The sequence below is a fragment of the Drosophila kikkawai genome, chromosome 3L (assembly GCF_030179895.1).
Source record: "Drosophila kikkawai strain 14028-0561.14 chromosome 3L, DkikHiC1v2, whole genome shotgun sequence".
Classification (NCBI taxonomy): domain Eukaryota; kingdom Metazoa; phylum Arthropoda; class Insecta; order Diptera; family Drosophilidae; genus Drosophila; species Drosophila kikkawai.
This window is the reverse complement of record NC_091730.1, coordinates 34,930,545-35,002,633: the sequence shown is the minus strand read 5'-3', so window position 1 is coordinate 35,002,633 and position 72,089 is coordinate 34,930,545. Positions and strand designations below refer to the sequence as shown.

The 72,089-nt window shown below is 43.0% G+C and overlaps 1 protein-coding gene and 1 pseudogene across 1 annotated transcript; both read right to left on the bottom strand.

Moving 5' to 3' along the window:
* Window positions 1–32,637: 32,637 nt before the first annotated feature.
* On the bottom strand, window positions 32,638–36,474 carry LOC121502705 (uncharacterized). The gene is made up of 3 exons (XM_070285553.1): window positions 34,236–36,474; window positions 33,540–34,135; window positions 32,638–33,375 (listed from the first exon to the last, which is right to left on the bottom strand). The coding sequence occupies exons 1-3, from the start codon at window positions 36,472–36,474 to the stop codon at window positions 32,638–32,640; spliced, it is 3,573 nt and encodes a 1,190-aa protein (XP_070141654.1).
* A 27,510-nt stretch (window positions 36,475–63,984) lies between these two features.
* Window positions 63,985–64,680, bottom strand: LOC138928474 (frizzled-4-like; annotated as a pseudogene).
* Between the last annotated feature and the right edge of the window lie 7,409 nt (window positions 64,681–72,089).

Below are 72,089 nucleotides of genomic sequence, written 5' to 3'. Positions count from 1 at the left end.
TGATTCCACAATATTTATTATTTATTGTGGTTTTTGGCGACCTTTCCTTGGTTTATATGTGTTGAGCCGGCTTGAGGTCAGGGAGGGGGTGGAGTATCAACATAAATAAAAAGATTTTATTCAGTTTGGTCCTAACTGGTCCTAACTATTATTTATTTATTTTAAATTTGTGCCTCTGGATAACTACTTACAAATTGAAAGACTGCTATAAAAGTTTTGTTATATTTTTTTTGCCCTTTTTATAATTTCAAACAAAATGAAAGAGTGCTATGGAAGCATCAATATTGATATAATTTTTAATTATGTCATCTCATATCTAAACAAGAAAGGAAGCTAACTTCGGCACGCCGAAGTTTGTATACCCTTGCAGATTGGTTTTGATATTTATATTATAAATTATAATGCCGAAAACAGACACTAAACAGAGTTTTATAACATTTTTTCTATATTTATTATGTTTACAGTTACAGTTACAGTTTTACATTCCCAGCCTTACATTTTCTCTACATCTACGGATCGCTTCTATGGCAGCTATATGATATATTTGTCCGATTTCCATAATATTGTTACCAAAATTCTAAAATAATATCAAAAGCTCATGTCTCAAAGAAGATGAAAATACATTGAAAAACAACGAAGTTATAATTTTTTCTATTACTTTCCCTATCGTTCCTATAGCAGCTATAAGATATAGTCGTCCGATTTTCATAAAATTTTTCCAAAATTATCGACTATGAAAGCTATACGTTTCGGCTATTCAGCTCGGCTGAGTGCAAGCGGCGCTTTAACCTCCTCGTTAGGAGCGATGTTTATCGGCAGCAATGCCAACTTATGGATGGCGCGCTTGATGACGCCTCCTGACGTCTGGGTGTGTGCTACACGCACTTTACCATCCGCGCTGGAGGTTACGCCTATGTCGGACTCTTGCGGCAGCGAAAGAAGAGTCTGACCGATCAGCAGGTGTCCTTGTGTCAGCGCCTCTCCATCGTTGGGATCGTTGCCAGGCGATGCGATTGGTCGAGAATTGAGCAGCGCCTCTACCTCGACCAGGTGGGTGCTCAACTCGTCGGCCGTTAGCTTGGCGTTGCCGACCCCTCTCAGCAGTCGATGTTTGGCGGTCTTGACGGCTGCCTCCCACAGTCCTTCGAAGTGTGGTGACCTCGGCGGTATGAAATACCACTCGACGCCTCTCTGAGCCGCGTACCCTCTCAGCTGATCCTCGCTGTGGTGAAACGCTGCGTTCAGCTCCTGCAGCACGTTGCTCGCTCCTACGAAATTCGTGGCGGTGTCGCTGTACACCTTCTTCGGCAGCCCTCTCCTCCCGACGAACCTTTTAAAAACAGATAAAAAACTGTCAGTGGATAGGTCTATCACAAGCTCAAGGTGAGCAGCCTTTGACGAGAAACACACGAAGACGGCCACATAAGTCTTAATCGGGGGTTTACTACGGATCTTCAATGATACATAAAATGGACCGCAGAAGTCTACCCCACAAACCAAAAAGGGGCGAGCCATTTTGACCCTATCGGCGGGTAAATTACCCATTATCTGGTCCATTAGCACTGGTTTGTACCTAAAACAGTGTACGCAGCTACGGACAATTTTAGTGCATGCTCCTCGAGCATTGATAAGCCATATCTGCTGTCTCAAGAGCGATACCAAAACCTTGACACCAGCATGGTAATGAGTCTGATGTAAGTTGCGAAGATACAACGAAACAAATTCTGACTTCGATGGCAGTAACAACGGAAATTTGGCATCATACGGAATTGGCGCGTTTAATAATCTTCCCCCAACCCGAATTAGTTGAAACTTCACACCATCTATTTCGCTGGAGTGTATGAAAGGATTTAGACGTTGTAGATGTGGACTCAAACTTTCAGATTTCTCTATCTTGACATATTCTGACTCAAATTCAACTCTTTGCAAGACTTGGACCGTCCTAAGAAACGACAGCTTCAGTTCGTTGGCCGAAATAACAACATCGCGTTGACGCTTCTTCCCTTGAATAAATCGATTTACGTATGCCATGATCCGCATTAATTTATTAAATGACGAACATCGTCCAACAAGTTGAATAAAGACATTCGGTTGATTTTTTGTGACGGAACATACTGCTACGCTTTTTTTTATTCTCGGACAACTGTAACTCCTGTGATACCTCAACCTGATGAGAACTAGGCCACTCGTCTGGATTTCGCAGTAAGAATTCAGGTCCATTTTCCCATAGAGTACGCTTCAAACCCTCTATATCTGTTCCACGTGACACTAAGTCAGCCGGATTCTCTTCTGTAGGCACATGACGCCAGACTATATTTTCTGGATTTCAGCAACTCTATTCGCGACAAATGTTGCTAAAGTAGACGGATCCCTCTTTAACCAGTATAGAGTGACTTGGGAGTCCGACCAAAAATTAACGCTCTCCAACTCTATCTTGTGTAGCAAAGGAGATACTTGAGTCCATAGCTTGGCCAGCAAATGCGCTGCACATAATTCGAGCCTTGGAATTGATTTGGTTTTTAGCGGGGACACTCGTGACTTAGCGGTTAGCAGTCTCGATAACCTATTTGTCCCAGCCACCGTGCGAACATAAATGCAACAGCCGTAGGCGTGGCTCGATGCGTCAGCAAATCCGTGGATTTGAACAGCGTCATAGGCCGACAGACAGATATATCGAGGAATGGATATCTTGTCAATCTCTGATAAATTCTGCTTAAATTCGTTCCAACTTGTATGCAATTTCATGGGAACTGATTCATCCCAATCTAGTTTTTGTCGCCAAAGCTCCTGAAGCAAGATTTTTGCTCTTGTGATCAACGGACACAATAGCCCCAAGGGGTCAAACAAACGAGCTGTGACGGACAAAATGTTGCATTTCGTGGGAGGTAAGGATTGAAACGAATCCTCCAAACTATAATGAAATGCATCATTCTGAGGGTTCCACCTCATTCCAAGCGTCTTAACGGACTCAGAGGTGTTAAATATAAGAGATTTTTCTGGTCCCTGGTTAGTCATCAAACTTGGATGATTTGTTGCCCATTTGGCTAGATGGAAACCCCCTAACTCCAAAACCTCAGTGACTTCCTTGCGAATCACTTCCAACTCGTCCAAACTGTTCGCTCCTGTGAGCATATCGTCGACATAAAAGTCGCTCGAAATTACTTCCACTGCCACCGAATGTGATTTAGCGTAAATTTTTGATAGCTCAAAGAGACAACGAATGGCTAAGAATGGAGCTGAGGCTGTCCCATAAGTGACAGTGTTTAGGCGAAAGGTTTGGAGAGCTTGAGTAGATTTTTCCCTCCACAAAATGAGTTCGAAATTTCGGTCTTCATTGGCAACGTTTACTTGCCTATACATCTTTGAAATATCTGATGTCAAGGCATATTTTTTCAAATCTTGCCAAAATAGCGTAAAGCTCCCTCTGAATAGTTGCACCCACCATTAGTGTCTCATTTAATGAGATCGAGGTTGACGTTTAACTTGACGCATCAAAAACAACTCGCAACTTTGTGGTGCTACTATCAGGTCTCAGGACACATTGATGTGGAATATAGTAATGTTGTCCTGGAGGAGGCGTTGGAAGCCGTGACATATGCCCAAGGTTAAGATACTCTCTCATAAACTCGTGATACATGTCTTGCAACTCGCAGTTATTCGCAAGTCTGCGCTCCAACGAAAGAAATCTGCGTCTTGCCGTTTCGAAGGATAAGCCTAGAACACTTGGATTTGTCTTGAATGGCAGCTTCACCTCAAAACGACCTGAAGAAAGTCTTTTTACTGTGTGCTCGAAATGCTTCTCACAAGCAACTTGTTCAGCTGTGTAAACAGCCTTCGATCTCTCAGGGACTTGTTCCAACTCCCAAAATCGTTCCACCAGAGAGTCGAGAGAACTTATATTTTCACTGACAGTGACGCTGCCTACTTGAGCTCGCTAAGCGTTGAGTGTACTTTCCCGACACAATCCATCCTAATATTGTTTTCTGAAGCGAAGGATGGTCGGAACCCAATTTTATTTGGCCTACGCTTAGAAGCTCAAAAAAGGATTCTGCGCCAATAAGCAAGTCCACTTTTGCGGGCTTGTGAAAACGAGGGTCTGCCAATTCAATGTTTGCTGGAATTTTCCATTGGGCATAATTGACCTCATAGTCAGGTTGATATGATGAAATTGACCTTAACACCCAAAAATCGGTTGCGAAACTATGAGCATTGACGCGAGAGTGAATTGACGTGTGCACCTTGTGCCGCACTACCGAATCGTTCTTCCCGACAGTAGTAATATTCAAATAAGACTCTTCCATATGTAGCCGCAAACGTTGTGCCAAATCTTCGGCCATAAAGTTTATTTGCGACCCGGAATCTAAAAGAGCTCGTGCTAATTGAAACTATCCGAATCTATCCCGCACCTTAACGACGGCAGTGGCAAGAATCACTTGGTCGCTACTTGCAACATGACATGAGTGGGCTTGATTTGAATGATCAAATGCTACAGGAAACGACTGTGACTGCACTTGAGAACCTGATCCCGAAGCTACAGGTTGCTGATCTACCCCATATCTGTGAAGAAGTGTGTTATGAGGCTTAGAGCAGACGCGACACTTTGTTGCTTTGCATTTTTTAACTGGATGACCAGGATTTAAACAATTTATGCACAGCCGATTATGTTTCGTAAAATCAAAACGCTGAATCACGGACAGAGCCATAAAGGCTTGGCAACTACCTAAATTATGATTCGTCGCTGAGCAATATTGACATTTCGAATCTGGTTTGTGATCTGCTTTTATGCATGAGAATGACGATTTTGAGTATCCCTTATTCGAACCTTGGCTAGGCTTCCCTTTACTTTTCGTTGATTCCTCAGCAGCTAAATGCTGGTATCGCCGATTCAACTGAAACGCACAATCAGACCATGTTGGCAACTTATTGTAATCTAGCTGCTCCTCAAACCGGGATTTTGTTGTGTGATCTACCTTGGACATAGCTATGTGAATAAAAATTGCATTATTGATCTCCTGTTCACTACCCAACGACTGCAATGATGCATACAGAGCCGATATTTCATCAACAAGAGACTTCAAGCCTGATGCAGGGGGTTTCGATACCTGGGGAAGGTCAAACAACTGAGAAATCGTGTCGAAGAAAATCAAACATTTATTGTCGTACACGTTTTTCAAGCTAGCCAATGCTTTCTCTTAATTTAACTCGGAAATTTGAAACGCCTTTACAGTTCCTAATGCATCACCTGTTAGACATGTAAGCAAATGGTTGAACTTTTCTACCTTTGTAAGGGATGGATCGTTATGAACTAAACTCTCGAATAGACTTATAAAATTTTTGTAGTCCGAATGTTTTCCACTAAACTTCGGCAGATTCATTTTTGGTAATTGCGATGAATGACGATAACCACTGAAATCCCCTTGACTAATTCTCTGAGGTTCAACTTCTATCATTGCGGAGCGATACAATGCCTTTGTAATAATACATGCATCCTCAACCGACGCTCTCAGATCATTTTCTGGGTATAGTATATCACTGTCTGCCTGGATATCCATTAGTTTTTTACAGTACGATTCGAGAAGTTGCATTCGATATTCCATTTGAATTTTGTCGAATGAAATAGTTCTTTCCTCAAATGCCTTTTCCATTCGCTCGATGTCACCCAGAACCATATCGTGTTTCTGCATAGCCATCAAAAGTTTTGCATTTGGCTTTGCAGCCGAATCTCTTTCAGCCATTTTGGAATTGATTGGGAATTAATAAAAATGCTCCAAATGTAAATGATTGGCACTAAGTTTTAATAAATCACTTTCGCAAATGATTCCGTAATTATTATTCACTTGATACAATTTCGCCGATACCCCAATATTAAATTTTATTAATATAAATTCACAAGCACACCAACTTTTATTTGGGTTATATAAGGGTTAATAATGCCAAAACCCAACGCCGAAATTAAACACCAAGTTGAATTTTATTTGACAAATAAACTGTCCGAAAATATTTAAGTGGATCCCATACGGGTTAAAGATGCCCACAAGCACCGCCAAAGCCAGAAACTGCTGTCGAAATTAACCGATATGCCACTATGTACGGTTTGAAAGCCACTGACCAGAGTATATAGCTCAAAAATAACTGCTCTGCCACTGCACAAAAGGGAAATGAACTTGGCGGCAAAACGCTGGTATATAAGTATGTGGATATGTATGTATTTAACTGTACCGCACGCACATCAATTTTCTCACAATTTAATTCCAAAAATTATTAAAGGCTGTTCACTTTTTATTTGTTTATTTGGAGGTTTTATATGTTGGTTTTAAATTGGTTTTCCAATATACAAAGTGCCAAGAATTACAGCCAGATAATTGCACACAAACACACGTAACGTGGAGTGCTTCCAAGTTTTAATTTTTGGCACTGAATACCTGATCGTTGGGCATGATTTCCAGAACTTTCCTTTTTTCCAAAATTTGATCCAATCCGATTCCAAGATTTGCCGAGTTCCGCCAGCTAGGTTTTTTCGCCAAATATAAAAAAAAACGGAACAAGTGCCGAGACGACGAAAATGCACTATTTTTGTTCGTTTTTCCGACGCGAAATCGAAAAGCTAGTCGTAGTCCCTGTTCGGGCGCCAAAATGTAAATCCGTGAGGGTTTTCCGGATAAAAAATTCAAATAAAAAAGGTAACTAGCAACTAGCTGCCTAGCTGGGGAATTTCCACTCGAAGGCAAAGAAAAGAAGACGAGAAGAACTGCAGTCGCACGAAAAAGTTTTATTGCGCTGGCGCAGCCAGCAGTTCCAAAGGTTAATCGGCTACTACCTTTACACAAGCAGCGTCCGAATTGCCTCGCTATGAAAGCTATACGTTTCGGCAATTCAGCTCGGCTGAGTGCAAGCGATAAGCTTTTTGTTTTACATTGTTTACGTTTTAGTTATATTTTTTCTTCATGTAAATTCATTTCTAACTGTCCGAAAATATTTAAGTGGATCCCATACGGGTTAAAGATGCCCACAAGCACCGCCAAAGCCAGAAACTGTATCACAATTAATGTCGCACGTAAATACATGCAGTGAAATTAAACTCTGCACATATTATTATATTTCACTGCCGAGTTTTGCAGGAATTTTACTTTGAATAAGGTTTGAAAACCACTGACGGAGTATATGCTGTCGAAATTAACCGATATGCCACTTTGTACGGTTTGAAAGCCACTGACCAGAGTATATAGCTCAAAAATAACTGCTCCGCCACTGCACAAAAGGGAATTGAACTTGGCGGCAAAACGCTGGTATATAAGTATGTGGATATGTATGTATTTAACTGTACCGCACGCACATCAATTTTCTCACAATTTAATTCCAAAAATTATTAAAGGCTGTTCACTTTTTATTTGTTTATTTGGAGGTTTTATATGTTGGTTTTAAATTGGTTTTCCAATATACAAAGTGCCAAAAATTACAGCCAGATAATTGCACACAAACACACGTAACGTGGAGTGCTTCCAAGTTTTAATTTTTGGCACTGAATACCTGATCGTTGGGCATGATTTCCAGAACTTTCCTTTTTTCCAAAATTTGATCCAATCCGAATCCAAGATTTGCCGAGTTCCGCCAGCTAGGTTTTTTCGCCAAATATAAAAAAAAACGGAACAAGTGCCGAGACGACGAAAATGCACTATTTTTGTTCGTTTTTCCGACGCGAAATCGAAAAGCTAGTCGTAGTCCCTGTTCGGGCGCCAAAATGTAAATCCGTGAGGGTTTTCCGGATAAAAAATTCAAATAAAAAAGGTAACTAGCAACTAGCTGCCTAGCTGGGGAATTTCCACTCGAAGGCAAAGAAAAGAAGACGAGAAGAACTGCAGTCGCACGAAAAAGTTTTATTGCGCTGGCGCAGCCAGCAGTTCCAAAGGTTAATCGGCTACTACCTTTACACAAGCAGCGTCCGAATTGCCTCGCTATGAAAGCTATACGTTTCGGCAATTCAGCCACTGCACAAAAGGGAATTGAACTTGGCGGCAAAACGCTGGTATATAAGTATGTGGATATGTATGTATTTAACTGTACCGCACGCACATCAATTTTCTCACAATTTAATTCCAAAAATTATTAAAGGCTGTTCACTTTTTATTTGTTTATTTGGAGGTTTTATATGTTGGTTTTAAATTGGTTTTCCAATATACAAAGTGCCAAGAATTACAGCCAGATAATTGCACACAATGTAACGTGCGGGTGAGGTGTGACAAAGGAAGAAAATATATTACTGGTCTTCGGGGCTTCTCTCTCTTTCTCACTCTCTTCGGGTCCGGAAGAATGACGGGCGGAATCCTCTTGTGCCTTAGCTCTTGGGCGTTTGGGATGGGTTTTTGCCATTTCCATTCCACATTCACATAACCTTTAATTTTTAGGATTCCTACTGACACTATAAACAGGAGCTCAACTCCCTGAATTAAACCAAATCAACCAATACTAAAAGCAAACACATTGAAAAAAAACTAGGATCGGACTGCGAGCTATAAACGGTTAGCAAGGTCTTAGGTGATATTTGACTCTCGCTGTCTGTACCCTACCCAACCATGATCTTCAAAGCGGAAAAAAAATTACGGAAGATCCCAAAACATTCCTCCGACGAGTTTTAAGTTGCCATGTCAATCCAGAAAATAATAAAAATTAGCACGTCATGATTTCAATTCTCAATACTTTAATTCGTAATCGTTAACAATATATTTCCTTTTCCTAAACACAACAAAACTCAAGTCTGAATAAATGAACAAATCCATTATCCGGAAATAATTACAAAAATGATCGAATTCTAAAGTTTTATCCCTTTTATTCTTACAGTGTAGTCCCTAAAGCTACTAAATTAAACCTAAACGAAAAATTGTTAATACATAATAAATTTTTAATTCATGTTGTTTTGTTGTATAAGATTATTGAAAATAAAGGGAATTATTAATTTACGAAGATTCTTTTTCTTTTAGCGTAGTTTACATTTTTAAAGGTTGTTGTTAAATTATTTATTTACCTATAATAATTTTTGTTTGCTTTAGCTTTGCATATTGATTGTGATTTTATTTTGTTATTTATTTAATTTATATATATAGATTTTTTCTTCTGTCTATTTTTCTTCAGTGTAGGCTCATTATTGTTTATAAAAGGCTACATTTAAAAAAACTAATAATAATTTTTAATTAAAAAAAATTCTCTATGGCATTTTAAATTGGTTGACTATATTACTATTATTTTATTTCTTTACTTTATTGCTTCAATATGTATTTCTAATAATTTTGTTATATATATATATATATATATATTTTTTTTTATATAGACTACATTTTAATTCATTAATTTAAAAAATGTTTTTTTTCAGTGTAGACCAATTATCAATTCAAAATTTAATTGCATAAATTCATTGCGGTTCTTTTTTTTCGGTGTATCAAAACAATTATTTCATTATTAATTATTAATAATTAATTCACGCAATATTTTGGAGAAGATAATTTCAACTTAAAGCTAGCATATATATATATGTATATATATTTTTTTGTTCAAGGCATTACTCACACGTTTACTTTTCCATCGTTGAAAGGCCTTCCAGCGGGGTTACATGATGATCATAAGGCTTAAGGGGGCAAAAGCTTTAAAAAATTGAATTTAACTTCTCATATGTAATATTTTTTTTTTTAATTACTGAAACTTTAAGTTAGCGTAAGAATGAAAAAAAATTTCTATCGACTTTAATTTGGCATTTTAATTTAATTTAATTGTAGGTCATTTCTACGTCGCAACACTCTCTTTTTTTTTATGCATTTGCCGAGCAAAAGAGAACAAAAGAAAATCAAATGCAAAACAAGCTTAGAAACAGGCTTAGACAGGTGCGGATTTAGGGGCTGGCCAGGTGCGGATTTCGGGTTGACTTTTCCTCAAACCGGGATCCAAATGGACGGTTTTCCTCACTTTAGATTTTTCCAATGTAATTTTCTTCTTTTCCCGTAGTCGGGAGGGTTTTTCAGCTTCCAAAGGCAACACTAATATGAAATAAATTTGGCGTTAGAAAAACGCAATTTAATTCTGCCGTTTAAAAAAAACACATACCTTTCAGAAAAGGCTGCAAAGATTATTTGCAGTTTTCCTGGCGAACGGTCCAGGGAGTTTTCATTGGCCAACTCGAAATTGAAGCCAAGAAGAAAATTTTTCTCCCGAAAACTGAAAGCACTTTTTCAACCGTTGGCACAATTTATTAAATAAAGCGCTTGGGCGCAATTTATTTACGCGCTTGGGTGCAATAATAATTGTGTATAAAAAAAATGTGCGCAAACGGATTTAACCTGAATTTTTAATTCACTGCACAAAACACAAGATCGATGTCTGCGAAGTTTTATTATATTGGTCGGAAAAGATCGAATATAGCCGCGTGGGTGGTTTATATAGATAAGCTCAGAAAGCTTTATCTGGACCAAAGTTGGCTGCGCTTATCAATGCACCTGCATTAAGAGAGCAAGCTTAAGATAAGCCATTTTTTTCAGCGATGCCAGATTTTAATATAGCTAATTTTTTTTTTTTAAATCAGCTATAAAAAAAACTTTTGAAGCTTTTAGATATTCGAACTCCTGGCCGTTACACCACCCGATAATATTCCTTCTTTTAGATGTAATATTAGCGGGAATTAGTTTCGGATGTCCTTCGCATGGAAGGTTCCTATTTCTCTTCCTTGTAAATTCTCGATTTGGTAGATTGGTTTTCACTTTATTTGTTCATCTAAGAACGCGTTTGCTTGAAGGTCGATTACTGGGCTCATCTCTACCTCTGCAATATCTTGTTCACAGAGTCTGGATAAAGCATCAGGGACGACGTGGTCCTTTCCTTTCCTATGCAGGAAGGAAAATTTAAATTGCTGCAACCTGAATATCCATCTTGCAAGTCTGCCTGAGACATTTTGTTGACGCATTAGCCAAAGTAAGCTAGAATGGTCTGTTACAACTTCGAACTCTTGAAGCTCTAGGTAGCAACGAAATTTCTCAATGGCTAACACAACTGCTAGACATTCACGTTCGGTAACGCTATAATTGCGTTGAGCTCGACTCAACTTTTTTGACATAAATGCAATGGGCTTCTCCGCTCCATCTTCTGACAATTGAACTAACACGGCGCCTATTCCAAAATCGCTGGCATCGCAATGAAGGTAAAACTTCTGGCGAAAATCTGGATTCGTTAGAACAGGGGCTGAAGTCAAAACTTCTTTCAGCTTGTCCATTGCTGTTTGAGCTTCGGAGGTCCATTCAAATTTTAACTTTTTTGACAACAAATCCGTGATTGGACAAGTTAGATCCGCAAAATTGGGGATAAAACGACGGTACCAACCACAAACTCCTAAAAATCCTCGTACCTGTTTCAGATTCTTTGGCGATGGCCAATTAACAATACAGGATACTTTTGCAGGGTCAGTGCAAATGCCACCACTACCTATGACATAGCCTAAGTAGTTGATGCTTGTAACACAAAATTGACTTTTAGCCAGGTTAAGAGTAAGATTAGCTCTTCGAAATTGTTCTGCAAGCCTGACCAAAACTTCAATGTGAGAAGAAAAGTCTTCTGAGACGACACAAAGGTCATCCAGGTAACCAAATACACAATAGCGAAGATCAGGTGGAATAATCTGATCCATTAATCTACACATTGTAGATGGGGCATTACATAATCCAAACGGCATTACTTTAAACTGGTATAATGGGCGACCAGGGACAGTAAAAGCTGTTAGGGCTTTAGACTCAGGACTCAGCTGAATTTGCCAATATGCATCCTTGAGGTCTAGTTTTGAAATAATGTTTGCTTTCGGCAACCGAGAAAAAATACCATCGATGCTGGGTAAAGGATAAGCATCCTTCTGGGTTGCATCGTTTAGTTTTCGGGCGTCCAGACAAAGTCTTACTTTGTTTGGTTTAACTACAAGTCTCATTGGGGAACTCCAGGCGCTACTAGAGGGCTCAATCACATCCAATTTCAACATGCGATCAATCTCTTCATATAACAGTTTCTCTACAGCTGGACTTACTGTATAAAATCGTTGCTTTACTGGTTTTGCGTTGCCAACTTCGATATGGTGTTCAATCAACGAGGTACGACCTAATTTCTCAGACACTTTTGGAAAAAGGTCTTTTACTACATCAAGTTTTTGAATCTCTTTGCGACTCAATGGATAAGCATTTGTCACAGATTCATCGGTTATATTATCTGTCTCTAACGAACCGATAATATTGGGTGCTAATTCAAACGTCTTCCAAAAATCGTGGCCTAATATCAATTTCTGCTTAAGGCTTGGAATGATATATAGTTTAATGGGTCGTTTGAAAGGTTTGAAGTGCATATCTACTTCCAACAATCCTATAATAGATTGGTTTTCTCCACCAGCAGTTTTTGCGCTGGATTTTATTTGCTTAAATTGGGGAAACTTAGAAAAGTCAACACTGGCCAATTCCGCTCCTATGCAGCTTATATTTGCTCCTGTGTCTAGTAAACCTAATTCGGTGTAATTCAAAAATGACACTTCAGCGTAAATTCTCAGATCAGTTGAATTATTAAAAATAGTAGAGATCTGCAGTTTCTTATTTTTCTTAATTTCAGCATAATAAGATTTTAATCTAAGAGTGCGTCTACTCGCATTTGCTTGGAATATCCGACGTCTGACTCTAGTATAATTGTCTAATCTATCTTGGTAAGATCTATGTCTTAATGTAATATTAGATAGATTTGGTTCTGACTTTTCAGAAATAGTGGATAGAATCGATTCAGAAGAATCACTTGCAAATTTTTCAGCAGTGAACCCTTCTGGTCTCGAGACTTTCTTAAACAATGCTTGATCAGGTTGGATTACATTGCTAGGGGGCTCCGTAGGTTGTGGGATGCCCCCGCTCGGCGGTTTTCCGATTTCTTTTGCAGGCAGGCTGGGCACTGTGGCTTATACACATTAACCTTTCCACAGCCGTAACAAAATATACGCGGTGGGGACTTACAATTTTCCCAAATGTGACCTACTTCTTCGCAATTCCAACACTTGAAATTTGCTTTCGAGTTATCTACCGCGTCTACTTCCGCATTGAATTGGGAATCTTCTACTTCATTCGAAATATTCTCTTCCAAAGCATGTATTTGACGACGATTAGTTAACTGTTTCGATTTAGATTCATAACGAGCGTTTATCTCATAAGATAAGTTTTCTCTCATTTGAACCAAGCGACGTAACTGTCCTACTGAATGTACGGGATGGTATAATAATTTGTCCCTAGTTTCAGGAAGCAGATTACTCTTTAAAATTTCCACCAGCTCTTCTTCTTCAAGCCTAATGGAAGCGTTATCGATTAGAGTCACTACAGACTCATAGAAGGACGAAAAACTTTCTCCATGTTTTTGTTTGCGCGCTCTGATTAGTTCCATACTCATAAAGTCGGATCGATAATCTTTATAATGTTGACGAAGAGAGGCGCAAATATCTGACCAAATAATTTGATCGACTTGTTTATGGTATCTCCAATACCATGATTTAGCTTTCCCAGTAAATAATACATGTATATGATCACACATATTTGAGAAATCACTTTCCAGTGTTTTTTTAGTAAGTGAAGAGATTCTGTAAATGAATTCTTCAACTCCTAATCCATCTGCGGATCCATCAAAGGATACACCCCATTTCTGCATGATATCTATGGTCTGTCGAGAATGGCCTGAGGAACTGCTAGATGCAGGTGATGCTCTAATACCTGTTACAACTGAAGGGTTGCGTTGTGGTGTTTGGTTAACATTCAAGGAAGCCATAACTCTACTGATCGTCTGTTCTATCATCTCTTGAATGGTATTGTAGTCTACAGGTTGACTGCGACGATTATTAGGGGGATGGTTTTGCCTATTGCTACGAGGCCTACCTCTAGAAGGTCTTTCAGCAATGACCTCTCCCTGATTGGTGCTGTTACTACCATCTAAGGCTTGAGGACTAACCTCTCCTACGTGTTCAACTGGAGGGTTTTGAATTGAATTGACATTCGGATTTTCTGCTAAAGCTAGAGCTCTAGCGCTTCGCGTCATAACACCTCGCGTATCTCGTACCGCGGAAGGTGCAGGTTGCTGAGGTCTGGGTGGCGAACAATTGCCTACCACGACCCTAAGTTCATCTCGAATAATGGCGACACTACAAATACTGCATACTGTATTTTCTGTCAACCAAGCTTCTACACAATTTTTATGAAACACATGTCCACACGTGAGTAAATAACACGGATTGGTGTTATCCATTATTGTGGCGCATAATAAACAGTTATTTTCCCTCAACGCTGATGAGGCGCGTGGCGGAGTATTTACAACTGGCATTTTCAATTTTCTAACTTCTGGATTTGACTTAATTTGGCAACAAAAAAAAACTCGGAGTGAATAACCTAGCTTGCAGTATCCGATAAGGAATTTACGTTTTTCTGGGCTATTGAAACTAAACTGAAATGGGACTAAATACTTGATTTACAATCTTACTAGCGGTTTCCATTCGGCACGTAAAGCGATGTAGCATTTAAACGAGTTCCAGACAACAGTTACCTAAGTGCAAAAATAAACAAATTGTATCTCGAAATCCATCTCAGAGGTGTCTTTGGGGTCTCAGGATCGTTATTCATTCATTCAATTTCATTCAATTTTCATCATGAAGAAAGGGTTCAACCTAACGCGATAATCGAGTACTGGCATCTGATCTCAGCCGAATGCGCAATATTCTCCAAAACTATCTTCGTCAAATAACGACTTCACATCTTCCGAAATTAACTAACTGAACTCCAAATCACGAAGTAACACGAGCAATTTTTCTTGATGAGCATGAACCCAAGTTCTTAACTGTATAAGACCCATTGGAATTCTACATTTTCTTCAACGATACGCTCTTTCCCTGGTTCTCGTACGTTATCCCATCTGAATAAACATATTCGTAGGCCAGTGAACAGACTTCTCTCCTAGAATACTATTTAGCGGTATTAAGACCTATCAGATCTAACTTACTTCAGCTGTAGTACTACTAGAAACTCGAACAAAATATACTCAACAAAAATATTTTGGGGGGGGGACCAAAAAGTATGTGTACCGTTTTTCCTGCCTCACATTCGGGGCAAAAGAAATATATATAACGTTCTTCCCCGCCCCACGTTCGGGCGCCAAAAAGTATATGTAACGTGCGGGTGAGGTGTGACAAAGGAAGAAAATATATTACTGGTCTTCGGGACTTCTCTCTCTTTCTCACTCTCTTCGGGTCCGGAAGAATGACGGGCGGAATCCTCTTGTGCCTTAGCTCTTGGGCGTTTGGGGTGGGTTTTTGCCATTTCCATTCCACATTCACATAACCTTTAATTTTTAGGATTCCTACTGACACTATAAACAGGAGCTCAACTCCCTGAATTAAACCAAATCAACCAATACTAAAAGCAAACACATTGAAAAAAAACTAGGATCGGACTGCGAACTATAAACGGTTAGCAAGGTCTTAGGTGATATTTGACTCTCGCTGTCTGTACCCTACCCAACCATGATCTTCAAAGCGGAAAAAAAATTACGGAAGATCCCAAAACATTCCTCCGACGAGTTTTAATTTGCCATGTCAATCCAGAAAATAATAAAAATTAGCACGTCATGATTTCAATTCTCAATACTTTAATTCGTAATCGTTAACAATATATTCCATTTCCTAAACACAACAAAACTCAAGTCTGAATAAATGAACAAATCCATTATCCGGAAATAATTACAAAAATGATCGAATTCTAAAGTTTTATCCCTTTTATTCTTACAGTGTAGTCCCTAAAGCTACTAAATTAAACCTAAACGAAAAATTGTTAATACATAATAAATTTTTAATTCATGTTGTTTTGTTGTATAAGATTATTGAAAATAAAGGGAATTATTAATTTACGAAGATTCTTTTTCTTTTAGCGTAGTTTACATTTTTAAAGGTTGTTGTTAAATTATTTATTTACCTATAATAATTTTTGTTTGCTTTAGCTTTGCATATTGATTGTGATTTTATTTTGTTATTTATTTAATTTATATATATAGATTTTTTCTTCTGTCTATTTTTCTTCAGTGTAGGCTCATTATTGTTTATAAAAGGCTACATTTAAAAAAAACTAATTTTAATTAAAAAAAATTATCTGGGGCATTTTAAATTGGTTGACTATATTACTATTATTTTATTTCTTTACTTTATTGTTTCAATATGTATTTCTAATAATTTTGTTATATATATATTTCTTTTTTTTTTTTTTTTTTATAGACTACATTTTAATTAATTAATTTAAAAAATGTTTTTTTTCCGTGTAGATCAATTATCAATTCAAAATTTAATTGCATAAATTCATTGCGGTTCTTTTTTTTTTCGGTGTATCAAAACAATTATTTCATTATTTATTATTAATACTTAATTCACGCAATATTTTGGAGAAGATAATTTCAACTTAAAGCTAGCATATATATATATGTATATATATTTTTTTGTTCAAGGCATTACTCACACGTTTACTTTTCCATCGTTGAAAGGCCTTCCAGCGGGGTTACATGATGATCATAAGGCTTAAGGGGGGCAAAAGCTTTAAAAAATTGAATTTAACTTCTCATATGTAATATTTTTTTTTTAATTACTGAAACTTTAAGTTAGCGTAAGAATGAAAAAAAATTTCTATCGACTTTAATTTGGCATTTTAATTTAATTTAATTGTAGGTCATTTCTACGTCGCAACACTCTCTTTACTTTTTATGCATTTGCCGAGCAAAAGAGAACAAAAGAAAATCAAATGCAAAACAAGCTTAGAAAAACAACAACCATTTTTTTACAACAAAACCCTTTTCCTAAAACGCGTGGTGCGATCGCTGCCTCCGCCTTATCATTCCTCTGCTCTGCCTCTGCCGACGTCGCACAGTAGCGCCTTTTCTCATTTTACGTTGCAAAAATCATAACTTTTGAACAAAATAAGATAACTAAATAATTTAAACGCCATTTGATAGGTAATTGTTGTAAAATTTATATATGTATTGGAAAATCAGCCACGCCCACTCATTCGCCTTTTTAAAGGGTATCAAAGTAAAGAAATATTTTTTTCTCAATGAAGACAATTTTTTAAAAATATTTTTTATTTAATTTTTTATCTTTAATTTTATGTATTTGCTCAGATAAAAATAATTTGAAAACTGAAAAAAATTTTTTTTTTTATTTCAACGTGTAACCGCCACGCTCTACAGTTAGTATATTTTTTGGTTAGTATGAAGCTGAGTCGGTATTTTGGTATATTTAACCCTGAGTAGTTTTGGTTTATGCTGTTGCATTTCCGGGGACGCAGCTCGACGCAGCAGATGTAAGTTGATTTTGGTCCAGAATAGATCCACAAAGGTCGTAGTTATAGTGTGTATAGTGGCTCAGCCCATCCAAAAAAGATATAGACTACTTTAGCCAGAAAAAAGTGAAAAAAATGGACACCTGGCAGGTAGCGATTTACCTGTGCAAGCCCTAACCCAATTCCCCTTTTTTTTGGATTGGGTTACAGTTTATGAATGTGTCTATTATTTAAAGCAAAAATCATGGCAATAGGTAATATAGTTTTTGTGTAATATTACCTGAAAGTCAACAAATTTTTCCTTTTTTTTTCTTATGATGCAAAAATGGAAACAAAGTTCAACTTTGAATGCTCATATCTTCTACAAAAAAAATCCGAAAATTGATTTTACAGCAGATTCTGAATCCATGGGAAATTTCCTGTCGAATAAGTATGGTTAAAATCGTTTTTGCGACAACGACTTTTTCGATTTTTGCAACGGCTTTTGTTCGAGAGGCGCTACTGTGCGTCGCTGGACCAAGCGCTACCGCTGCCCTGTGCTTTTCGCTGCTGGGGACAGGTGCGGATTTAGGGGCTGGCTAGGTGCGGATTTCGGGTTGACTTTTCCTCAAACCGGGATCCAAATGGACGGTTTTCCTCACTTTAGATTTTTCCAATGTAATTTTCTTCTTTTCCCGTAGTCGGGAGGGTTTTTCAGCTTCCAAAGGCAAAACTAATATGAAATAAATTTGGCGTTAGAAAAACGCAATTTAATTCTGCCGTTTAAAAAAAACACATACCTTTCAGAAAAGGCTGCAAAGATTATTTGCAGTTTTCCTGGCGAACGGTCCAGGGAGTTTTCATTGGCCAACTCGAAATTGAAGCCAAGAAGAAAATTTTTCTCCCGAAAACTGAAAGCACTTTTTCAACCGTTGGCACAATTTATTAAATAAAGCGCTTGGGCGCAATTTATTTACGCGCTTGGGTGCAATAATAATTGTGTATAAAAAAAATGTGCGCAAACGGATTTAACCTGAATTTTTATTTTTCACTGCACAAAACACAAGATCGATGTCTGCGAAGTTTTATTATATTGGTCGGAAAAGATCGAATATAGCCGCGTGGGTGGTTTATATAGATAAGCTCAGAAAGCTTTATCTGGACCAAAGTTGGCTGCGCTTATCAATGCACCTGCATTAAGAGAGCAAGCTTAAGATAAGCCATTTTTTTCAGCGATGCCAGATTTTAATATAGCTAATATTTATACCCTTGCAGGGTATTATAATTTCAGTCAGAAGTTTGCAACGCAGTGAAGGAGACGTTTCCGACCCTATAAAGTATATATATTCTTGATCAGCATCAACAGCCGAGTCGATCTAGCCATGTCCGTCTGTCCGTCTGTCCGTCTGTCCGTCTGTCTGTTTCTACGCAAACTAGTCCCTCAGTTTTAAAGCTATCTGAATGAAACTTTGCATATAGTCTTCTATATGCTCTCACTGCTATATATGTCGGAACGGGTCGGATCGGACGACTATATTATATAGCTGCCATACAAATGTTCGATAAATTTTTAGAAAAATAATTATAACTTTGCTGTTTGCCCTTTTTATAATTTCAAACAAAATGAAAGAGTGCTATGGAAGCATCAATATTGATATAATTTTTAATTATGTCATTTCATATCTAAACAAGAAAGGAAGCTAACTTCGGCACGCCGAAGTTTGTATACCCTTGCAGATTGGTTTTGATATTTATATTATAAATTATAATGCCGAAAACAGACACTAAACAGAGTTTTATAACATTTTTTCTATATTTATTATGTTTACAGCTTGACAGTTACAGTTTTACATTCCCAGCCTTACATTTTCTCTACATCTACGGATCGCTTCTATGGCAGCTATATGATATATTTGTCCGATTTCCATAATATTGTTACCAAAATTCTAAAATAATACCAAAAGCTCATGTCTCAAAGAAGATGAAAATACATTGAAAAACAACGAAGTTATAATTTTTTCTATTACTTTCCCTATCGTTCCTATAGCAGCTATAAGATATAGTCGTCCGATTTTCATAAAATTTTTCCAAAATTCTGAATTATAAAAAAAGTTTATATCTCAGAGTAGATGAAAATACGTTGAAAAACAACGAAGTTATAATTTTTCTCCCATTTCCTGATCGTTCCTATGGCAGCTATAAGATATAGTCGTCCGATTTTCATAAAATTTTTACCAAAGTTCTGGAATAATATAAATTGGCTATATTTCAAAAATGATGCAAAAATATTGAAAAACCGAACCGGGCCGATCCGGCCCGTTCCGACATATATAGCAGTGAGAGTATATAGAAGACTATATGCAAAGTTTCATTCAGATAGACGGACGGACAGACGGACGAACAGACGGACAGACGGACATGGCTAGATCGACTCGGCTGTTGATGCTGATCAAGAATATATATACTTTATGGGGTCGGAAACGTCTCCTTCACTGCGTTGCAAGTTTCTGACTGAAATTATAATACCCTGCAAGGGTATAAAAATAAGAACAGAATATATAATTACTACGGTAGCTTATTTTCAGTTTTTAATCACACATAAGATAATAAAAACAAGAAAGGAAGCTAACTTCGGCACGCCGAAGTTTGTATACCCTTCTAGATTGGTTTTTATGTTTATATTATAGATTTAAATGCTGAAAGCACTCATTACATTTTACCTATACTTATTATGTTTACAGTTTGACAGTTACAGTTTTACATTCCCAACTTTATATATTTTATACATTTACCGATCGCTTCTATGGCAGCTATAAGATATAGTTGTCCGATTTTTATGAAATTTATACCAAAATTCTAGAATAATAAAAAAAGAGTAGATAAACATACGTTGAAAAACAACGAAGCTATAATTTTTTTCCTATTTATTTCTCGATCGTTCCTATGGCAGCTATATCATATAGTCGTCCGATTTTCATAACATTTTTACCAAAATTCTGAAATAATATAAAATGGCCATATCTAAAAAATGGTTCAAAAATGTTGAAAAACAGCAAAGTTATAATTTTTTTTCTAAAAATATTTCGAACATTTGTATGGCAGCTATATGATATAGTCGTCCGATCCGGCCCTTTCCGACATATATAGCAGCGAGAGTATATTGAAGGCTATATGCAAAATTTCATTCACATAGCTTTAAAACTGAGGGACTAGTTTGCGTAAAAACAGACAGACGGACAGACGGACAGACGGACAGATGGACAGACGGACAGACGGACATAGCTAGATCGACTCGGCTGTTGATGCTGATCAAGAATATATATACTTTATAGGGTCGGAAACGTTCCTTCACTGCGTTGCAAGCTTCTGACTGAAATTATAATACCCTGCAAGGGTATAATAAGCCCTTTGTAATTTATTACAACATTCATCGATGCATCGAACATCGATGTTATTTTTAGCGCTATTTTCCGATGGTTTTCGATGTTTTTTTTTATACCGATGTTAAGTTATACATCGATGGTCTATTTTGAAAACATCGATGGGCATCGACATCAATGTTTTCTGTCGAACTAGCATCACTAATTCTGGCATTCCGATGTCCATTCGAATTTTACATCTTTTTTGCATAACCTAGTTATGTGACGAGAATAATCGTCAAAATTTTTTATAAAGCGCCTATAGTATCGAATCGTCTAGCGCTGTCCGCGTCATGTGGGACTGGATAGTTTTTTATTACGTCATATTTTTTGTCGTCAGGCAAGATTCTTTTATTTATGTCCCAAAAATGTGACTTCATGCATGAAAAATTATCACAACATTATCCCAGCTCATCAATTCGGCTTCAGAGAAAAACATGGAACTATCGAGCAAGTTAACAGAATAACATCAGAAATCCGCACAGCCTTCGAGCATCGAGAATATTGCAGCGCGATATTTCTCGACGTTTCTCAAGCATTCGACCGCGTCTGGCTCAACGGCCTCATGCACAAAATAAAAAACACTCTTGCCGGTATACACACACAAATTACTTGAGTCGTATCTCTACAACATCCGGCACCCATTCAATCGAAGCTGGAGACCCACAAGGAAGTGCACTTGGGCCTACCCTATTTGTTCTATACACAGCGGATATCCCCACAAGCGACCAGCTAACATTATCCACTTTCGCTGATGACACGGCGATCCTCAGCCGCTCCAGATGCCCAGTCCGTGCAACAGCCCAGCTCGCCAACCACCTCAAGGTAGTCGAGAAGTGGCTATCTGACTGGCGTATCAAAATAAATGAACAAAAGTGTAAGCACATAACGTTCACTCTCAACAGACAAACATGCCCCCCGCTCTACCTGAACAGCACACTGGCTATCTGACTGGCGTATCAAAATAAATGAACAAAAGTGTAAGCACATAACGTTCACTCTCAACAGACAAACATGCCCCCCGCTCTACCTGAACAGCACACTGATCCCCGAAGTCAACGTGGTAACGTACCTGGGCGTCCACCTGGACAGACGCCTAACATGGCGAAGACATATTGAATGCAAGAAACTTCATCTAAAACTTAAAGCCAGCAGCCTCCACTGGCTCATAAACTCCCGATCGCCCCTGTGTCTGGACTACAAGGTCCTGCTCTACAACTCCACACTAAAGCCAATATGGACGTATGGCTCCCAGCTCTGGGGGAACGCGTGCAGTACCAATCTAGACATCATACAGCGCGCTCAATCAAAAATCCTGAGAACTATCACTGGGGCACCATGGTATATTCGCAACGAAAACATCCACAGGGATCTCGGCATTCCTGCAGTTAAGAACGAAATAGAAAAACAAAAAGCGTCCTACAAGGAAAAACTCTCCACCCATCCAAATCCTTTAGCAAGGGACTTGATACGAGTTTCCAGAAGAAGCCGCCTACTACGTAACGACCATCCAACCCAGCCATAATTATTCAGGGCCATTTACTCTGTACCAGTCTCAATACTGCTAGTTAGGTAGTATTGTAAGATTTGATACACTTATTGTTAGTCTCATAAATGAGAAGATTCAATAAATAAAAGCAAAGCCTAAATAAAAAAAAAAAAAAAATGCATGAAAAATGAACATTTTTCAGGATGTAATTTTAGGTTGTGTTTCCTACATGTCTCAAAAACATCAGTTAGGTTCTTAAGCATATGCCTTTCGGAACATCCTATGACTATTAAGTCATCCATATAAAGAAATGCTTGTGACGGTTCTAATCCTGAGAAAGCAATAGTCATCATTCTCTGGAATGAATTTGGGGCTATTTTCAAGCCAAATGGTAATCGCGTGAAGCGTTGAAAATGACGTTATATCCCTGGAACTTTTTTCAAGTTAAATTTGATGAAAACCAGACATTAAGACATCTAGACATGAAAAATATTTATCTCTACCTAGCTGATTTAGAATATCATCAATTCTAGGTAAAGGGAATTTATCTGACAATAATTTTTTATTAATTTGACGATAGTCGATTACTAATCGCCATTTTTTCTTGTCAGAGTCCGGAAGAGACTTCTTCGGGACTAATAGAAGTGGGCTGTTGTAAGGTGAGACTGATGGTTCAACTATTTTGTCGTCTATCAGCTTTTGTACTTGGGCTTGAATTTCTTGCACTTGGCTGTGCGGACTTCTGTAATTTTATATATATACGGGCTCGTCATCCTTTAGTCTAAGCTTTTGCTTGTAAAAGTTATTTGTTGTTATAGATTCGGTTTCGAGTCCGAATATGTATGTATATCTGGTGCACAGATCTTTAAGTTGAGTTTTAAACAAAGGCGGGAAGTTTTTGGTTAATTTGCTCATAACGAATTCATCTCTTCCTTCGTTATTTTCTTTATCAATTATATAAAAATAAGTCGAGTTTTCTGCGGGGATCAAATAACTCCAGAACGCACGAACCGATTTCCACGGTTTTGCATTCGTTGGAATGGTCTCGGAATTTGTGATTTTTTGCAGTAAAGAAAATTCAGGAAAAATTGCAACAGAAAGCGGGAAAATCATTTTTACATAAAGCGCCAACACTGACACAGCATGCCATAATTCTCTACTCAGTTTATTTTATGACAAATCGAAATTGTGTTCAATTTTGAGTAAAATAAGTTATTCGTTTCATATCAGTGCAATTGGAAACCAGCATTTGTATTTAGGGTGGTAAGTTGAACTGTGTAAATTATGTGGATTAGAGGTTAAATTAACCGCTCTGCCTATGGTCGAAAATGCCTATAGCACGACGTGTGAACATCGGTCTCCGCACAAGGCATGCAATCCAGCAGCAAGTGTATTCACAGAACTTAAGCGAGGAGAGACGAAATGTAGTAAGGGAAAATGCCCGTTTGAGACAACGCGTGGGCACACGAAGATCAACTGGTGTGCAGCATCTAAGCGGATCCCAACCAGCGTGGCAGGCTCCTAACAGCAGCCTTCCTCGACATAGCCATCGACCTCAGGACAAATTTCAAGAATCCTGAGATAGAGTGCTAGTGTTGCCCATATCCGTTTTGTCCACTGGAGGGTTCCAACAGTTGGCCTCTCAGAGCCCCAGTTCCCTACCAGGGTGTCAGGCCCGGACTACCGTCCGAAATTGGTAAGGCGGATAATCAGCTTACCTTGAAAAAACCCCTTATGGCAATACCACCAACGAGACAGTTTCATCTTTCCTCCATTGTCGGAACTTCCTATTTATTGAAACCATCTTTCCGCTATTCTGTTGGTCTCTAAAAGACTTTCGGATAGGGACCAATTAGTTAGTAGTTCTTGGTGATTTTAACATCCCAGGGGCTATTTGGTCCCTAGATAATTCCATTAACCACAATACATCACAAAAAATGTGGTTTACCAAAGAACACTTCAATTAAACGGATAATTTGCCGAAGGTGGCGTAACGGAGTTCGCCTGGCTTACTAGTTATATCATAATTATTCAAAGTTTCGTATTTAATATTATTTAGGTTTACAATCTTAGTGGCATTTGTTGTATTTATAATTCGGACAAAAGTATTTTTGTGATCGGATATCGTGTTTGCGATATACATTCCATCCTCAATTTCTTGATTTAATATCAGAATTTGATTTTTTTCTGAGGGAATTTGTATTTCTCGGACAACTTGGACGTGCAGGGAGTACTGTGGCATTACTTTTACAAGAGTGAAGTATTTGCAATTCAATTGGAAAATTTAAGTTATCTGGACGGAGAATTAGTGAGTCGCCTCTTTGGGTGAAATCTAGTTGGCAATTGTATTGCTTTATGAAATCAATACCTAGTATGCCATCGCAAGGTATTGGGAAACTTTTGTCGACTAAGTAAAAGTCGTGTGGGATGATATATTTGCCATTAGTGATTTGCGATATAAATTCCTTCATCAATTTCTTGATTTAATATCAGAATTTGATTTTTTGCTGAGGGAAATTGTGTTTCTCGGACAACTTCGGAACGAGCGGGAAGTACTGTGGCATTATTTTCACCAAAGTGAAGTATTTGCAATTCAATTGGATAATTTAAGTTGTTTGGATGAAGAATTAGTGAGTCGCCTCCTTGAGTAAAATCTAGTTGACAATTGTATTGTTTTTTGAAATCAATACCTAGTATGCCATCACTAGGTATTGGGAAACTTTGATCGACTAAGTAGAAGTCGTGTGGAATGATATATTTGCCATTAGTGAGTTCTACACTGGCTAAACCGGTTGAAGATATTGTTATTTCGCCTTTTCCCGATATTTCGGTATGTATTTTATCATTTATTATCTCAAATTTATCTATATTATCTTTTAATATAGATATGTCTGCACCAGTATCAAGTAACAGTGTATAACATTTACCTGTACTTTCGTTGTTGATTTTTATAAAAATGCTTATATTGAGGTTGACTGTTTTTATTGAGCTAGTTGTTTGCTCTAAATATCTGAAGGGTTTTGTTGGTTTTCCGAGTTGGTTTGGGCCAATCGGACATTGTTTTGGTTGTTTCGGTTTGATCCGTTGTTATTTCCGTTGCGGTTGTTTCCGCCACGGTTGTTTCCTCTATAATAATTATTATTATTATTATTGTTGTTGTTGCGATTATAACCGTTGTTTTGGTTATTTTGGTAATAGCCATTATTTCGGTGATTACCTCGGCCATTACCCTTACCGCGATAATTATTTCTGTAACTATTACCGCGATAGTTACCTCTTTGCGCATACAATATTGTGTTGGCGTTACCCGTCATTTCAGTACTACTTTGTATATACTTAGTGACGGCTTCATTCATGGTCGTGAAGTTGCTAGCTTCCAATATTGTCTTTAGCCTGCCATGCCATTGACCATTGTGGCGATGGCTTCCTTTGTGCTGAACTTATCAGCATGTTCAGCTGAAAGTCCTTCATCTATATACGAAGCTTCCAGGAGCTTCCGTAAATTGTCAATATCTGTTGTAAACTTTTCGGCATTTTTGCCTTTCTGGACAGTCTTGGCAATTTTATTACGTCGGATGTTTCACCGACTATTGTGTCCTGTAGTTTTTTGATTATGGCGTTTATTGTGGTCTCGTTTTGGACTCTGTATAATGTCGATCCAATAATTTTGGATTTGATTACTTCTACAGCTATGTGCTCGAAGTATCCCTTCGTTAAGTTGACTAATTTTAAGGCCTTTACAAATCTTTGTACATGGAGTTTTTGGCCGTTAAATTCAGGAATGGCAATCGAGATTTCTTTAATATATGCCCTTTGGGCAATTGTTTCATCGGCCATGGTTGTCGTATTATTTAATTTGTTATCCTGTGAGTTCTCTGAAGTGTCTGAATCTGTGGAATCCAGATCAGCGTATATTGCCGGAATAGTAAGATTGTTTAAATCTTCTTCTTCTATTTTCGGGCTTACTTCAGGTGGCTCTTCTGACTCTTCCTCGTCTGTTCCTGTCGATTCAGGGTCAGGTGCAGTTGAGACTGCTATTGGTATGGTTAATACGGTTGGTACCGATATTTCCAAACCGAATTTCTGTTTAACAGATAATAAATTTGATCGTAGGCGTATCAGAAGTTTAGATACTTGGGTCCAATGATCTTGAGTCAACCTATCTTTATGCTCATATATTAGTATACGTGCTTCATTAAAACACTCGACCAATATTTCTACGTGTTTCCGAACTGTGTTCTTTTGGATCGGTCTATTCTGAGCTAGGGACTTATACGATCTGTCAAAGTTTGCTTTTATAAATGGCTTTCCAATCCATACCTTTGATTTAGCCATACTTGGAATATAAACTTGTGTGTGTCTGTGTATTTTTGTATTGTAATGTTATTTATAGAATTTTAAAATAGTTGGGTTTTAATCATTGCTGTTATTTGTGCTTTCTGATTAGAGTTTATCCAGGTCGTTTCCCCGGCTCATATATTTCTTTTTCAAGCATTTATTATGCAACTTATATATTTTGTAAAAAAAATTAGCGCACATAATAACGACAATGATTATGAGGAGTATATGCACCCAATACAGATCGATTTTGCTCGATTCTACTTTATTAATAACATTCGCAGTGGAATCCACTGTTTTTATGTCTAGAGTCATTTTTCCGGGTTTTGCATATACTTCTACTTTATGTGTATGTTGTGTATGATGTGTATTACTGAAGGTATCCTGGTATTCTATTGAAAATTTACTTATTGCATTGCTTTGCATAAAATTTAACAGTCTTCCTGCCTACTTGGTCGCATAGCTTTATAGGCTACACTTCTAATCGGGCAGATAAGATTCCGCTCAATTTTATAAATTATTGGCAAAAAAAAGGTGCATCACAGTGCACTCGCAAAAAATTATGCAACACAGTGCAAATGTTAGTATATTTTTGCTGCTCCGGGATCCTGTGTCGCCCGCGTCAGCTGGTCGTCACCGGCCTGGCTTCGCTGACGCTCCCTCGTATGTGTAAGAGGCGGCCAGCCACTCACACTTGTAGTTTTCTGCTGCAGTTGTCCGGGGCCTATGGGCTCAGGCGGTGCCGGTGCTGGTCTTCGCACAGGTCTTCACAGAGTTGAGTGGTCCGTCGGCAGTCGATTGGTTTGTGTTTATTTGGGCAGGACAGTGGATTTATTTTGGATTGGTTTCGGAGGGGGCGGTTTTGTTGTTTACGGTAATTACTGTTGGTTTTGATTCTCCTCCTTCGCTTTAAACAATACTATGTCCCATTTTCCCACATAAAAGTGGATGAACATTTCCCACTTGGCACTCACTGAAGATGCTAGATTTTCTCCCACGACGCAATGTCAGTATCGGCCATGAGGATGATCGAAATAGTTTTGTATTTCATCCGCTATATCTTCCTTCCTATCGTTAGCCTTGTCGATTGCGTTGAATGCTGTCTCGAATGCGTCCCACTCGAGGTAAGCAGGTATATCACAACGCCTTATTCCCTGAGACATTTATATATTTATTTTTTCACTTTTTGCTGCAGATTCTATATCACGGTCACGGTCGCCATGAAATAGGTTTGTTCCAATATTGTCCACGATCCCAAGGATAAGATTTTGGGTTGAAGTTTATTATTTAGTTTTATTTTTGGTTTTCAAATTGAAGCAGCTATGGTGCCGCTCCAAAGCTCAAAGAGTTTTTGATTTATACAAAGTTCCTTAAGTTATAATGTAAGCTAGGTCTCGTAGCTGCGCTGCTCGCAGGCGGCGGCAGAGAGACGGCTGTGTATATATATTCTTATGTATAAGGGAATGTACTTATGTACATTGGCTATGCGCTCTCAAGTGGAGGCGCGAGGCGGTAATCGCGTGTAGTCCATTCGATACAAATATGCCGACACTAACACTTTCTGCGTGCAGGCTAAGCCTTAGCGATCGGTTCATATTTCGGCCACTCATGGTTTATGACCAGGACTTTGAAATGTGTAAACACTGCAACAATGTATTACAGTGCGCACTCTTTAAGTACTCTGGGTACAGTGCGTATTCGATATGTGCGCATACTACACACGACTGGTTTTGCAGCTTTTGTGGATGGTGCAGACCGTGGAACTTCGAGCGACGTGCTCGTAGATCTAAGTGGAGTTTTGGTCATCAATGGGCTTTTGCTTCGAGAGGGATTTTCGCTTTTGGAATTCACAGACGATTCGCTCTTTGCCCTGACTCTGTGAGACGCTTCCGCCTTAGAAACAGTCAAAAGGGATTTTGGTTCCTTACCGTCGCTGTAATGTAAGTGTGTGAGATACTCCATCGACTTTGACGTGGTTTGGTGCGGTGGATAAAGTGTACACCAATTTAGTCGAATCAATATTTTATCGATTTGCTGAGATTTGGGGCCGCTGGATAAAAGCAAAAAAAAAAAACAGAGCTTATCGAAAAATTATATTTATCGATTTGGAATAAGTACAGGGACGCTGGATAAGCGAAAATAAACAAATAATAATCGAAAAGGATGTTATCGATTCAGGAAGGTATGAGGACGCTGGATAACGCGTAGACCAAATGAATCAAAAATATATCCTATAAATTTCAAATCAATACGGGGACGCTGAATAGAGTTTAAAAATTATGGTTATCGATTGTAAATTCATTCGGGGACGCTGGCTGACGCGTTTAAAAAGATGTATTCGATTTGAAAGATATGGGGACGCTGGGTAACGCGTAGAACACATTAATCGAAAAAAATGCTATCGATTCCAAATTAATACAGGGAGGCTGGATGACGCGTTAACAAGGATGTTCTCGATTTGAAAGATATGGGGGCGCTGGATAACGCGTAGAAAAAATTGATAAAAAAAAATGCTATCGATTTAAAATTAATACGAGAACGCTGGATAACACGTTTAAATAATTAAAATAAATAAATTGTCGGAAAAGTTTTTATCGATTTGGGAACGAAAGAAATAATATGTGGAATAAATTATTCGGGGAAAAATAAATGTTTGTCGAAAATACTGTGGGGCTGGAAGGTAAAGAAAAAGGAATCGAAAACTTATGAATGACGTTGAATAAAGCGTACCAACAAAATAATCGGAACGATGTACACGATTTGGAAAATATAGGGGCGCTGGAAATTTCCACGATTTCCTCGTCGCTTCGCAAGATCCCAGGAGGAGCAGCCACGCACTCCTCGTTCGGTGCGTCGTTCCTCGCTGAAATTTCCACGGTTTCTTCGTTGCTTCGCAAGCTCCCAGGAGGAGGAGCCATGCACTCCTCATTCGGTGCGTCGTTTCTCGCTGAAACATCCACGGTTTCCTCGTCGCTTTGCCGATCGCTGGTTAGTTCAGCCCTCGAGTCCAGTTGCAATTGTTCTCCTCCGCAGTTAATGGTGGCCTTGATGCAACAAAGGAAATCGATTTCTAGCAGGAGATCGTCCGTTACTGTGGGCATCACTAGCAAGAACAGCTTTACTTGTTAGTGACCCAGGTGGATGGTTACTACCAGGCCCCCCGTAAGGTCATGATGGGATCCATTGGCCAATCGGATCCACGTGCGAATCTCTCGCCAATCTCTTCCATGGCCGCTAATGAAAATCCGTGTGGCTCCCGTATCCAGGATGAACCTAAACGGTTTCCCTTTGATGCGGACCTGTGCCCGGATCCTCCCCTGCACTAACTTAACAACTTGACTTACTGGCTTGGGGAATCTCTCGGGTTCCTCGGGCGGTCCCCGCCTGCTCGAGGCCCGTAGCCGTTTCCCGATCTCCAGCAGCATTTGATGGTGCGAAGGCCATGTCTGCCACAGTCCCAGCAGAACAAAACTTGGGGTTGTCGGCACTCCCCTTGGAAAAGACAGTTTTTCACGCAGTTCCTGTAGGCGTTATACACGTTGAACGAGGCCTCTGATTCCGGCATGATAGTCCCATGTTGTATTTCGGTACCTCTCCCTGTCGACCCTTTCCGGCTCGAGTGCACTCGTGCACCCATCGGCGAACCTTGAGTTCCTCGATGTGGGGAGGTTAAATCCCCCGCGCTTCTGAATGTTTGTTTGATTCCCTTCCCCTCGGCTTCTTATGACTTTGAAATTTACTACCAGCTGTTACAGTTCAGTTAGTGTTCGAAAATCCTGACGCCGTGTGTACAGTTGCTACTCAGGTAATATATTTTCATACACGCGTTCAAGTTCTTGTGCCATGGTGTATCCCGCCCGCTGCATGAGTATGCGGAGATCGATCAAACAGAACTTGAACAGCTCACCTGGTCGCTGCGTATGTGTCCGGATCTGGTCTTCTAGGCTTTGAAAGTATCGTGGCGGTAAGAAAAACTCAAGGAACTCCTTCTTGAAATTTTTCCATGTTATGCCCTGAGTCTGCTCGTTCGAAACCAGTAGTAGTACTGGCATCGCTTGGGGTAAGGCCCTTTCTTCGATATGCTCCATAAATCGTAGTGGGTCGCCGGAACCTTCAAAAGTAAGCCCCAAACGGGCCATCCAGTCCACCAATGTGGCGCAAAAGGTTTCCTCAAATCGCGCCTGTGTCCCACGACGTTTGTCGGTCTGTAGTAGCGCTGTTAAATTAGGGGCAAAAGTGGTTCTGAGTAACTGGAGAGTGTTGTTCATACAGTCGCCAGGTCCTCTTTTGTTCGGGTGGTCGACCACGACAGCAAGGGGCGACTTTTGGTGAGGAGTAACGGGTGCATGTCATGACGCCCACAAACAATTGTGTCATAGCGCCCGCGGGCGTTCTGTCACCTTTGTTGGGGCGGCGCTTCCTTCCTTCGGGAAAATTGGCTGGGTGATGATGAAAAAAAACCTCCCACGGCGCAAGCGAAAATAGTGCGAAGTCGAAATGAAAAATAGCGGGAGCGTCGTGGGCAAATTCAAGATGATCAGCTTTATTTCGCTGCATACATGGAACTAAAAACTAAAACTTAAGCAAACGGCCACGCTCCCGCCCACTTACTTCGCTAAGCGAGAGCGAGAGAGCGGCAGCGGCCGATCCAAGTGTTTGGCCCGCGCTCGAGAGTGCGAAAGCGCTCAGCGCTGCGGGAGAGCGAGCGCGGGAGAGCCAGAGGGGCGAGAGCAGCCCCAGGCCCGCGCTCGAGAGTGCGAAAGCGCTCAGCGCTGCGGGAGAGCGAGCGCGGGAGAGCAAGAGAGGCGAGAGCGGAAAGCTCAGCCGGCAGCGGTGGTGCAATGGGCCGCGTACCTAAACATTCCGCCCCCCTTGCAATCACTCGAGTTGCAACAGGGCCGTGGACATTACGGCTGGTGACACGCGCCGGAGACGACCAAGCCGAAGACGGTGCTCTGGGCCACCGGGAGCCCTTCGTGGATCTTGAGGAACCCCGGTTGCATCACACGCGGATACATGTCCGCGCCCAGGACTACGGAGATCGTTGCTGGCAAGTAGAAGCGCTCATCGGCTAGCATGACGTCCCGGAAGTGGGCGCGCACCGCCGCAATCAGCTCCCGGACGGGAGTGCGGATGCGCACGCGAGGCTCCACCTTGAAGACCACGTCGAGTTGGACCTCATTGTCGGCCTTGGACCCCACGGTAGCCGCACAAATCTGCTCTTCACCGACGCTGGTAGTTGGCAGCCGCAAACACGCTGCCAGCGACGCGTCTATACAGCTCACAGGCGTGCATGGGTCAATGAGGGCCGCCGTGTCGAATGTCTGCGTCCCGGTCTGGATGCGCACCAGCGCAGTCGGCAGGATGTTGACGCTGTGCCGCTGCATGAGCGACGACAGCGACGGCGCCGGCGGAACCTTGCTTAGGAGCGGCAGGCGAGGGCCGAGGAGCCACTGTAGACTACCGTGAACGCCGGACGAAGGCTGCGGCGCGGGTGCAGAACGCCGTGGAGCGTCGGACGAGGGCCGCTGAGCTGCTGAGGAACGCCGTGGAGCGGCAGACGAGGGCCGCGGAGCGGCGGACGAGGGCCGCGGAGCGGCTGAGGACTGGCGCGGATTCCGCGGCTCATCGGAGAGGTGCAGCAATGTGTGGTGGTCCTGGCCGCAAGTCTTACAGCGATCTCCCCGCTGACACCCTCCGTCAGAATGCTCGTGGGCCAAGCAGTTGGGGCAGTACCGGTTGGCTAGGACGGCTCGGCACTCGGCACTCAGCCGCAGAAAACGGCGACACTTTTTCAGCGGATGAATGTTGTTGCTATTACTGGCGGAATAGGACGGAGATAAAAAATCGAAATAAGTAATAGGCACTCGCAAGTCGAGACACGAATAGGAGCTACGGAACGGCACATTGACATAGAACATTGAGGCCGATGGCTATTGGGGACCGGCGGAAGCTTCCGTCGGAAGTAGGACGAGCTTCGCTATGGGACGCTTAATGAGTCCCCGCGCCGTGCGGATATCGACCACACGGACATGGCCGTCGGCTCCGGGAAAGACCGCGTCAATCCTGCCTAAACGCCACTCATTGGACGGAAGGTTGTCTCCTTGACAACCACCATGTCCCCGACCTGAAGATTCCTTGCTGGAGTTCGCCACTTATTCCGCTTATGGAGTTCCTTCAGGTACTCCTCCTTCCATCGTAGACGAAATTGCTGGTTAAGAGCCTTTAGGTGTTGCCAGCGGTTTATGATGGCCGTGGCGTCCCCCTTTATTTCGGGTTCAACCACGGCGAGGAGGGGCCCCCCAACAAGAAAGTGACCAGGAGTCAGTGCCAACAGGTCCGCGGGGTCTTCGGACATTGGCGCGAGTGGACGCGAGTTCAGGCACGCCTCGATCCTAGCTAGAAGTGTGGATAGCTCTTCGAATGTGTATTTTCGCGTGGCCGTAGACTTGTAGAACAGAGTCTTGAAACTTTTAACTCCTGCCCCCCACAAGCCTCCCATATGAGGGGCTCCCGGCGGAATGAACTGCCAGAGCAGCTGCTGGTGACTGTAAGCACCAGTCACAGCCTCCTTGACAGCTTGTAGGAAGTCTCGGGAGAGAAGGGTAGCCGCACCCACGAAGGTCTTCCCGTTGTCCGACTGAACCTGACGGGGGCATCCTCTTCGGGACACAAAACGGGCAAAAGCGGCGAGAAACTTCTCAGTCGTAAGGTCGGATGTGGGCTCTAGATGAATGGCCTTAGTGCAGAAGCACACGAACACAGAAACATACCCCTTTGTGATGAGGCAAGCTCGACCCGTGTAATTCTTTATGTCGAAGGGACACGCATAGTCCACACCAGTAAATGTGAAGGTGCGCAAAAAAGCTGTCCGTTCTGCTGTAAGTCTCCCATGAGTTGCGTTTGCAACTTCTTTTCGTGGATGACGCATATCTTGCAGGAATAGATGACGGACTTGACCAAATTCCTCACCCTTGGGATCCAGAATTTGGAACGGATCAGGCGGATCATTAGCTGGTTGCCACCGTGCAACGTTATGTGATGCGTAAATCGGACTAGGAGTCGAGACAGATGGCAGTCGTATGGAAGGATGACCGGATGCCGTTCGTCATATTGGAGCAGCACGGAGGACGTGACACGGCCGCATGCTCTCATGAGCCCTTGGGAGTCAAGGAACGGGTTCAGGTTCTGAACCGGACTGGATGCTGGCACTGGCCGCTTTTGGCTTAAGCAGCCAATTTCAAGGACGAAGTGCCTGCGTTGCGTGATGGAAATTAGGAGACGTTCAGCCGCCCCGATTTCTGAAGCTGAAAGGTGATCCTCAACCGGAGACAAGAGCTTTCGTGCGCGCTGAATAAACCGATGAACGTAAGCGAAAACTCGCAACGCCTTGTCGAGTGTCGAAAATCGGTCAAGAAGGTCTTCAGGGGGAGCCTTTGCCACATGGACTCTGACGGCTCGCTTCTCGAGATCAGTCACGGGGGAATCATTGCCTTGGATGGGCCACTCGCCGCGCGGCCTTTGCAGCCAGGCTGGACCATGCCACCACAGCTGGCTGTCTGCGAGGTCTTAAAGCCCTACCCCGCGGCTGGCAAGATCGGCCGGGTTATGTTCGGAGCGGACATGTGCCGATCTCTCGACCTCAGTGAATTGAGTAATCTTGGTCACCCGATTGGCCGATCCAGTGACTCGCCGGCCTATGCAACGAAGCGAGCACAATCGTGGAGTCAGTCCAACAGTACAGGGCGGACGCAGGCCCGGGCATCTTTGGAAGAATGGCGCTGGCCATTTCGGACAGTAGCAATGCCCCGCATAACTCGAGCCGCGGAAGCGACACCGTTTTGACTGGGGCAACCCTCGTTTTTGCCGTTAGCAGATTCACCATCACAGTGGCCCCAGCCTCCACACGGACGTAAATGGCGGCGCCATACGCCTTCTGCGAGGCGTCGCAGAACCCATGATGCTCGATCTTCAAATGGGGTCGGAACGCGACCCATCGGGGAATGCGGATCTGATCGAGAGCAGAGTAGTGTCCCAGGAAGTCAACCCATCTCTGGCAGAAATCTCGAGGGAGGTCATCGTCCCACGCTAGATCTTGGAGCCAAATTTCCTGCATGAACATCTTTGCCTGGACGATGAAGGGGGCGAGCCAGCCCGCAGGATCAAATAACTTGGCAATCTGGGATAGGACCTGTCGCTTCGTGAACGATGATCCCGCGGTCAATTCGGGCGGAATGAAAAAGAACCTCAGTGGGAACCCTGCCGAACCCAGGGCACCCTGGAGCTCACGGATAGCCACCTTCGCTTCGATTTTGGAGTCTGCCCCTGCGAGAACGTCGTCGACGTACATGAAATGACGGATAATATGACTCGCCTGAGGGTACCTTGACTTCTCGTCGTCGGCGAGCTTCTGCAGGACACGGATCGCTAAGAACGGGGCACAATTGACTCCGAAGGTAACCGTCTTCAGCTCGTAATCGCGGAGTTCCCCATTGGAATTGCGAAACAGGATGCGCTGGAAAGGAGTATGCTGGGGGTCTACCCAAATTTGGCGATACATCTTTCCGATGTCGGCATTGAACACAAACCTAAAGTACCTCCACTTTAGGATTTGAATCGTGAGGTCGGATTGTAAGACCGGGCCCGCATATAGAATGTCATTCAGGCTGGACCCGTTTGCGGAGGGGCTCGAAGCATTAAAAACCACCCGGACCTTAGTGGTGGTGCTTTCGGGCTTCAGAACCGCATGATGAGGAAGGTAGTATGTGGCGGAATTGCTCGTCGACGGAACCTCGGCCATGTGACCTAAGTCGAGGTATTCTTGGATGACAGCATCATACCGGGCCTTGAGGGGAGGATCCCTCTTTAGGCGCTGCTCGTTACGCAGGAACTGAGCCAGGACAAAGGATCGCGAAGATGCGAGCTCGGACCCCTTGTGCGCGGGGTCGCGTAAGGGAAGTGTTACCACGTACTTGCCACAGTTGTCTCTTCGTGTAGTTTGGACGAAATTTTCCTCACAGACGGAATCAGACTCTTGGACAACCTGTTTGGACACTTCCTTCACCTCCCAGAATTTGGTAAGGAGCTGGTCTAGGGAGTCGTCGAGGGCGCAGGTAACTCGTGTGGCGAAGGCGGAAACACTGCGGGGGGCCGCTGGAGATACTGGGCCTGTCAACACCCATCCAAAAATGGTCTCCTGGCCGAGAAGGGAGCCGCAAATGTTAGCCTTGGAGTTGCCGAGGAGAATAGACGGAAGAATGTCGGCTCCTATTAGGACATCGATTTGGGAGCTCTCAAAGAACTGGGGATCCGCAAGGGGGATGTCAGGAAGCCCTTTAAGAAGATCTCGTGGGACCGGATGCGAGGGCAGACTCCCGGCCAGCTGCGGAAGAACGTAAGCTGCAGTCTCTAACTGCAGCCCGGGTCTGGGGGGCGATCGCATGGAAAACTGGCAGAGCTTCGTGGACTGAGCGGCCACGGTGTGATTCAGGCCCGAGACTTGGGCTTGGATAGTCGTGAACGAAAGTTTGACGAGGTTGAAAAGCCTCTCCGTAATGAATGTTGCCTCGGAACCCGAGTCGATTAAGGCTCGCGCCTGGAAATTGCACCCTAAATGGCAAATGTCAATGAGGGCTGTGCCCAGTAAAACGGCCCTTGAGCCCGAAGAGAAACACACCTGCACATCAGGATGATTCTCAGGAGTGGCCGCGGGTCGAGGCCTGGCTGGCGCCGGTGGATTTAGAGCGGTCGCGAATGGATTACCGCGGTGCAGGAGGGTATGATGGCGACTGTGGCAAGTGAAGCAGCTATGGGCACTATTACAGTCCCGCTGTTGGTGCCCTCGCGCAAAACAGTTAAGGCACAACTGTTTTTTCTTGATATAGTCTGAGCGACTATTTACGTCCATCTCGAGGAACTGTGGACACACGTGAATCGGATGGTTCTCCCTGGAACAATGCCAAATCTCACAGAGAGCAGACGTTTATTTTGATACCTCTGTCATAAAAATCCATATCTGCCTAGAAACTCAACAATAATTAACATAAATTAAACCACATAAAGTTCAGTGTTGCCGCAACATCTCCCAAGTGCAAATCATCAACATAAAGTGCACAATAATATTAAACAAACGAAGTTGTTTAATTGGGAGAGCCACCTGACCTTTGGACTTACAAGCTTCTCTTTGCCTATACTGAGAACAACAGTGCTGAGAGCTAACTGCATCGGCACCAAAACGGGTGCGAACTGACTCGTCGATCGATCTGAAGGCGGGTCGACCATCCGATACCCTGGCAATGGAGTTGGTTGATCTTATCAACAAACGTTTTACAGAGCAGAATGAGCATATCAGTTCAAGTTTCGGAAATGCTGAAGAAAGAATTCTGGCGGAGCTTGAACTCAGGTTTAGCCAAAAAATAAATAAACTATCGGAGGAAGTGATCGATCTCCGCTCACAACGGGACAGACTGGATGAGAAGGTCGGGCAATTGGACAGGGAGGTCGCTGATCTGCGTGCACTGTGTGGAAAGGTGGCCCAACTGTAATCAAAACTGGCATCTCAGCAGGAGCATAACCGGGCGTACGAGGTGCGCATACACGGCGTACCATATGGTGAGGGCGAAAATGTCCGAGCCTTATTCCACACGCTGTGCTTCAACCTGCAGCTTACACCCCCTCCAAGAATCCGGGATATCTTTCGCGCCCGGAAAACCCAAAACACGCACGTCGACCCGGTGATCATCGTCAAGATGGAAAGCGCTCGGGAGATGATCGCACTCCTCAAGCAAATTGGGGCGTACCGGCGCGAGCGTAAATGCCAGCTAACTCTAAAGCTCTTTGGTATCGACTCGGACGCTGCAGTTTATGTCAACGAGCAGCTGACGAGAGATAATTATCTCATTTTCAAAGAAGCCATGCGTATGAAAAGCATCGTGTTCTCACAGCTGTTTTTACCCGCCGTGGCTTAGTTCACGTTCGCTGCATGGGCAGAGAGGGCGTAAACTGCATCGCGCACATGAGCGAGCTTTCGACGCTCACTGCCGACCCTCTCTCTTCGTCTCTCACCACCTCTCTCTCTGGCGCTACGATGGAAGCTGGAGATGCTGTCGCTGCTGAACCTAGCTTTCGCTCTTAATCAATTTTATAATTTTCTCTTAGTTAAGTTATCTTTAGGATTTTGTTATCGTTTGTTGTTTGTTTACACTTCTATGTTTCTAAATTGCTTTGCAGATATTGAGCTTGCATTCCTAACTTTAGCCAAATCTTCCAGTGCCGGATGAAGTAAGGTGTTCCATAACTGATAGCCTGATAAAAGTTATTAGCAAACGTAAAATCGGGCTCAAAGTTGTTCATCTAAATGCCCAAAGTCTATTGCGAAAAATGGATGAATTTCGGTTTCTTTTTATTAATTCTGACGTAGATGTAATTTGTGTGTCTGAGACGTGGTTCTCAATAAATGTTTGTGATGTACTATTGTCGTGTGATGGATATGCTGTGTATCGTTCGGATCGCGTCATGCAGGAGGGGTAGCTATTTTTGTTAAAACAACTCTTAAATGTACTGTTAAATGTAAACAACCCAGTGATTGTCCATTAGAGTACCTGTTTCTTGATATATGTTGTAAAAATAATAGAAATACGCTGATTGGCTGTATATACCGACCAAACACCACGACTGAATACGAGCCACTACTGACAACAATTGCCGACTTATCTATGGTGACACAGATGTCATCTTGGCAGGGGACTTTAACATCAATCTGTTAAAGGAAAGACACCTTTTAGATAATTTTGAGTCCTTGGGTTTTTATCCAGCTAACGACACGACGCCAACGCATTTCAGCAGCACCTGTGATACCCTACTTGACCTATTTTTTATAAATGACCCCAGCAAGATTTTACTTTATGACCAGGTTTCAGTACCAGTTTTTTCTAGACACGACCTAATTTTTCTGACATATGACACGTCCTTAGACTATAAAACAGATTTTTTTGCCTATAGAGACTTTAGGAATATTGACTATACTGGACTTCAATTAGATTTAGGTTTATGTGACTGGGAAACTATTTATCTCCAACCTAACGTTGACATTCAACTCCAAATCCTAAATAGCAATATACGGTACCTGTTTGAGAAATTCGTACCCTTAAAAACCAAAACGCCAAAGCCCAGACAGACCCCCTGGTTTACTATAGAAATTAAGAATCTTATACGACAGCGTGATGCCTCTTTTAAAAGATGGAAGCGTTATAAAACTAACGAACTCCACAGTCATTACAAGACAGCCAGGGAAGCGGTTACCAAAAAAATAAAATTGGCTAAACGTGACCACTACAAACAAAAATTTGATAACTGTATATCATCAAAACACAGATGGACAGAACTAAAAACGCTAGGGATCGGAAAGTGCGTACAGAAAACCGAGCTCAACGTTAATGTTGAAGAACTAAATCAACAGTTCACTACAATTAATGTACCTGAAGCAAAACGTAACGTGAACAGCGTAGCCCCCTGTGATAATATATTTAACTTTGTGTGTGTTAGCCAATGTGATGTCCTTGATTGTATACTTAAAGTTAAGTCTAATGCGGAAGGTCTAGACAACATAAATCCTAAATTTCTGAAATTATTGTTGCCATGTCTACTGCCCTATGTTACGTATATTTTTAACTCTATTCTTACACAGTCCTCATTCCCAACCGCGTGGAAATTGGCTAAAATACTACCGATTCCTAAACAAAACAATGAGTACAGACCGATCTCCATTTTGCCATTTCTTTCAAAAGTGTTCGAAAACGTACTAGCCGGCCAGATACAAGGTTTCCTGGATAGAAACCTCCTCCTACACAATAAACAATCTGGCTTTCGTAGGAAGAGAAGCTGTTTTACAGCAATAACGGACATCACAGAGGACATCAGACAACAACTTGACAAAAACCATGTTACAATCTTGACGCTACTTGACCATAGTAAGGCTTTTGACTCCGTGAATCACAATATACTTGGTACCAAGCTAAAAAACCTATTCAACTTTTCGGATACCTCAGTTAGACTGATTGCGTCTTATCTTACTGATAGACTTCAAGCAGTTGTAGCAGGGGCGGTGACCTCCGCCGTAAAAAAACTGACTCGCGGCATTCCTCAGGGATCAGTCCTTGGCCCATTACTGTTTGCAATATATGTCAATGATTTACCAAATGTCCTGTCCGATTGTGAAGTACATTTGTATGCCGATGATGTCCAGATTTATGTCAGTAGTCCTGTTCGTGAAATAAATGTATGTATAAGTACTTGTAACAGAATGTTGTCCTTAGTGCAAAGGTGGGCTGAACATAACGGCTTGAGTATAAATCCCAAAAAATCAAAATCTATTTTAATTAGTCGCAGGCCAATTGATACAAATGACCTTACAAAACCAATAATAAATAATATACCTATAAGCTATGTCGATCATGCAGTTAATCTGGGACTAACGTTCAACAACACCCTGTCTTGGGGCAATCACATATCGAAAGCAACCGGTCGAGTCTATGGTATCTTGCGTCAATTGGCAAATACCAGAAACTTTTTACCCGAACACATAAGACTCCTGATTTCTAAAACCATTCTGATTCCCACCCTGTCTTATGGTATAGAAATATTTAGGTTTTGCGACACACGGGACACGAGAAAATTAGTCACAGCCTTAAATTCTATTGTTCGTTATGTGTTTAATTTAAATCGTTTTGACCATGTATCACACTTGACTACTAAACTACTTGACTTAAACTTAAACTCCTGGATTAATCTTAGAGCCCTTTCATTTTTCCACAAAATAGTGACAACCCATGAGCCTTCTTACTTGTATAATAAATTAATACCGGCAGCCTCGCAAAGGACTAAAAATTTTATATGCCCTCGAGTCCAAATGCTCAAATCCGAGAGGCAGTTCTTTGTCAACGCTATCCGTCTATGGAACCAATTACCCCATGAACTCAAAACTATTAGGAATGCAACTCAATTTAATTCCAAAGTAAAACTATATTTAAGAAACAACGCATAACAAACAAATAAACAAACAGCAAACTTCATATTAATACGTAATTAAAGATATAATATAAAATAAAATAAAAATAAAAATAAAATAAAATAAATATAACTAAAAAAAAAATAACTAAAAATAATAATATAAAATAAAATAAATAAATAATTAGTTCATATAATATTTAATGTACTAGGTATTAAGTAGAAATCCTGTCTAATTTTAACTCAAGTGACCAGGGCATTAATAATAAGTATTTTATACTTGTAGCACTGGGCTAATTTTGTCAAAATAAAAAAAAAAACAAAGAGAACATCCTCTTGGAGCCGGAGCCACTCTGGCCTCGTAGGAGTTTAGCCTGCGTGCTGGGGCGCTCGCAGCCGTCGGTCTTGGCGGAATTTGCCCTGAATTGCTAGGGGTGATGTCGTCGATCGCTTTCAGAGTGCGATGCCGCTCTGTCAGGAACGAATCTAACTCATTCCAGGTTGGAATTTCAGCCTTATTGTGTATGGATTGCTCCCACATTGAAAGTGTGATTTTGGGAAGCTTTAAGGAAACCATATACACTAAGAGACAATCCCACGCCTCGATTTGAATGGAGGACATCTCTAAGGCTGTCAGACAACTTTGGACGGTGCCTTGCAGTTCTTTTAGAGCGGCTCCGGACTCTTGGGGGACAGCCTGAATGTTGAAAAGGATTTTCAACTGGCTGTTGACAAGTAACCGCCGATTCTCGAAGCGGTCGGTGAGGCTTTGCCACGCGGAGATAAACCCTTCATTGGTCAGAGGAACTTTGGATACGATGGCGTGCGCATCGCCACTTGTTTTGGATAACAAGTGGAACAACTTTTCCACCGGTGTGAGGCGCGAGTTCTGAATATATATCGCGGTGAAAAGGTCTCTGAAGGTGGGCCATGGACGGGGGTGTGGGCATAGGGGCGGAAGCCGGAGTGGACTGGGCGGCGGCCTTGTTGATTATTTCTTGTAACAGGACCACACACCTCGAATAGACGGAGTAGCAATATCTGTACTTGGATTCAAGCACAGTTGAGGTGGCAGCGCTGTCGGCGAACACGGAAATTAGGTCGCAGTAGTTTTCATAGCTCTTCTCCACCTTATCTCACAGGGCCCGAATCTGATCCCGATGAACCTGGCACATGGCAGGGGAAAATCTATCGGTTTCAGGGGCGCTCGGAGTGTTGATGTCAGCCTCGAAATGGCTCACACGGTCCGTTGTGGAAATGAACTTGCGGAGGGCGATATCGAGTGTGGATTGAGCCATCTTGGCTACCGACCGAGTAAATCTGGATGAGGTACCGGGGGAAGTGTCAACGGCCTCTTGACTTTTTGCCCTTGAAGTGGCAGTGGCAGCCTTTGGCTTTAATTGATCAGGCCGAGGAGATACGGACTGGGACCTTTCCAGAGTAATTGATGGAATCAGAGGAATCTGTTCCTCGTCTCCCGTGGGCATACTTGAAGTCGAATGGGTCGCGAATCAGTTGGTCGCCGCAGGAAACGGACAAGTCCTGAAATCAATGGTTCGAAACCGTGACGGAAAACAAGTTTTGGAATGGGACTTAGGATCACTTTGGCAAAGGGGCGCAATAGGAACTGCCAGAAGCCGCGGAAATGTATAAACTTATGCAGTACAAAAAAAATCCCAGAAAATACCGCAGCCGGAGAGAACACAATGTGCCCGCTTGCGGTCACACTGCCAGTGGATGCCGCGGGTGAATTCGAAAAATACGCGTCGGGCTCAGGTTCTGAGAGCCTTGGGGCACCACCGAGAAAATTTTCGAAAACTCGTGGAGGAGAAAAAAACTCGAGACCTTTTCACCGCGATATATATCCACAACTCGCGGCTCACACCGGTGGAAAAGTTGTTCCACTTGTTATCCAAAACAAGTGGCGATGCGCACGCTATCGCATCCAAAGCCCCTCTGACCAATGAAGGGTTTATCTCCGCGTGGCAAAGCCTCACCGACCGCTTCGAGAATCGGCGGTTACTCGTCAACCGCCAGTTGAAAATATTCTAAAACACTCAGGCTGTCCCCCAAGAGTCCGGAGCCGCTCTAAAAGAACTGAAAGGCACCGTCCAAAGTTGCCTGATAGCCTTAGAGATGTCCTCTATTCAAATCGAGGCGAGGGATTGTCTCCTAGTGTTTATGGTTTCCTTAAAGCTTCCCAAATTCACACTTTCGATGTGAGAGGAATCCATACTCAACAAGGCTGAAATTCCGACCTGGAACGAGTTAGATTCATTTCTGACAGAGCGGCATCGCACTATGGAAGCGATCGACGACATCTGGCCTAGCAGTTCGGGGCAAATTCCGCCAAGACCGACAGCTGCGCAGGCTAAACTCCTACGAGTCCAGAGGGACTCCGGCCCCAAGAGGATGCGACCTCTGTTCCAGGGAGAACCATCCGATTCGCATGTGTTCACGATTCCTCGAGATGGACGTAAATGGTCGGTCCGACTATATTTAGAAAAAGCAGTTGTTCCTTGACTGTTTTGCGGGAGGGCACCAGCAGCGGGACTGTATTAGGACTTGTAACGCCTGATGCAGAGCCAACCTCAAAGATATTTTCCTGGCGCCATCTAGGGGGTATTAGCGCAGCCCCAATTGTGGCAGAGGGAAAGGTGCAGAGCGGAGCTAATTGGAGAAATCCACCTCTAACGGGGGGTAAATGTCAGCGATCGGCTGCGACCCGAAGGAGGGGGAGAGTAAGTGAGAGGGATCCCGCTGGATTCGAGGCGGAATTCGCTTGCATTTAATTCTTGGCGGCAGAGCGGACTAGGTCCATCTCGGAGGAAAAGTTAATAAAACAAATAATCAAGTTTTCGCGAGTAGAACATATTAGTTGCTTTTTTTTGTGCATTGGCGCTGGCCGAGATATAGAATTAAAAGAAGGCAAACGGGTTAATACCCAAATTTCAAACAAGCGCTGAGTTCCCCCAGGGTGAGTTTTTCTGTGAAGAAAAAAAAGTGAATCGTTATTAAAATGTGAAAATTTATATAGGGCCCGGCGCTTTATAAAAAGCGAATTTTCCCTTTGGTTGCGGCGGACACAAATTGGACAAGAAGAGGAGGAATAGCGGAATTAGCGGACCGCCTAAAACGACGCTACGGCTTACCGCCAAGTGGCCACAGCATTGGCGCGCCGGCGCACAGCCTGTTCTCATTTAGCATTGCAAAAATCATATCTTTTGAACCAAATAAGGTAATCGAATAATTTAAACGGCATTAGACAGGTAATTGTTGTAAAATGTATATACGCCTTTTTTAAGGGTATCAAAGTGAAAAAATATTTTTTTTTCAAGAAAATTTATTGTATTTAATTTTTTATGTTTATTTATATGTATTTGCTCAAATAAAAATAATTTGAAAACTGAAAAAAAAAACTTTTTAATTCAAAGTGTAACCGCCACGCGCTACAGTTAGTATATTTCTTGGAATGTATGAAATTGTGCCGGTATTTTGGTATATTTCACCTTTAGTAGTTTTGGTTTATGTCGTTGCATTTTCGCAGACGCAGCTCGACGCAGCCGATGAAAGTTAATTCTGGTCCAGGAAAGATCCACGTAACTTGTAGACATAGTGTAGTCGGTGGCTTTCATCGGCTTCAGAAGTTATAGACTACTTTAGGCAGAAAAAGGTGAAAAAAAATGGACACCTGGCAGGTAGCGATTTACCTGTACAAGCCCAAACCAAAGTGCCGTTTTTTTGGGTTAATTAACAGTTTATGAATGTATCTATCATTTAAAGTAAAAACCATGACCATTGGTTTTATGGTTTTTGTGTAATATTACCTGAAAGTCGACCAATTTACCAATTTTTTTTTGGTATGATGCAAAAAACGAAAGAAAGTTCAACTTTGAATGCTCATATCTTAAAATAGATTTTTTTGCAGATTCAGAATCCTTGGGAAATTTTCTGTCGAATAAGTATGGTTAAAATCGTTTTTGCGAACATGACTTTTTCGATTTTTGCAACGCTAATTGTTCGAGAGGCGCTACTGTGCGGCGCAAGAGATCAGAGGAGCCCCCCAGCCCCCTTGCCCCAAACTTGGCACCGTTTTTTAATATTCAGCTTTTGATCTGGGAACATGTGAAGGCAACCTAGGATAGGGAAGTAGCCGCAAGACATACGCGCGGGATGAGCAGCGTCAAGCGGCGACTCTTTTTTTGATCTGTAGCCTATTTTTGCATCCCGCTCCCCATTTCTAGAGCAGTTAGTATGAAGGTACCGCTCGATTAAGCGAGAAAGAATTTTTGCCGGGAGCGCGTATTAACAACAACAAAAAAAATATTAAAAGAAAGTAAAAGCAAAACTTTAAATGCCGCGAAATAATTAATGTAAGTTAGTTTATAGTTAGTGAAAAGTTTAAATTAGTGCTAGAATTGTTTTTTTATGTTTTTTTTTGTGGTGAGCAAACCAAAGATCGTCTTCGAATTTGAATTTTCGGAAGTATTAGGGCATTTTCATTTCTTTCTTCGGTTTCCCCCCCCCCCTCCCCTCCTCTGCAGCTAGCCTCGTCGGAAGCGCTTTGGCCGATGGATTTGCATCAGGGGTGAGTGTAAGAGTTTGGATTATCTTAAAAAAATATAAATACCAAATGCTTCCCAATATCAAACAGAAAATTAAAGAGGAAATAAAAAGAAAGTAAAAAAATGAACTTTTTATCAAGGCAATTGCCACAATTTTAATCCGGTTGACCCACTGTGCCTAACTACAAATGAACAAACTAAATTTATTGAAACCAAATTTTCATTGTTTTCTTTTGTGGCCTCACTAGAAAAAAATATATAAAAAAGAAAGTAAAAATAATTTAATACTATTAAATTCATACAAATTTAAATTATAATAAGAGGAAATTTTGTAGTTTTATCGTTCAGCATTGTATTATTTAATTTACGTTTGATGTTTCATTTATGTGTTTTGTTAGTTTTTATTTAGGAAATAAATAATTTTTATAATGTGCTAAAAATCATTAATTTTATTGCCTCCACCGGCATGTCGCCCCCGTAAGGCCAGCGATTGTTTTCATAAGGGGTCATCAAGAGAATGTAGTTAGGAGTGGATGAGATGGCCAAGGCAGGGAGGGCAGATGATGGACCTCAACAACAGCCGAGGATCCAAAGCCCTAAATTTTGTGATGAGAGAAGAGTAGCCTGTCCGTAGATGTATTGTGACAATTTGATTTCCCTTCCCCCTCTCTCGTTGCTGCACGCAAAGATTAATAAGTTACTGGTTGCAAAAGGCAACAGCGAACTTCCGGCAAGACCACCACCACCATAGCCGACGAGCGAAGCCGAGCAAATCCGCGTGCGCCGGAGTTTTGCAACAACATCTCGCCTGAATCGTTAAACACTGTATTATTATGCCACAGTCTTCATCACACTCTCCTGCACCGCGGTAATCCATTCGCGCCCACTCCAAGATGCACGGGCGCCCCTAAGGATCATCCCGTTCTACTGGGCACAGCCCTCATTGACATTTGCCATTTAGGGTGCAATTTCCAGGCGCGAGCCTTAATCGACTCGGGCTCCGAGGCAACGTTTATTACGGACAGGCTTTTCAACCTCGTCAAACTTCCGTTCACGACTATCCAAGCCCAAGTCTCGGGCCTGAATCACACCGTGGCCGCTCAGTCTACGAAACTCTGCCAGTTTTCCATGCGATCGCCCTCCAGACCCGGGCTTCAGTTAAGAGACTGCAGCTTATGTTCTTCCGCAGCTGGCCGGGAGTCTGCCCTTGTATCCAGTCCCACAAGGTCTTCTTAAGGGGCTTCCTGACATACCCCTTGCGGACCCCAAGTTCTTTAAAATTTCCCAAATCGATGTCCTAATAGGAGCCGACATTCTTCCGTTTATCCTCGTCCAAACTACAAGAAGAGACAACTGTGGCAAGTACGTGGTGACGCTTCTCTACGACCCCGCGCACAAGGGGTCCAAGCTCGCATCTTCGCGATCCTTCGCTCTGGCTCAGTTCTTGCGTAACGAGCAGCGCCTAAAGGGAGGTCATCTCCTCAAGGCCCGGTATGATGCCGTGATCCAAGAAACCTCGATTCCGCCACGTACTCGCGATTCCACCACGTACTACCTTCTTTAACATGCTGTTCTGAAGCCCGAAAGCACCATCACTAAGGTACGTGTGGTTTTTAATGCTTGAGCCCCTGTGCAAATGGGACCAGTCCGAATGACATCCTTTATGCGGGCCCGGTCTTACAATCCGACCTCTCGATTCAAATCCTAAAGTGGAGGTACTTTAGCTTTGTGTTCCGCCGACATCGAAAAGATGTATCGCCAAATTTGGGTAGACCCCAAGCATACTCCTTTCCAGCGCATACTGTTTCCCAATTCCAATGGGGAACTCCGCGACTACGAGCTGAAACGGTCACCTTCGGAGTAAATTGTGCCCCGTTTCTAGCGATCCGTGTCCTGCAGAAGCTCGAAGAACTATCCACGCTTCTAGCTAGGATCAAAGCATGCCTGATTTCGCGTCCGATCGCGCCAATGTCCAAGGACCTCGCTGACCTGTTGGCACTTACGCCTGTGGACTTTCTTGTTGGGGGGCCCCTCGCCATAGTTTTTTTTTTTTTTTTTAGGCTTTGCTTTTATTTATTGAATTTTCTCATTTATGAGACTAACAATAAGTGTATCAAATCTTACAATACTACCTAACTAGCAGTCATGAGACTGCTACAGAGTAAATGGCCCTGACTAATTATGGCTGGGTTGGAAGGTCGTTACGTAGTAGGCGGCTTCTTCTGGAAACTCGTATCAAGTCCCTTGCTAAAGGATTTGGATGGGTGGAGAGTTTTTCCTTGAAGGATGCTTTTTGTTTTTCTATTTCGTTCTTAACTGCTGGAATGCCGAGATCCCTGTGAATGTGTTCGTTGCGAATATACCATGGTGCCCCAGTGATAGTTCTCAGGATTTTTGATTGGGCGCGCTGTATGATGTCTAGATTGGTACTGCACGCGTTCCCCCAGAGCTGGGAGCCATACGTCCATATTAGCTTCAGTGTGGAGTTGTAGAGCAGGACCTTGTAGTCCAGACACAGGGGCGAACGGGAGTTTATGAGCCAGTGGAGGCTGCTGGCTTTTAGTTTTAGATGAATTCTTGCATTCAATGTGTCTTCGCCATATTAGGCGTCTGTCCAGGTGGACGCCCAGGTACGTTACCACGTTGACTTCGGGGATCTGCGTGCTGTTCAGGTAGAGCGGAGGGCATGTTTGTCTGTTGAGAGTGAACGTTATGTGCTTACACTTTTGTTCATTTATTTTAATACGCCAATCAGATAGCCACTTCTCGACTACCTTGAGGTGGTTGGCGAGCTGGGTTGTTGCCCGGACTGGACATCTGGAACGGCTGAGGACCGCAGTGTCGTCAGCGAAAGTGGATAGTGTTAGCTGGTCGCTTGTGGGGATATCCGCTGTGTATAGGACAAATAGGGTAGGCCCAAGTGTGCTTCCTTGTGGAACTCCAGCTTCGATTGGATAGGTGCCGGATGTTGTTGCGTTGCACCTCACTGCGAAGACTCTGTTGTAGAGATAAGACTCAAGTAATTTGTGTGTGTATGCCGGCAAGAGTGTTTTAATTTTGTGCATGAGGCTATTGAGCCAGACGCGGTCGAATGCTTGAGAAACGTCTAAAAATATTGCGCTGCAATATTCTCTATGCTCTAAGGCTGTGCGAATTTCTGATGTTATTCTGTTAACTTGCTCTATAGTTCCATGCTTTTCTCTGAAGCCAAATTGATGAGCTGGGATGATGTTGTGAGCTCCCAGATAAGGAATTATGCGCTTTAGTAGGCATTTTTCAAATAACTTGGACAAACATGATAGTAGACTTATTGGTCGGTAGGATGATGGAATCGTGTGGTCTTTTCCGGGCTTCGGTATCATTATAATTATAGATTTTTTCCATTTAGTTGGGTAATGGCCGAGACTTATGATCCCATTGAAGATTTTACAGATGACCTCAATAGCACAATTCGGAAGTTCAATTATCATTTTTTGAGTTATTAGGTCATCGCCGGGAGCCTTTATCGGCTTCAGTTCCCTGATGACCTTCGTGATCTCGTTCGGACGAAATTATGTTGGAGTAGATTCCGTTTCAGTTTGGTTTTGCGGTAGTTCAAATGGATGTGCTGCAAGGTTCGGCTGGAAAACGCCCTGGAGATGTGAGGCAAAGGTTTCTTGTCTGTCTTTGTCGCTGCGGGCCCAACAACCAGATGATTTTTTAATCGGGGTAATGGTTTCAGTCGGAGAGCTTAAGTTTGGGTGAGCTCTCCATAAGGGATGCTTTGTGCTGGTTGGCGAGAGTTTCTCAATATATCTTAATTGTGCATTTTCGGCATCTTGCTTCAGGGCCCGGCTTAGTTTGCGTGTGGCTTCATTTATACGTTGCTTTGAGAATGGCGATCTATTGTTTTGCCACGCCCGTCGCAGACGCCTCTTTTCTTGGATAAGAAGTTCAATCTGCTGGTTCGTTTTGAATTTGATTTTTTGCACATCCATCTGTTGTGGTGTTGATATCCTGGCTGCAGTCACAAGTACCTCTTCCAGAGCGGAGGTGGTGGAGTCGATGTCGGCTTCAGTATTGAGCTGGGGGGCTAGCTCTATGTGGGAGGTCACATACTTTTTGTATTTCATCCAATTGGTTCTGTGCGACGTCAGCCTGTAGGGGCGATCCGTAGTTTCTGGGCTTTGAAGGAGGGTTATCAACAGCGGCGAGTGATCTGAAGAAAGGTCTGGAAGGGCCTTGGCGTTTATGAAATTGCGTGGGATGTTTTTTGCACAGCGAAGTCAATTAGATCGGGTATCTTTCTCACATTGAGGAGAGCGTTATACAGTTGTCTTCCCTTGGTGGTCACGAGGCGGGATCCCCAATGCATATGCTTGGCGTTGTAATCTCCTGCAGCTATAAATCGATCTCCAAGAGAGTTGTAAAAATCCATGAATTGACCTTCAGAGATTGTAAAGCGAGGTGGGCAGTAGACGGCAGCAATGCAAAGGTTGCCGTTACCTGACTGCACTTTAATGGACGTAGCTTGCAAGTAATTTGTTGCAAACCTTTCGTGGAAGTGGTGTTTGATGCGTTCTCTGATAAGGATGCCGGTCCCGCCGTGGGCTTTACAATCTGGATGATCTGTGCGGTGGAAGGTATAACCTCTTATATGAAAGTTGTATCTGCTTGTGAGGTGCGTTTCAACCAGTAGCATGGCGTCGATGTGGTTTTCATTTAGGAATTGTGTTAGTTCAAGTTTATGCCGTGAGACGCCGTTGGCATTCCACGTGAATATACGTAGATTAGACATTGATTATTTTGGCTGTTGTGCTACAAGCAGCTGTGACGCCTGTAGGCGCACAATATATCTTATAAGGAAGAAATAGAATAAAATAGAACCACTTAGGGACATAAGAAATGGATTGGCGACATTATGAAAATAATTTGAATTGAATGCGCGCGCGCGCCACTGATCGTCAAGGAGGGTCACACTGGACCGAACGGAGACTGGCCACACTATTCGGGGAAAATCCCGCACAGGACTCTGGCCACACTGAAGCCGCGCCAGGGCCTATATAAAGCGGACCACGGCCCTGGAGTAATCACTTAGCAGCCGACTGCGATTGGGTCGAGTTAACCTCCCCAGTAGTTAGCAGCGAAGTCACTTTTTGGGAACTCTGGTTCCTATTTATAAATTGTAGTTAGGATCTCTGCTGACTTGCGAGTCCAATCTGACGACTTGCGAGTCCAATTCTCTCTGCTGACTTGCGAGTCCACACGTCTTCGAGCTGACTTTCGAGTCCGAATCTGCCGACTTTCGAGTCCGAAACACTGCCGACTTTCGAGTCCACTTCTCTCGGCTGACTTTCGAGTCCGAATCTGCAGACTTTCGAGTCCAAACGTCTCTGCTGACTTTCGAGTCCGAATCTGCAGACTTTCGAGTCCAAACGTCTTCGAGCTGACTTTCGAGTCCGAATCTGCAGACTTTCGAGTCCGAACTGCTGACTTTCGAGTCCAACAAACGGCGCTGAGCTGACTGTCGAGTCCGACAACTACTGGGTTCGGTTGACTTTCGAGTCCGAACGCATTCTCTCGTGGTTGACTTTCGAGTCCGAACGCATTCGCTATCGGGTGGCTCTAAAGGCCCATATCCTGGCAGGACTATCGGCATCCCCCCTATCGGACAGCCGCACTCGGGACGAGGACGAATCGGAACTACGGCGTACCCCAGAATCGAGATCCGGCATGAAATTATTGAATTATTATTATTGTACCTTTTACGTAAATAAACATTAAGATACATTTACGGCATAATCCTCTAGCGTTCTACTCTGGGACGGGGTCGGAATCTCTTACAGCAACCACGCCTGAACCAAATAAATATATCTGCACAGACCCTGGACGTCCCGCTGACTACCCGTGGACGACAGGACGTTACAGATTAACGCCCGAACAGGTTGAAGTGGTTGCAAGAGATCGACACCAAGAGTAATGGCTAGCAGGCAGATTTAAGAGAGAGGCAGCAAGACCGTGAGCCAGAGCAACGACCACAAGGAAACGGTCAAGGATTGTACGAGCTAGAGGGACGCAAAGGGAAGATCATGGAGAGGATAAACGTGGAAATCCTGGATCAAGTACGGAGCTGGGAAATAACGTACGATGGAAGGACCAACCCGCTGGAGTTCATCCGGAAGCTGGAAGGTTGGGCGACTGGATACGGCATCGGGCACGACCAGTTGGTGCAAACCATGCCGTTCATCCTGGAAGACGCGGCGAGCGATTGGTGGAACTGCACACCAAACAAGCTGGACAGTTGGGAGAAGGTCACGGGAGAGCTGGTGGAGTACGTCTTACCGCGGAGGTATCAGGAGGAACTCAAGGAGCAGATCCAGCATCGGAGGCAAGGAGAGACCGAACCAACGAGAGGGTTCGCAATGGAGCTGATGCAAATGATGAGGTTTGCGGAGTATACGGCGGAGGAAAAATTGAACCGCATATACCTGAATTGCCGAGGCCAGATAAAACTATACACGAGGAGGTCGGGGTTCAAAACACTTCCCGAGTTTCTCAAACTGGCAGAGGTAGTTGAGATGATCGAAGCAGAAAGTTTCGATCAACCACAGCACAGACTCGACCAAGAGATCTGCAGAGAGTCCGACGGTGGGCCTGTTAAAAGGGACCCCAAAACCATCGGATGCTGTGAGACGGCATGGAACCGATCAGGGCACACAGGCCAGGCGGTTTCGGACCAATGGAATACACCAGGAAGTGGAGAGGCCAAGGTGTACATTCGGTCAGCCGCTAGGAAAGAGGGCACCGAGGAATTAGAGGAATCCGACATGGTGATCCAACAAGACCTGGAAGAGGAATCGAGGCAAGAGGAAGGTGGAAGCACCACGGCGCTAGCAGGCGAGATAGGAAGGATGGCAGAGCAAGTGGAAGAACAGCCGCACGGGCAGGAAGACAAGGATCAAGAAGAAGAAATGCTGGAGAACCAGATGAGGGCGGACGTAGAGAAGAAGGACGTGGACCAAGGAGAGGAGCCAGTACAGTACAGTACATCGTGGGAAGGAGACAGCACGATTACAGAAGCAACGGGGATAGACTGGAGCGAACAAAGATCGACGAGTTAAGTAGCATCCCAGGGGAAAGAACGAGGAGCGAAACGGAGGAGGCAACAGCACCAAGACGGAACGATGGACAGGACCCCGAACTGGAGAAGCGTATTCGACCGGGGCAAAGACGTTACGGTGCGGAATCACACCGTCTCCCAAACGGGGGGGGAGTGTGACGCCTATAGGCGCACAATATATCTTATAAGGAAGAAATAGAATAAAATAGAACCACTTAGGGACATAAGAAATGGATTGGCGACATTATGAAAAAAATTTGAATTGAATGCGCGCGCGCGCCACTGATCGTCAAGGAGGGTCACACTGGACCGAACGGAGACTGGCCACACTATTCGGGGAAAATCCCGCACAGGACTCTGGCCACACTGAAGCCGCGCCAGGGCCTATATAAAGCGGACCACGGCCCTGGAGTAATCACTTAGCAGCCGACTGCGATTGGGTCGAGTTAACCTCCCCAGTAGTTAGCAGCGAAGTCACTTTTTGGGAACTCTGGTTCCTATTTATAAATTGTAGTTAGGATCTCTGCTGACTTGCGAGTCCAATCTGACGACTTGCGAGTCCAATTCTCTCTGCTGACTTGCGAGTCCACACGTCTTCGAGCTGACTTTCGAGTCCGAATCTGCCGACTTTCGAGTCCGAAACACTGCCGACTTTCGAGTCCACTTCTCTCGGCTGACTTTCGAGTCCGAATCTGCAGACTTTCGAGTCCAAACGTCTCTGCTGACTTTCGAGTCCGAATCTGCAGACTTTCGAGTCCAAACGTCTTCGAGCTGACTTTCGAGTCCGAATCTGCAGACTTTCGAGTCCGAACTTCTCCGAGCTGACTTTCGAGTCCAACAAACGGCGCTGAGCTGACTGTCGAGTCTGACAACTACTGGGTTCGGTTGACTTTCGAGTCCGAACGCATTCTCTCGTGGTTGACTTTCGAGTCCGAACGCATTCGCTATCGGGTGGCTTTAAAGGCCCATACCCTGGCAGGACTATCGGCATCCCCCCTATCGGACAGCCGCACTCGGGACGAGGACGAATCGGAACTACGGCGTACCCCAGAATCGAGATCTGGCATGAAATTATTGAATTATTATTATTGTACCTTTTACGTAAATAAACATTAAGATACATTTACGGCATAATCCTCTAGCGTTCTACTCTGGGACGGGGTCGGAATCTCTTACAGCAACCACGCCTGAACCAAATAAATATATCTGCACAGACCCTGGACGTCCCGCTGACTACCCGTGGACGACAGGACGTTATACAGCTGTATCATCATATTCTGATTCTGGACAAGCGTTTGCATGGTCGTTTTCATAAATGACATGAGTTCCTTCATGCTTTGTTGCATGGTCACCATCATGGATTCCAGGTTGTTTTGTGACTGCCCTGGGGCCTGCTGAGCGTTTACCGAGTTTGAGGGCGGAGCATTTTGCATACCTGTTCGTAGAGCTTCAGCGTAGGAGATGCCCGTGGGGGCACTTAGCGGACCAAAAGAGGATCTGGCTGCTTTGGCAAAAAATACTTCTGGAGTAGTTTTTGAAATTTAATACACATTTTGTGTATTTTGTTGGCGTGTAGCTGTTGCTCGTCGCATGCGACTCTTCAGCTCCTTGTAGACCACGCAGCCTCTGTAGTTAGCTGTGTGATTTCCTCCACAGTTTCCGCATTTTTTCGTGTTTGGGTCTTCTTTGTTCGCAGGGCAGTGTGCGGAATTGTGGAAGTCTCCACAGACTACGCAGACTGACCGAAGGGTGCAGTATGTCCTTGTATGTCCATACTCCTGGCAATTTGTGCATTGCACAGGACCGTTGCGTTTCTGCGGTTCTTCCACGGTGATTCTTCGATGCAATAGGAACTGCAACTTGTAGATCGGGTGAACTTCATTCTTCTTCATGGTTTTACTTTCTGGCTCCAGTTCGACTTTGAAAAGTGGTTGCGGCTTTTTGTTTTTATTTATAATGTTGCTGACATTCTTGGCAAGGAAACCCTTGCCTTTCAGGGTTTCCACTATCTCAGAGGGGGCGACGTCTGGTTCAATTCTTTTTAACACGACTTGCAGTCCCTTGCTTCTTTTAATTTGGTAGGTGTAAAAATTTTTTTTGGATTCTTCCAGGTATTTAGACACAGCCCGGAAGTGTTCTTCTGTTTTGGTTTGAATTTTTGTTTCGCAAATGTTCCCTTTAATAAGCGGAACAACATGAAGGTTTCCGTCCCCGACCAGCGCAACAATTTTGTTGACCAGGGCGTTTGAGCTTTTCCCCCTAATATAAATGGGTGGGGGCTTTGGCTGTTTTTGAGTCTCCTGCTCCGGCTCTGCTTGGTTATTCTCATCAGCCGCTAGCGGAGAAAATTTGTTGGTGTTGTTTGGGTCCTAGCTTTTGGTGACACGGTTGATCTTGGGCTTGTTACCAACTGTGTTATGTGGGCTAAGCTTACGCTTAATTTGGATGTAGCGATCCATGCCAGTCTGTATGGCCGGAACCGCTTGTTGCTTTTCGGAGTTCACGGTTTTTGTTACCATTGAATTTGGCGATGCGGCCGTTGGCACCGATTTCGCAATATTGGTTGGTTGGTTTAGTTGTTGCTGTTGCTTTTGCTACGTTTGCAGAAATTGCAGCTCTTATTGTTGTTGGTGCGTCTTCCATCGAAGCCGGTGGTGGTGGGGTTTGGCATTGGGAGCTCCAAGATGTAGGAGCTGGAATGAGTAGGGCGGGTGAGCAAGAGCGCGCTCTCGTGCCGTCGGCGGTCAGTAGAGCCGGGTTGGGCTTTGTAGACGTTTTTTCTGCTTCGTTATCGCGAGTTGAGAAATAAGAGAAAACACCGTTTCTTTGGATTACAGAGGTTCTACGCTCATTCTTTTGATCGCCGCTCATTATCTGAGCTTGTTACGCGTGGCACTTTGCACCTCAAAAACACGTCTCACGCACTAGTATCCGTATGTCATACGCACTGTTGGGCTTGGCCTAACTGACAGTACGTAGTTTAGAGATCCGAATTTACTTTTTACCATGAAAAACACTACAAGAATGAACCCCGCGTAGCGGTTGTCCGTAGGCACTCGATAGAGGTCGAATGCGACCTGAAGGCTCTTCACCAGCAATTTCGTCTGCGATGGAGGGAGAGTACATCAAGGAACTCCATAAGCGGAATAAGTGGCGAGCCCCGGCAAGGAATCTTCAGGTCGGGGACATGGTGGTTGTCAAGGAAGACAACCTTCCGTCCAATGAGTGGCAATTAGGCAGGATTGACGCGGTCTTTCCAGGAGCCGATGGCCATGTCCGTGTGGTCGACATCCGCACTGCGCGGGCTCATTAAGCGTCCCATAGCGAAGCTCTTTCTTCTTCCGATAGAAGCTCCCGCCTGTCCCCAATAGCCACCGGCCTCAATATTCTATGTTACGGTGCTGTTCCGTAGCTCCCATTCGTCTTCCAAATTGCAAGTTATTATTACTGATTCTGGTTTTTTATCTCTGTCCTATTCCGCCCGTAATAGCAAACAGCATGTCTCTACATCCACGCAGCGACATCGCAGATGTACTCAAGGTTCAAATTCCTACCGATGCCGAGTCTACAGCAAGATCCATCAGCTCAAGAAGTGTCGCCGATTTCTCCGACTGAGTGCCGAGAAGAGACTCCGGGCCATCCTCGCCAACCGGTACTGCTCCACCTGCTTGGCCCACGAGCACTCCGACGATGGGTGTCAGCGTGGAGATCGCTGCAAAAACGTGCGGCCAAGATCACCACACATTGCTGCACCTCTCCGAGGAGCCGCGACTGTCCCGGCCTCGAAATTCTCCAGCTCCTCGGCCCTCGTCCACTCGTGCCACTCCAAGGCAGTCTACAGCCGCTCCTCGGCCCTCGTCCACCGCTCCGTTCGGCAGTCGCTCCTCGGCCCTAGGCAAGGTTCCGCCGCCCGCTCTGCGGCTACTGCTGCGTCACTGTCGTCGCTCCTGCAGCGGCACAGCGTCAACATCCTGCCGACTGCGCTGGTGCGCATCCAAACCGGGACTCGGATCTTCGACACGGCGGCACTCATTGACCCGTGCACGCCTGTGAGCTGCATAGACGCGTCGCAAGCGATGTGTTTCCGCCTGCCAACTACCAGCGTCGAGGGAGAGCACATTTGTGCGGCCACCGTGGGATCCAAGGCCGACAACGATGTCCATCTCGACGTGGTCTTCAAAGTTGAGCCTCGCGTGCGCATCCACACTCCCGTCCGGGAGCTGAGCGAGGCGGTGCGTGCCCACTTCCGGACATCACGCTAGCCGACGAGCGTTTCTACTTGCCCACGACGACCTCCGTGGTCCTGGGCGCGGACATGTATCCGCGTGTGATGCAGCCGGGGTTCCTCAAAATTCACGAAGGGCTCCCGGTGGCCCAGAGTCGGCTGGGTCGTGTCCGGTGCCTGTCACCAGCCGTAATGTCAACCTGTTGCAACCCGAGTGATTGCAAGGGGGGCGGAATGCTTAGGTACGCGGCCCTTCGTACCACCGCTGCTGGCTGAGCTTTCCCCTCTCGCCCCTCTTGCTCTCCAGCGCTCGCTCTTCCGCAGGGCTGAGCGCTTTCGCACTCTCTAGCGCGGACCTCGGGCTTCGTTGCCGAATACGTCGATCGGCCGCTGCCGGTCTCCCGCTCTCGCTTTAGCTAAGTAAAGCGGGCAGGAGCGCGGTCTTATGCTTAAGAAAAGTTAGTTCTATGTATCTACCCACGACGCCCCTGCTGTTTTCATTTCGATTTCGAGAGCAATTTTCGTTAGCGCCGTGGAAATTTTACATCCCTTCAATCCGCAAATTTACCAGGAAAGAAGCGTCGCCCCCAGCATTAATAATTAATGCAGGAGAATATAAAGATGTACAACGAATTTGGGTGATGAAATCAATACCACGGTGACTTTTTAGCTCCTTCTGACGACTTCTGCTAATTGACTACTTGATCGACGACTTTTCCGACGATTGACTCTCCGACGCATTGACTGTTATGTTGGAACTTTATCCCTCGACGACTATGGTGACTACTTGACGACTTGACTCCAACTTAACGACTTTAATATTCTGTTTTTCGTAACGCTTCTTCACCTTTTTATTTCTCCGACGCCAGTGACTTCTTTTTCTTGACTCTAGTACATCCAAAAATATCACCTCCATATCTGCTGGTAGGCACGTTGACAACCATCGATAACCCTATATATATACGAATAATACTGTTTTCCCACACAGCACATTTGTGAGGAACGTTTGGGATTTTTAAAAAAAGTGAAACGTCAAAGCACATTCACCATCCGAACAGCTGATCGATCAGCTGTGGCTCATGAAAACGTAAACAAAGACTGTCGAATTGGCAGTTGGAAATTTGAAATGGAGCATTTACCAACTATTTGGGCTGTTTTTCAACAACAAAAGGCACAGATTGCGTCAGAATATATCTGCACTAAATTTAAATGGATTAAATGACAAGGAATTTTAGTTTTTCTAATGATTTTTCTCTAATACTGTCTTCCCACACAGCGCATTTGTGAGGAACGTTTGGGATTTTTCACAAATGTGAAACTCGTGTTCCCACACAACATTAAAGCGCATTTAGCATCCGAACAGCTGATCGATCAGCTGTGGCTCATGAAAACGTAAACAAAGGCTGTCGAATTGGCAGTTGCAAATTTGAAATGAAGCATTTACCAACTATTTTGGCTGTTGTACAGAATTTATCCGCAATAAATTTAAATGAATTAAATGACAATGAATTTGAGTTTTTCTAATGATTTTTCTCTAACAAAGAGCAAATTCCCCGAAGAGTGTCTATAGGTGGTATACGCATCCAAAATCTTTAATATAAGGTAGAGGTAGGCGGTTTATATTAAATAGCAACAATTGGGGACGTATTGGGGCAAGAATATACAGAAAAAACGCCAACAACTATTTTGGGCATGCTTGTAGCTTTGGCGCCACGTTTTAAATTCCATATCTCATTTGTTCCTCGCCAAATTGTTTACATTTTCGTGGTGAATGGTCAAATTAAGAAGAAGAATCAGAGTTGCACGGAAGAACTATCGCCTAACTATCGCCAAACAAACCGTGGTTAGATTTTAATGCTGAACTAACGCCGGCCCATTTGGGAAAATTCGGAACGGCAAAACCTTATGGAGCATTTGTTCAACGGATGCTAAATGCGCTTTAATGTTGTGTGGGAAGACCCTATAACAAAGAGAAAATTCCCCGAAGAGTGTCTATAGGTGGTATAGGCATCCAAAACATTTAAAATAAGGTAGAGGCAGGCGGCTTATATTAAATAGTAACAATTGGGGACATATTGGGGCAAGAATATACAGAAAAAACGCCAACAACTATTTCTGGCATGCTTGTAGCTTTGGCGCCACATTTTAAATTCCATATCTTCCTCGCCAAGTGTGAATACACTTTCGTAGTGATGGTCAAATTAATATATATATATATGTACTGCATAAAGTACCACTCCCACAAATACGCCTTTTTAAAGGGTATCAAAGTGAAAAAATAATTTTTTTTCAATGAAAACAATTTTTAAACAAAAATTTTTATTTAATTTTTTATGTTTATTTTTATGTATTTTCTCAAATAAAAATAATTTGAAAACTGATAAAATTTTTTTTTTTTAATTCGAAGTGTAACCGCCACGCGCTACAGTTAGTATATTTCTTGAAATGTATGAAATTGTGTCGGTATTTTGGTATATTTTACCCTGAGTTGTTTTGGTTTTTTGCGTTGCATTTCCGCAGACGCAGCTCGACGCAGCCGATGAAAGTTAATTCTGATCCAGGAAAGATCCACGGAACTTGTAGTCATAGTGTAGTCAGTGGCCGGCATTGGCGTCAAAAGATATAGACTACTTTAGGCAGAAAAAGGTGAAAAAAATGGACACCTGGCAGGTAGCGATTTACCTGTAGAAGCCCAAACCAAAGTGCCGTTATTTTAGGTTCTTTAATAGTTTATGAATGTATCTATCATTTAAAGTTAAAACCATGACTATTGGTTTTATGTTTTTTTTGTAATATTACCTGAAAGTCGACCAATTTACACATTTTTTTTTGGTATTATGCAAAAAACGAAACAAAGTTCAACTTTAAATGCTCATAACTTCTACAAAAAAAATCTTAAAATTGATTTTATTGCAGATTTTGAATCCTTGTTAAATTTCCTGTCGAATAGGTATGGTTAAAATCGTTTTTGCGAACATGACTTTTTCGATTTTTGCAATGCTAATTGTTCGAGAGGCGCTACTGTGCGGCGGTCCATTTGGGAAAATTCGGAACGGCAAAACCTTATGGACCGTTTGTTCAACGGACGGTGAATGTGCTTTGACGGTGTGTGGGAAGACCCTATAAATCGTTATATTCTGGTTATGAAGTGTATAAGGGAAAGAGCGCATTATTTGTGCCAGTATAATTTCATTGAAGAAGCAGCAGAGGAAAGGGCAATTGTGATGTTACTTGAACTTCTTTTAAAAGATCATAATCAACTAATTCGATTGATTAAAAGAGTTTCGCCACGATTGAAAAATGACAACTATCAAATCGTCATAATACCGATAAAGTACCATTAGGTGAACATGCTGGTAGATTCAACGCAATGCATTAAAATGCCAGACAATTTTTGCACTGTTCTTCAGGATAAAAAGGAATTGATTCAGAGTATTTTTCCAGACATACAGGATAATTACTTGAATAATAACTGGCTTAGTCATCGGGCAATTTTATCAGCCAAAAATGTTGATGTTGACGAAATTAACTTCCAGATACAACAGTTGTTACCAGGCCTGAATCTGATTTCTTTTAACTCAATCGATACTGTTGTTGACGAAAACGAAAAAGTAAATTTTCCAACAAAATTTTTAAATTCACTAGATATACCCGGAATCAGGGCCGGATTTCTGTAAAATGCCGCCCTGGGCGCTGTATTATTTATTTCAAATTATACCTAAATAAAGTGTCAATGAAATCTACTATTAGCAGATGAAATTGATTCAAGACGTTCATTTTCAACTCATTCAGTGTTTCATAGTCAGGGAATAATTCATGAGGCTTTTTTACAAGAAAATAAAACTTGAAGTCAACATACGAGATAATTATAAATGTTTATAATAGTTTTCGTTGAATTTACAAGAGTGCTCCCTATTATTTATTTATTACAGAGTTAGGTATAAATTTAATTATTCGTTTAGAAAAGTGCTCCATTTTTCGATTGAATGGGTTAATTAAGGCAAAGTGTGGTAATTTTGTTTTGCATTGTTTAACCGTCGTCAAGATAGTGGATCCAAAAAAGAAATAAAATTGTCTGATGATAAAAATTTTAAATTCAATGAAAAAATTACAATGGACCTAATGCGTTTCTGATACACTTTTCAAATGCGAACACGCCTGACTTTCTTTACCGCAAACTGATTAATTAATTCATCACAATCCAAGGGTTCAAGTAAATCCGACTCGATGCACAGAATCGCTAGACTATTTAGCCGCTAGACTATTTAGCCGCTAGACTATTTACGCATGGAAGTGCATTAATTCGTGATTCAATGAAGGTTCGAGATCTGAGGTATAAATTGTTCTTAGATGTTCCGACTTTTTACGAATTTCGCAGGAATTCAAATCGCCAAATTGAGTGATAATTGAAAAATTTTCCTGAATTTTTTCATATGCTTGGCATCTTTTTCGCAATTCAGAATCGAGATTGTCAAGAATGGCATTAAAAGTATTGATTCCAAAATTATCCCTTCCTGACAATTGAACATCTTCATCTCGTGATTCATCGGCCTGCAACTTTCTTCTTCATCTTCTAGACACAGTTGTCTGGTACTCTTGACTTTCTGAGATTTCTAACGCTTTATTTTCATAAACGTCGAATTCCATTCGTGTATCAGCTACTAATTTGATCAGTCCACTATAGTCATCAATCACATCAGGTAAGCTGATATCAACCTTTTGCAACCTTCGGCTAACAGCATCGAATCTCGAAAGTAAAAAATGCCAAAGAATCTGCATGAATGTGGTTTCCAGTCGTTCAAGTTGGATGCGAAGTCCTCTTGCTTCTTGCCTTGTGATTGCGTTCTCAGTGATGTCTTCTTCAATGGTAATTAAAGTTTCAATTATATCACCATAGTACTTGTTGAGCACCTTTACTGCTTCGTGACGAGCTGACCATCTTGTTGTAGACAATGATTTCAAAGCGATTTTCTCTCCTGCATGAGTTTGTAGAATTTCCCAGCGATGTGTAGATGCAGTGAAGAAATTGTACAATGCTTGGACTGTATTAAAATAAGATGCTGCTTCGGAAGTACTTTCCACTGCGTGAATTCCAACCAAATTCATCGAATGACCAGCACAAGGAGCGTGTTCCGCAAGAGCGTTGATTTCATTGACTTTTGCTTGTAAACCTGAGTACATTCCTGACATATTGTTCGCATTATCATACGACTGACTTCGACAATTTGCAATATCAAGGCCAAAGCATTTAAGAACAGATATTACAGCAATCTACAAATCTTCTGCTTTGTGTCCAGTGTTTTAATGTTCCATGTTTAATATGTTCCACGCGTATATACCACCTTTGTTACAAAAAATTTTTCTATGACAAAAAATTTTCGATTTTCGTTTCAAATTTTGCCGCCCTGTGCCAAAGCACCGAGAGCACTTAGTGTAAATCCGGCCCTGCCTGGAATACCACCACATAACCTTCGATAATCCATAATCCACCTCAATTATGCAACGGTACGGGCTTGCTCATCAAAAAAATCACCGGAAATATACTTGAAGCAACCATTTGAACTGGGAAGTTCAAAGGAACAGTAGTCCTGTTGCCACGTATTCCAATGATACCGTCAGATTCTACCATACCCTTCAAAATTCATTCAAATTCTACCATGTCTGTAAATATGTAAGTCTCAAGGTTAAATGTTCATGTGTGGTTTACATTTGGAAAATCCATGTTTTTCTCATGGGCAACTATATGTTGCATGTTCACGTGTGGGAAACCCGTCAAATCTATTTTTGTTAGCAAAAGACAAGCTAACCAAAAATATTTGGCCCCGATTATATTTATAATTCAAATAATAAATATTACTATCTTACCTACGTCATTCATAACTCCATTCATAAGTGTCACATGTTATTTACTAAGAACTTTGTAATATACTCATTTGTTAGCCACAGCAATGCGTGGCAATGTCTTCTAGTACATATATATAATTATATATTAAGTGGAAGCAGGAACATTTGATGTGGAAAGAATTCCTCCTAGAGCAGCGTCTTATCGCCATAATGCTGCAGTGGAGGATAGTAGTGTGTGACGTCCTGTCGTCCGTGGATAGCTAGCGGGACGTCCAGGGTTCGTGCAGGAATATTTATTTGACTCAGGCGTGGTTGCTGTAAGAGATTCCGACCGAGTCCCAGAGTTGAACGCTAGAGGATTATGCCGTAAATGTATCTTAATGTTTATTTACTTAAAAGGTACAATTGTCAATAATTTCATGCCGGATCTCGATTCTGGGGTACGCCGTAGTTCCGATTCGTCCTCCTCGTCCTGCTTTGTGGCTGTCCAGTAGGGAAGATGCCGATAGTTTCGCCCAAAGGTGGGTCTGTGGCCTTGAAAGCCACCCACAAGCGAATGCGTTCGGACTCGAAAGTCATCCACGAGAGACTGCGTTCGGACTCGAAAGTCAACTGAACCCAGTGGTTGTCGGACTCGAAAGTCAGCTCAGCGACGTTTGTTGGACTCGAAAGTCAGCTCGGAGAAGTTCGGACTCGAAAGCCAGCAGAGAGACGTTATGGTCGGACTCGAAAGTCAGCAGAGAGAATCGGACTCTGAAGTCGGCAGTATTTTGGACTCGCAAGTCAGCAAAGAGAATCGGACTCGAAAGTCGGCAGTGTTTCGGACTCGCAAGTCAGTCGAGAGACTTTGACTAGAAAGTCTGCAGAGGTTTGGACTCGAAAGTCAGCAGAGATCGGACTCGCAAGTCAGCAGAGATCCTAACTACGATTTATAAATAGGAACCTGAGTTCCCAAAAAGTGACTTCGCTGCTAACTACTGGGGAGGTTAACTCGACCCAATCGCAGTCGGCTGCTAAGTCATTACTCCAGGGCCGTGGTCCGCTTTATATAGGCCCTGGCGAGGCTTCAGTGTGGGCAGAGTCCTGTGCGGGATTTTCCCGAATAGTGTGGCCAGCCTCCGTTCGGTCCAGTGTGACCCTCCTTCACAATCAGTGGCGCGCGCGCGCATTCAATTTAAATTATTCATTATTCATTATGTCACCGATCCATTTCCTTATGTCGCTAATTGCTCCTATTTTGTTATATTTCCTACTATATTATTCCAATTGTGCGCTTACAAGCGTCACAAGTGGTTCTGGGAGGCATAGCTTCTACCCCCGGTGGATAATACATGCGATGCGAGGAAGAAGAGTGGTGTCCCTGCTAGTGATGATGATGCTGCTGCTGCTGGTGCCTGTGCTGGTGCCTGTGCTGATGATTGCTCAGTTGATTCCATGATATGGAGCCTGCTCCTGGTGATGTTTTTAGCTTGAAGGGATTCTGCAGCTGCGGCGCCAAGGGAGTACTGTCCATGAATGGCCTCACCAAATGGTAGGAGACAACCGTGCTGCTGCATGCCGCATGCGAGCCACGCGAGCGGCTCTGAGCATCGGTGCCTCCAGGCAACGGTTTAATCTTGTTATTGCCACCCTGACTCTTGTACATAATGGAAATGCGGGACCCAGGATCCAGGCAAAGCATCAAATGCCCAGCACCAGTTCCATAAAGGCGCGCACCAAAAACGGCCACAATAGAGTGATGGTCTCGCCCGATCCCAGCCAGACATCTATGTTGGCAAACTCATAGATGACGCCCAGCATGAGCAAAGGGCAGGCCAAGCCTTACATTAAGACGAATATGCCAATACTCGAGCAACCATGAGCAGTCAGTTGTTGCAGGGTCAGGGCATTGCTGTTCGTCAGGATCTCCTTGGTGCGGCAGTGCACCAGATAGCCGGAGATCAGGTTCATGGAGCCAAGGATCCAACAGCAGAAGACAGGCGTGGCCACCAGGACCTGCAGAACCTTGTCCGACTGATTGCTCACAAAACAAGCGCCCAGCACTTTAGCGGCAACCCCCAGGCCACAAAGCACACAAAGTTATTCTGCTTGAGATCCTGCCGATTGGCATAGTTGGAGGAGGAGGAGAAGGTGGCGGCGGTGGGGATGATGGCCACAAGGCCCTTGGCCTCCGGGCTATGACGACGTATATAGCGATCCATGCTAGTCTGTATGTCCGAAACCTCTTGTTGCTTATCGGAGCTTACGGTTTTTGTAATCATTGAATTTTGCGCTGGGGCCGTTGTCACTGATTTCGCAATATTGGTCGTTGTTTTCAATCTTTTGATCGATGCTCATTTTTTGGAGCTTGTTACGCGTGGCACCATATAGATGCATTTTTCAGATCATAAACATGTCTCACGCACTTGGGTCCGTTTGTCATATGTACTATAGGGCTTGGACTACCTTTATGTAGAGTTCAGATATTACTTTTTCACCATGAAAAAACACTTCGAAAATAAACTCCGCGTAGCGGTCGTCCGTATGCAAGGTCTGCACTTGACAAAGGTCTAATGCAAACTAAAAATGCAAAACTAAAAGTGAAAGAAAATTGAAATAGATTGGAAAGTTATTAAGCGAAACTGTTGCTTATTTATACCTGAAACGCTGCCAAAGCATCGTACCATTCGAGTTGTGTTCACGCCAGGAGACCCCTGTTCCCCCTCTGCCCACCGAGCGTCCAAAAGCTCAAGCGCTCCCAGCGTAGCAATGCTCGCCCGCTCTTCTCTCCTCGGGATTTAAGATCGCACGCACCCGTGTTCCCGATCGTCGCTTGCTTCTAAACGAGCTTAGGGACGGCTACGCCGCACAGTAACGCCTCTCGAACAAAAGCCGTTGCAAAAATAGGAAAATTCATAATTGCAAAATCGTCTTAAATCATACAAATTCGACAGAGAATTTCTCAGGGATTCCAGTACCCAACGGATTTCAATATATGCACTCCATGCCGTCGTCACATTCCGACGCCCAATTTCTGGATTTTTTTCTACTTCGTGGGATAAACTTGTATTGATCCTGAACATGGTCCTTCGAGCCGGATAAGGATATCGTCCTGGAATCCTTTTTTCCCAGCAGCTTTGGTGGTGCCACCGCTAAAAAAAGATAAGTAAAAAGTTTCCTCCCGTCTCTAACTTCCAGCCGTCAATAGTTGGCCGGAATTTAAATTTCGCTCAACCTGCGTACGATTTTTGTCAACTCTTAGTCCGAGTTTTCCGACACCACGGCTATTAGACAACGTAAAAATCCATTCCAAATTCGATTTTCTCCACATCTATTTGCCTGCACTTCGTTCTACATCGCCATAATTATCGCCGTTTCTTTTGAGTCTTTGAATTTTTGAATTCACTAGATATACTTGGAATACCACCACATTTTTTTTTTTTATGCTTTGCTTTTATTTATTGAATCTTCTCATTTAGGAGACTAACAATAAGAGTATCAAATCTTACAATACTACCTAACTAGTCTGTAGACTGGTACAGAGTAAATGGCCCTGACTAATTATGGCTGGGTTGGAAGGTCGTTGCGTAGTAGACGGCTTCTTCTGGAAACCCGTATCAAGTCCCTTGCTAGAGGATTTGGATGGACAGAGAGTTTTTCCTTGTAGGACGCTTTTTGTTTTTCTATTTCGTTCTTAACTGCTGGAATGCCGAGATCCCTGTGGATGTTTTCATTGCGAATATACCATGGTGCCCCAGTGATAGTTTTCAGGATTTTTGATTGGACGCGCTGTATGATGTCTAGATTGGTGCTGCACGCGTTCCCCCAGAGCTGGGAGCCATACGTCCATATTCGCTTTAGTGTGGAGTTGTAGAGCAGGACCTTGTAGTCCAGGGGCGATCGGGAGTTTATGAGCCAGTGGAGGCTGCTGGCTTTTAGTTTTAGATGAAGTTTCTTGCATTCAATATGTATTCGCCATGTTAGGCGTCTGTCCAGGTGGACGCCCAGGTACGTTACCACGTTGATAGCCACTTCTCGACTACCTTGAGGTGGTTGGCGAGCTGGGCGTTTGCACGGACTGGGCATCTGGAACGGCTGAGGATCGCAGTGTCATCAGCGAAAGTGAATAATGCTAGCTGGTCGCTTGTGGGGACAAATAGGGTAGGCCCAAGGGCGCTTCCTTGTAGGACTCTAGCTTCGATTGAATAGGTGCCGGATGTTGTTGCGTTGCACCTCACTGCGAAGACTCTGTTGTAGAGATACGATTCAAGTAACACAGGAACACAAAATTAAACTTTGTGAAATTTCCACGAACCATTTCAAGTTTTCCATGATATTTGGGTGCTCCTGAGTAAAAGTCCCATACAAAATTATTTTCCATCACCTACAGGTTTCGCGGTATACCTAAGAATACAAAAAACCTATGTTTGCCGACATTTTGAATTACGTCGCCTATATAATTGGACTTACCTTTATTATTTTTGGTAGGACCTACTCTCAATACATCACGGCACTACTAAAAAATAGTCCCAATCGTGGACCATTGTCCATGTCTTTGGAATTCGACGCCAAAATTGAAACTCCCAAAATTTTCAGCATTTCTGTGATGAAAAAATAATTCTGAGAATTTAATCTTATATGGAACTAATTTTAAATATTCATTGAATCTATTGTTCATTGTATTCTTTAATTTCGGTTTAAAGCGTTTTCATGAGGACATTTTATTGGATTTATTAAACGAATAAAACCGATTTTTTGGTTTTATTATCTACTACTATTTGCTGTCAAATTTCAAATAAGTCAAGGCAACCTATAAAATAGTAGTAGATTTGTTTCTTTTTATATATAATATACATTTTTTTTTTTGTCTAAACTTAAATATGTAAGGATTATCGCTGGCTACTAAGCTGTCTTAAAAATGTTATGTTCGGAATACATTTTTATTTAATATAAAACTAAATTTATATTATATATAAAAAGAAACATATCTACTACTATTTTATAGGTTGCCTTGACTTATTTAAAATTTGACAGCAAATAGGAGTAGATAATAAAATCAAAAAAGCTGTTTTATTCGTTTCATAAATCCAATAAAATGTCCTCATGAAAACGCTTTAAACCGAAATTAAAGAATACAATGAACAATAGATTCAATGAATATTTAAAATTAGTTCCATATAAGATTAAATTCTCAGAATTATTTTTTCATCACAGAAATGCTGAAAATTTTGGGAGTTTCAATTTTGGCGTCGAATTCCAAAGACATGGGCAATGGTCCACGATTGGGACTATTTTTTAGTAGTGCCGTGATGTATTGAGAGTAGGTCCTACCAAAAATAATAAAGGTAAGTCCAATTCTATAGGCCACGTAATTCAAAATGTCGGCAAACATAGGTTTTTTGTATTCTTAGGTATACCGCGGAACCTGTAGGTGATGGAAAAAAATTTTGTATGGGACTTTTACTCAGGAGCACCCAAATATCATGGAAAACTTGAAATGGTTCGTGGAAATTTTTGGCTGTGTACCTGTGTAATTTGTGTGTGTATACCGGCAAAAGTGTTTTTATTTTGTGCATGAGGCCGTTGAGCCAGACGCGGTCGAATGGATTTGCGGTAGTTCAAATGGATTTGCAGCAGGGTTCGGCTGGATAACGCCCTGGAGATGTGAGGCAAAAGTTTCGGCTCTGTCTTTGTCGCTGCGGGCCCAGCAACCAGATGACTTTCTTATCGGGGTGATGGTTTCAGCCGGTGAGCTTAAATTTGGGTGAGCTCTCCATAAGGGATGCTTTGTGCTGGTTGGCGAGAGTTTTTCAATATATCTTAATTGTGGTTTTTCGGCATCTTGCTTCAGGGCCCGGCTTAGTTTGCGTGTGGCTTCATTTAGACGTTGCTTTGAGCATGGCGATCTATTGGTTTGCCATGCCCATCGCAGACGACTCTTTTCTTGGATAAGCTGTTCAATTTGCTGGTTCGTTTTGAATTTGATTTTTTGCACATTTGTTGAGATTCTGGCTGCAGTCACAAGTACCTCTTCCAGTGCGGAGGTGGAGGAGTCGATGTCGGCTTCAGTATTGAGCTGGGGGACTAGCTCAATGTGGGAGGTCACATACTTTTTGTATTTCATCCAATTGGTTCTGTGCGACGTCAGCCTGTAGGGGCGATCCCTAGTTTCTGGGCTTTGAAGGAGGGTTATCAACAGCGGCGAGTGATCTGAAGAAAGGTCTGGAAGGGCCTTGGCGTTTATGAAATTGCGTGGGATGTTTTTTGCACAGCGAAGTCAATTAGATCGGGTATCTTTCTCATATTGAGGAGAGCGTTATACAGTTGTCTTCCCTTGGTGGTCACGAGGCGGGATCCCCAATGCATATGCTTGGCGTTGTAATCTCCTGCAGCTATAAATCGAACTCCAAGAGAGTTGTAAAAATCCATGAATTGACCTTCAGAGATTGTAAAGCGAGGTGGGCAGTAGACAGCAGCAATGCAAAGGTTGCCGTTACCTGACTGCACTTTTATGGACGTAGCTTGCAAAAAATTTGTTACAAGCCTTTGGTGAAAATGGTGTTTGATACGTTCTCTGATAAGGATGCCGGTACCGCCGTGGGCTTTACAATCTGGATGATCTGTGCGGTGGAAGGTATAACCTCTTATATGAAAGTTGTATCTGCTTGGAGGTGCGTTTCAACCAGTAGCATGGCGTCGATGTGGTTTTCATTTAGGAATTGTGTTAGTTCAAGTTTATGCCGTGAGACGCCGTTGGCATTCCACGTGGATATACGTAGATTAGACAATGATTATTTCGACCGTTGTGCTACAAGCAACTGTATCACCATATTCTGATTCTGGACAAGCGTTTGCATGGTCGTTTTCATAAATGACATGAGTTCCATCATACTTTGTTGCATGGTCACCATTATGGATTCCAGGTTGTTTTGTGACTGCCCTGGGGCCTGCTGAGCGTTTACTGAGTTTGAGGGGGGAGGATTTTGCATACCTGTTCGTAGAGCTTCAGCGTAGGAGATGCCCGTGGGGGCATTTAGCGGACCAAAAGAGGATCTGGCTGCTTTGGCAAAAAATACATCTGGAGTAGTTTTTTAAATTTAATACACATTTTGTGTATTTTGTTGGCGTGTAGCTGTTGCTCGTCGCATGCGACTCTTCAGCTCCTTGTAGACCACGCAGCCTTTGTAGTTGCTGTGTAATTTCCTCCACAGTTTCCGCATTTTTTCGTTTTTGTGAAAGTCTCCACAGACTACGCAGACTGACCAAAGTATGTCCTTGTATGTCCATACTCCTGGCAATTTGTGCATTGCACAGGACCGTTGCGTTTGTGCGGTTCTTCCACGGTGATTCTTCGATGCAATAGGAACTGCAACTTGTAGATCGGGTGAACTTCATTCTTCTTCAGGGTTTTACTTTCTGGCTCCAGTTCGACTTTGAAAAGTGGTTGCGGCTTTTTGTTTTTATTTATAATGTTGCTTTCATTCTTGGCAAGGAAACTCTTGCCTTTCAGGGCTTCCATTATCTCAGAGGGGGCGACGTCTGGTTCAATTTCTTTTAACACGACTTGCAGTCCCTTGCTGCTTTTTAGTTGGTAGGTGTAAAAATTCTTGTTGGATTCTTCCAGGTATTTAGACACAGCCCGGAAGTGTTCTTCTGTTTTGGTTCCGTTTATCTCGCCAAAAACGCCTCAACTTGACTGTCCAATAGAATAAATTTCTGTCAATAAGTTCAATTTCCCCCCCCCCCCCCCCCCCCCCCAAGAATCGTCTCTGGATCCGCCACTGCTCCCTCGCAGGTGTAAGGGGCGGCCTGCCCCTCACACTTGTAGTTTCAGCTGCTGTTGTCCTGGGCCTATGGGCTCCGGCGGTGCCGGTGCTGGTCATCGCACAGGCTTCATACAGGTGGATATGCAAAACGGGCTCTCCAGAGGCCCGGACAGTCCTTAGGGCACTCCTTTTTCAATCTTGGGATTTCAGCTTTTTCTGGAGGGGGTTGCTTCGGATTAGTTTTTGCAATGTTTTTAATTGCAGTGTAGGTGGATGTGGGTGTCTCAGTGATTTTTGGTGGTTTGTTTTTCCTTTCTTTCAGTATATTTTTTATATGCTCCACTTCGGCATGTATTTTTACCGAGTGGGTCCAATTCACATTACTTCCGCTATTCAATAGCTTCAGTAGTTCGGCCTTTCTGGCCTTTAATTTTTTTACCACACCACTTTTTCTACCGCACATCACACTTTACTCACTGCGTTTTGATCCGTTTTGCAGCTCCGGTTCCCATCTGTAGATTTTAGTGCACACGGTGTTGTTTTTGGTTTATATTAATTTAAAGTTGCGGTCCCTCGAAGTCCATTGAAGTCATCGGTCGCCATGTAATATGTTTGTTGTCGCCAGGTAATATGTTCAGCAAATAAATAGGCAGGATTTGGATTTGGTGTTTTTCATTTGATTTCCTTTATTAGTGTCGTTAGTTTTGGTTTGGTTCAATGAATCATTCAGTTTTTAGGTTTGGTCGGAGCATCCATTGTTGTCGCTCCGAACTCTCATTTATGTGTGTCTTATTCAATATGAATTTAAAGCTAAGGAAGTGTAAGTCCCTTAGCTGCGCTGCCAACAGCGGCAGCGGAGAGTCGTATATATATTCTTAAATATTCTTAAATACATAGCTATGCTCTTTTGGACTGAGCGCGGAGGTATATGCACATATGTACATACATGTGGTCCGCTCGTGTAGCATTTATGCTGACACTTGCACTCTTTGTGTGCGGGTCAATATATATATAAGTGGGTAGTTCATATTTCGTCCACTTGGGGTTTATGTGTTAAGTGTCTACCCGCTAAGTACTGTGGGTACTTAATATAAGGTTGTCAAAAAAGTCTTGCGGTATTTTGATTGAATTTTCAATTGTTCATAAAATTGGTTATAATAGTGCGATTTAAGTCAAATATGCGCCGTTTTGTTCGATGACGAATTCCCAACGAGATGCCAACTTCATAACGCCCCTCTTATAGAAGCTCGCTTCCCTATTGGCAAAAATCTCGAAGAGCCAATTTTCAAAGGGCTCTCTTGTGTCCAACTTCCGACTACCAAGCTCGTTCGCCATGGACCGAAATAGGTGGTAATCACTTGGTGCAAGATCCGGACCATACGGTGGATGCAAAAGAACCTCCCACCCGAGCTTCGGAAGCTTCTGGCGCGTCACCAAAGACGTGTGTAGCCTGGCGTTGTCCTAATGGAAGACAATTCGGCTTCTGTTGATCAAAGATGGCCTCTTTTGCATGAGTGCTGCATTCAAGCGGTCCAGTTGTTGGTAGTACAGGTCCGGATTGAGCGTTTGACCATAGGGGAGCAGCTCATAGTGGATGATTCCCTGCCAATTCTACCAAACACACAAAAGAACCTTGCTGGCCGTCAATCCAGGCTTGGCCACCGTCTGGGCAGCTTCACCGCTTTTTGACCACGACTGTTTGTGCTTCACGTTGTCGTAAGGGACCCTTTTTCATCGCCAGTCACTATCCGCTTCAAAAAGGGTCGATTTTGTTGCGATTCAAAAGCGATTCGCATGCATCCATACGGTCAAAAATGTTTTTTTGCGTCGAGTCGTGTAGCACCCATACGTCGAGCTTCTTTTTGAATCCAAGCTTCTTCAAATGGTTTATAACAGTTTGATAACTCATGCCCAGCTCTTGGCCGATGCTACGGCTGCTACAATTCCGGTCTCTTTCGATCAATTCAGCGATTTTATCGCAATTTTCGACGACAGGCCTTCTGGAGCGTGGCGCATCTTCGACCACCTCTGCACCAGAAC

What these genes read in the sequence shown, in the direction of transcription:
- LOC121502705 (XM_070285553.1), bottom strand. Translation starts at nt 36,474, where the DNA reads ATGGACGTAAATAGTCGCTCAGACTATATCAAGAAAAAACAGTTGTGC. An exon ending in TCACTGGATCGGCCAATCGG is followed by an intron (nt 34,136 to 34,235) that starts GTGACCAAGATT and finishes TAGGGCTTTAAG; the next exon opens with ACCTCGCAGACAGCCAGCTG. An exon ending in CCAAATTCTGGATCCCAAGG is followed by an intron (nt 33,376 to 33,539) that starts GTGAGGAATTTG and finishes TTCGACATAAAG; the next exon opens with AATTACACGGGTCGAGCTTG.